The 69937-nt window shown below is 46.2% G+C and overlaps 4 protein-coding genes across 9 annotated transcripts in view; 1 reads left to right on the top strand and 3 right to left on the bottom strand.

The window, feature by feature from the left end:
• TFAP2C (transcription factor AP-2 gamma) overlaps nucleotides 1-4605 on the bottom strand; it is a 7373-nt gene extending 2768 nt beyond the window's left edge. Inside the window, exons 1-5 of the mRNA XM_042834402.1 lie at nucleotides 4558-4605; nucleotides 2983-3459; nucleotides 2739-2790; nucleotides 1316-1538; nucleotides 514-632 (exon numbers count right to left, since the gene is read on the bottom strand). Coding sequence (XP_042690336.1) covers nucleotides 514-632; nucleotides 1316-1538; nucleotides 2739-2790; nucleotides 2983-3459; nucleotides 4558-4605 — 919 coding nt within the window. The remainder of the gene's footprint in view (nucleotides 1-513; nucleotides 633-1315; nucleotides 1539-2738; nucleotides 2791-2982; nucleotides 3460-4557) is intronic.
• Nucleotides 4606-27242: 22637 nt separating this feature from the next.
• RTF2 (replication termination factor 2) lies at nucleotides 27243-49792 on the bottom strand. 2 transcript variants are annotated; one of them, XM_042834357.1, is made up of 9 exons: nucleotides 49663-49792; nucleotides 48573-48667; nucleotides 48388-48481; nucleotides 48058-48197; nucleotides 47256-47334; nucleotides 32096-32209; nucleotides 30401-30455; nucleotides 30230-30322; nucleotides 27243-27615 (listed from the first exon to the last, which is right to left on the bottom strand). In XM_042834357.1, the coding sequence occupies exons 1-9, from the start codon at nucleotides 49729-49731 to the stop codon at nucleotides 27431-27433; spliced, it is 924 nt and encodes a 307-aa protein (XP_042690291.1). In that variant the 5' UTR covers nucleotides 49732-49792; the 3' UTR covers nucleotides 27243-27430. The 2 variants fall into 2 exon arrangements, with proteins under 2 accessions (XP_042690291.1, XP_042690292.1); XM_042834358.1 differs by having other exon boundaries at nucleotides 27243-27612.
• Nucleotides 35645-44413, top strand: LOC122168778 (beta-1,3-galactosyl-O-glycosyl-glycoprotein beta-1,6-N-acetylglucosaminyltransferase 7-like). Of its 2 annotated transcripts, none has more exons than XM_042834356.1 (5): nucleotides 35645-36026; nucleotides 38434-38561; nucleotides 39768-40799; nucleotides 41139-41234; nucleotides 42025-44413. In XM_042834356.1, the coding sequence occupies exons 3-5, from the start codon at nucleotides 39824-39826 to the stop codon at nucleotides 42249-42251; spliced, it is 1299 nt and encodes a 432-aa protein (XP_042690290.1). In that variant the 5' UTR covers nucleotides 35645-36026; nucleotides 38434-38561; nucleotides 39768-39823; the 3' UTR covers nucleotides 42252-44413. The 2 variants fall into 2 exon arrangements, with proteins under 2 accessions (XP_042690290.1, XP_042690289.1); XM_042834355.1 differs by having other exon boundaries at nucleotides 38429-38561.
• A 219-nt stretch (nucleotides 49793-50011) lies between the features above and the next one.
• Nucleotides 50012-67655, bottom strand: CASS4 (Cas scaffold protein family member 4). Of its 4 annotated transcripts, none has more exons than XM_042834449.1 (7): nucleotides 67232-67655; nucleotides 58251-58676; nucleotides 55705-55809; nucleotides 55172-55315; nucleotides 53164-54495; nucleotides 52297-52356; nucleotides 50012-51566 (listed from the first exon to the last, which is right to left on the bottom strand). In XM_042834449.1, exons 1-7 carry the CDS (start codon nucleotides 67253-67255, stop codon nucleotides 51153-51155), a joined length of 2505 nt encoding a protein of 834 aa, XP_042690383.1. In that variant the 5' UTR covers nucleotides 67256-67655; the 3' UTR covers nucleotides 50012-51152. The 4 variants fall into 4 exon arrangements, with proteins under 4 accessions (XP_042690383.1, XP_042690384.1, XP_042690385.1 ...); XM_042834450.1 differs by lacking the exon at nucleotides 67232-67655 and adding an exon at nucleotides 64543-64642; XM_042834451.1 differs by lacking the exon at nucleotides 52297-52356.
• Between the last annotated feature and the right edge of the window lie 2282 nt (nucleotides 67656-69937).

Raw genomic sequence — 69937 nt, 5'->3', positions numbered from 1 at the left:
CAGTTTCCCATCAGGAAGCCAGAAGCTATAAATCTCACTTTATATGCCTACATTTATTAGCAAAGCTTCTGAGGACGCTGCTGAGGGAGGGCCGGGCACCGGAGCTGCTGCCCCACATCTCTCCAGTTTCCCAGTGGGGAACCAAACCCAGTTTCATCCCTTTTGCCCTCCCTGCACACACCCTCAGACAAAACCCCAAACAGGGAGCACAGACTGGACAGACGGGGTGTTCTGCAGAGCCTGGCACGCACACGGGAGGAATGGCATCTCCCTGCAAGCACCCTGCTCTATGGTGGGGGCACGCAGCCCTGTGCAGGCGGGTGGGCTGGGGGCAGAGGGGAGCACAGGCCAAGGCAGCACAGTTGTCGCTGCGGTGCCCCCCCGTTGCACTCACTTCAAAATAACACCCCAGCAGCCCATTGACTAGTTGGCCTTCCCGTGCTTTGTTTAGGAGGATAAAAAGCTGCGCACGGGGGAAAGAATGTTTATTTTTAAGACATGTTCAGGACTGACCTTCCACCAAGGATGTCAACAGTGTCACATTTGCAGCTTTCCTTCTACCAGCTGGAAGGTTCAAACCAATCTTATCCAGCTTTTCCCTTAATGATCTGCCACCATTTTTAGATTTGGCTCTGTAATTAGAAAAAAAAAAAAAAAAAGTCTTATTTATCTTCAATATACTTTTTTTTTTTTTTTTTTTTTAAATAAAGATGAGAAATTCCAGTTACTGACATTCAATAGGGTTCTACTGGGGGTAAGATAAAAAGCAGGCTCTTTCCCAATGACCTACTTTTAAACGCTTTGCTACAAACCAGCCAGGATGAAACACAGCAGAGGTCAAAATCAAAACGTGTCAAACTGCACTGCTGAAACCAGCAGCTGTAGAACAATCAGGAGCCAAATTGTGTTAAAAAACAAAACAAAAAAGAATCCCAGACATACAGAGCATCTTTGTAAAGGCAAAACGAGATCGTGAGATTTAATCCAAAAATCGTTCCACAGGAGACGGTTTGTTACAGGAACTGGAAAGCTCCACCAGCAGCAGTTTTAGAGACAAAATCCACTGTTACACAGAGAAGGAGCGCTGCTGTCAGGGCTGTGAGCAGCACTGCTCCCCATACGAGGCACAAGAGCAAAGCAGATTTCCAAAGCCCATTAGGATTCAGCGCTGCTGGGCTTCTTAAAAAGCCGAAGTTTGGTAAAGGGCTGTGAGCTCCTCATTGTCCTCATCTGGCTGCAATCACAACACGCACATGGGGGGGAAAATAAGAATACTGTCATACAAGTGACAAATATTGGCTGGGCTGCAGCGTACCTTCGGAGCACACCTCCCAGCAGGGAGGCATTGAGGCACTCCGGGGGGGAGAGCCGCCTCTGCACCTCCGCCACCGTTACTTTGTACTTCGATGTGGAGCTGAGGAGGGACAGCCGCCCCGGCACGGAGCAGAACACTTCGTTGGGGTTTATGACCACTCCAATCAGTCCGTCCTTCTGGCACGGGAGGCTCAGAGCGCTGTTCTTCGTTAAGGAAATGGGACCTGTGGGAAGAGGAGGGCAGCGGGTATTTTAGAACCGGAGAGAAAAGCGAGAAGCGGCAAGCGGGTCTGCTTTGTGCAGGGGGAGGGCGGGAGAGCGATTTCGTTCTGCACTGAACTGCTGAACAGAGCAGTGGTCTGCCACAGTGCAAGGAGCTGCCGAGAGAACACGGCTTACAAACAATAAATAAAAGGCACATAACCTTCACAACATCCCTCAGTCCTATCCCAAAAAGCTACGAAGCAGCGTGCAAAGTTAGCAAATCCCTTCTCCTAAGAAGCTGAACTAGCTGTAGGCTGTGCCAGCATCCTTCAGCCAGGACAGGGGAAAGGCTCCACCGGGCTCATCCTCCACCTCAGACACACTAGAGAACGCCTCTGGAACCCCAGCAAATTCATAGCAGGGAGTACTGGGGGGATTAAACCCAAAGGAGAACTGAAAGCAAAACACGGCTGTGCGTGGCTGAATGGGGCCAATGCAACACAGATCAGCACTCCCCGCTGACCCACGGCTCCGAATGGGTTAAAGGGCTGCAGTCTCCGACGGGAGGGATTCGGCCGTGCTCCATCTGACAGCGAAATCGCTCTCCCATGAGCTGAAGGCAGCAATCAGCGCCCTGCCCGGCACTTCTGCTTTTCCTCAGTTTGGTGTTCGTTTGAAGTCTTCAAAGCAAAACCTCCACCGATATATATATATATATATATATATATTTTTTTTTTTGAGCACGTATTTGTTTAAAAACAAAAGGAGGGAAAAAAAAAAAAAAAAAAAAGAAAAAAAAAAAGAAGTCCCCAAAGCCCTACAACCAAACTCCTGCACTGAGTCACTGCTGCTCTCACTCCCCGGCTACAAAACCGCTTCGATTAAGGTAAAGCTAAGCAGGCTCACCGCACCGAGCTGATGGCAAATAAGGGAAATGGGGGGGATTAAAAGAAAAACAAAAGAAAAAAGGCTGCTACCGAGCTGAGCTCCCTGGTAGCAGCTGCAGCACCACGCTCAGCCCCGCCGCGCACACGGGAGAGGGGGGGTCACGACCACCGGCAGGCGGGGACGAGCTGCCCCTCGCCAGCTCCACTCCGGAGGCAGCGCACACAGAACCACCCTCAGCTCCGCTTTAGGAGATGATGGAGCATCCGTGCGCCGCTGCGTCACCCAACGTGAGCACTGAGAAGGAAAAGCGAGCGGCGTGCCGCCGTACTCACCTTTTCTAATGACTGTCTGGTCGTGCATTAGTAAGTGTTGGTCTTCCACGTTCTGCAAAGAGAAACGGGAGAAAGTTTTGCATCTTGAGACGTGAGGAGGAATGAATTGAGGGGGGTCGCGAAGCCCACCCGCTCCATTCAGGGGCCGGGAGGAGAGAAAAAGCGACTTTCGCTCCGAAGGTGGGGCGGCGAAGCTGGGCTGAGCGCTCGGGCATCTGCAGGCTGCGGGGTGAGGGGTGGTTACCTGTACATCCTCTATCTGATGGGCCATGTCGTGGAGCCCCAGGTTGTCGGCCAGCGCCGAGGCATCCAGGCCGTGCCCGTGGGGCAACAAGAGGTCGGAGCGCCGGAACGTTTCCCGACGGCCGCCGGCCGAGCCGCTCTCCAGCGCCGAGAGGTGCGGGACGAGGCCGGGCCGGCCGTGCGGGGGGAGGCCGGCGGGCTCCTGGCTCTGGCGGTTGGGCCAAGCGCTCTGCTGCTGGCTGGGGGGCGGCGGCGGCGGCTGGTGCAGCGGGTTGATGGAGAACGGGTCCCCGAGGTGCGAGTAGGGGTCGCTGGATTGGGAGTAAGGCAGCGGCTGGTAAGGGGGGGGGAAGTAAGGAGGCTGGAAGTCGGAGGCTCCGGAGTGGGAGAGCGGCGGGGCCGGGCTGTACAGGTGCTGGCTGACCGCCGAGAGGTGCGGGAGCCGCGGGTTGCCGTTGCTGCTCCCATCGTGGCGGTCCTGGAAATCACACGGAAGGGGGAGGGAGGAGAAGGGAGGCGGCGGTCAGGGGCTGCCGGGCCGCTGGCGGCAGGCGCCGGGCGCTCGAGGCACGACAACAGGGAACAATTTGGGAGGGAGCGGGGGGTGAGGAGAGGGGGAGGCAAAAGCCGCCCTTCTCTATTTTCGGGCATTTCGTAGGAAATCAACCCAACTTGTAGGGAAGAGGTTAAGAACCAACTCCCACCACTTTCATCACAAATACACCGCAGTAACCCCTACACTTCCAAGAACCTATCAACATCTTACAACCACCATTAAAAATAAAAATAAAAAAAATAATAATAAAAGGCACCGGCCCGCTTCCATCCAGACCCGCAGCACAGGCGGCTCCGCGCCCGCGGAAGGGCTCCATTCCCAGCACCGCACGGCGCTCCCCGACGGCTTCTCAGCGCTCGGTCGGAACTGGACGCGCTTTCCCCACTTAAAAATCTCAGCAGTCAAAGCTTAAAAGTCTACATGAAGCTGATCCCGAGATTTAGCAGTTTCAGGCTTCACGGTCGTTAAAATAACAGCGCTGGTTAATAGGAGGTGAATAGGGTCCTAATGGCTCGTGAAGCGAGGGCTACAGATAATCTGCTGCAACCGGGCAGGCAGACGATGACCGGCAGAACCGGGCAGACTGAGACCGCAGCCCAGGATCGCCCCGCGGGGCTGCGGGAAGGGCGCAGGGCGGCTTTCCTTACGGCCGATCCCCTGGAGCGGTCCGACAGCTGCGGTGCTCGGAGCTGCGCGCTCCGTCCTCCCCACTTTTACTGCTCCGATTCACTGTACGGGGCAAAACCCCGTGCCGTAAGGCGCTGCCTCCGGCTCCTTACAAACGGGGATGCCCTTTTTATTTTAACGTCCAGAAGTTTTGGTGAAGAAAAAAAAAAAAAAAATTAGAAATCCTAAACGAAGTAAAAAGCAAAAGGAAAAGGCTCGGGGAACGGAGAGACTCCGTGTGGCGGAGGGACGCGTACGGCCGCCACCGAGCGGGCAGAATCCCGCGGCCGCACAACGCGGCGCTGCCCCGCACCGCCAACCCGACCCCCGCCGCCCCCTCCCCGCGCCTCTCACCTCGCAGTCCTCCTCATACTTGACGTTATCTGCCAGTTTCCACAACATGGCGTCCAGCGTCCAACCCAGGTGTGCGGTACCGAAAGCAGACGAGAGCTCAGCCCCCCCCCACGGGCGGTAAATCCACGTCGGCGCTGGGGAAGAGGAGCTGCCCCCCGGACGGAGCTCAGTTGGCAGGCATGAAGGCTGCTGGCGGACTAAACCCCCGCGCTAATGGTCACTCGGGTTTTTTTCCCTGCCCAGACGCCCTTAATGGCAATAGGATTATCATAACTCCTCCCCAGGGATGGCTCGGGAGCCGCGGCCGGCAGCCACTCAGGAGGCGGCGTGGCCCTAAGCCACTCCTTGCGCGCCCGCGGAGGCTGCGCGGAGCCGGACTCCCCCCCCCCCCACCTTCGGAGCGGCCCCGGCCTGCGGGAAGGGGTACGCGTGGGCACCGCCTGCGGGAGCGCTGCGAGGAGGGCAGCCCCTGAAGTGCCGCGTTCCTTCTCCGTGGCTGTGGTTTATTCTTGGTGGGAGGCGTGCTGTTTGTTCGGCCGCTCCCCCCCGCGTGGAAGTGCGCCCGGACTCCCAACCCACGCGGCTCCGGCGGCTGCTGCTCGGAACGCCGGCAAAACCCTCGCCGCGAGAGCGAGAAAAAGTCCGAGCGCAGCCCGAACTCGATTTGCATAATTGTCGGGAGTTTGAATTACTGATTACAACTTGTAAGCTACCGATGGTTAAGGTATAATTTGCTTAATTATCCGACAAGGTTATTACAGCCGGGCTCAATCCCTCCTAGGTAAAACAGCGCTGATGGAGCGTCCCCGATGCGCGGCGGTGCGGGCGGTGCCGCGGCTTTCACGCAGCGCGCTTCCATCCGACGGCACAGAGCGCTGCCCCCGCAACAGCCCCATCCCTGCGGCGCTGCGCCTCGGACAAAATGAACGTCGTGCTCAAAAGCAGCGACATCTCGCAGTGTTCGAAGGTCCGGATCACCGCTCGTTTACGCGAGAGCGGCGGCTGCGGGTTTGCTGTGCTCGGGACAAAGCCGAGTCCGGTCAGTGCGCAGCTCTCGTGCCCGGCAGCTGCTCCGAAAGGCTGCGGGCGGAACCACGCCGGGATCCCGACCTGAACGAACCTTCGCCACTTTTTTTTCCTGAAGATCGGGAAGAAATAATAATAATAATAATAATAGTAATAATAATAATAATAATAAAACCACCGCCAATAACAATGAAAACCAAACACCCTCAGCACCTCTCCCTGATTAAATGAACGATCCAAAAATAAATCCGAGGCGGACGGGGCTGCTGCAGGTAACCGTTGGCGGTGTTATCAGCCCGACCTGGCACGCAGGTGCTGATTTGCAGCGTTGCGCTGAGCCCAGCAGCAGCGACTCCGCATTATCATTTTTGGTGGAGTCTCTATTTATTTTTTTAACGACGGTGTTTTTCTTCCAGGGATGTTTCTTTGAAATGCAGTTCACGACGATTATTAGCGAGTGTGCTCGCGCGGCTCCTGGCGTCATTAAGACTAGGAATCTAAATAATAAAAGACAGGGGGAGCTTAAAGTTCATTTGTATTAAAGGGACAAGATGGATTTAAAGAGAAACGAGGAGGGGAACCGTCGAGCTCCCCAGGTTTGGGAAGATCGCCCTCCTTTCTCCCGAAGGCATCCTGCGGTGCAACAACGTGGGCGTTTTTACCAGTTTCCCTTCTGCTCGCAAACGTCACACTGAGGGGCGACGCAGTTTTTCTCTTTTTTGGTGTTTTCAAGATCTGAACACCTGCGTTTTGTTTACTTCAGCGGACCAAAGAACGCAGACGAATTCGGCTCACTATTTGATTACGTATACCTATATGTATAATACAGAGAAGTAGAGGCGTGAAAGAGGGATTTAGAAGAAATTACCAAAACAAAAGGACGCCTTGGCTTCCTAGAAAACCAAGAGAGCAGAGGAGGCTGAGCACGGGGTGTGGAGCGCAGCCCTCGAGCCGCCCCTCCCGTAGAGATCCCCGGACCCCCCAGCGGCGCTGCCGAGCCTGGCCCGGCCTCGGTGCTGCTATCGAGGGATGCTCGGGGCACCTCGGGCCTCTTCCCAAGGTTGGGAGGGGGAAGGGAACGCTGCGAAACGTGGCTTTCTGCAGCCCCCCCACGTTCACACCTAATCCGGAGAGAAGCGGGCTGGGCGGGAGGCGATGGAGCAGCTGGGAGGAGAGGCGGCGGCTGGCAGGTGGCAGCTTTCCTGACTTATTAAAAGGGGGGGGGAAAGGAAAGAAAAAAAAAAACTCAGTGCCCTTATTTGCGGACGTCGCCTACTTGCAAGGAGGGCGGGCTGCCGGCTGCTTGCAGGCTCAGCTCCCCCTCACCGCTCTCTTTTTATGAGGCTGCATCTTCCCGAGGGGCCGTAAAGCACCCCCAGGTGTGCGCGCTCTCGGGGAGCAGAGCAGAGCCCGCTGTCCCACTCGGTAGTTTTCCTATTTGGCAGCAATTATAGGAGAGCGTGGGGATGCTAATTGGTTACATACTCCTTCCTCAAAAAATTATTTAAACGCGCACGTATCTCTGTCCTTAACGCCGCAGAAACCTGCCCGGCTTTTCGCTTCGGCTTCCGCAGAGCAGCATAAAGACTTCCACAGCCCCGGAGTCGTTCCGTGTGACTCCATGGCGCGTGTGGGGAGCGCTGGGAGAGCAGAACTTCAGCCCGGCCGGGCTCTATGGGGGGCTTCCTTGGGCGGGGGTCCGGCTAAGCTCAGAGCGCATCGTTGCCGCTCGGACCCGTCCTGCAGGTCTACGGGGGGAAGGAGTCACGAGCACCTGGGCGCAGAGCAGCGCGCCTGCGCAGCCCCCCCCGAAATACCAACCAAACAAAAACGCCCGCCCTGGAGGCGCAGGGGGGGGATTTCCCCGTGGCTGCCGGCACCGGGAGCATCCCTGACCGGCGGGAGTCTCTCTGCGCGTGGCGGCCCGGCAGCTTTGGCTCCGGCGCCAGCGGCGCTCCGGGATCCCTCCCGCACCCCGCGAGGTGGCAGCGGGTTTTACCCCCGGCCATCAGAACCACAGCGGCGCCGGAGGCGAGGCGGGACAGGGAACTGCGAGCATCCTTTGCCCCCAGCTCATAGCTGTGGGCTGGGAACGTGCGGTCGGTGCCCTTTGCCTGCCTCTCTGCCAGCCCTCACTAATGCAGGAGGCGAGGGTAAAGCGTGCCCGCATCGCAGCTGCTTTTTCCCAACCTATTAATTTGCTTAATAAACGCGAAGTCAGCTCTGCTTCCTTCCCGCTCCCTCCCAGAGGAGCAGAGTCCCCCGGCCATAGCGTGCTGCCCGCCAGGAGGCTGTGCTTAGCAATGCATGGGCAGAAGTGACAGACTTTGACACCCGGCACTTCGGGGCCCTAGGTTAGATGTGGCATGGCATGTGGCAGAGGCTTAGCAGCGAGGCACGGCTGCCCGGGGCTCCTGCACGGAGCTGCACGCACTAAGTTTTGTGCACGGCAGGAGATGGGGCTGAGCCACAGCACGGGGAGGGTGAGCAAGAGCCCAGCTCTCAGCCTGGCCGTGCCTCGGAGGCAGGCGATGACCATGAATGTCACTGCAGCTGCATTTACTTCCATCTCATCCTTTCAGTGAAAGCAACATTTGCAGTGCTGGGTTCCGGCAGGTGGGAATGAGGGAGAAAGGGTTTATGCTCCCCAAGACCCCTGCATGACTACCCCATGATGCTCCTCCTCAGGGCTGTGACATTTTGCCTGTGTCTGTCCATGCTGGAGAGATGATTTCGTTTTTCCTTTTTATTCCCTCTGTTTTATGTCCAGCAGGAACAGCAATGGCATCAGCTTTGGTGCTGTGAGCCGGCGCTGCTCCAGAGGAAGCAGCAGGCTGTGTGTGTCAGTGCTGCAAGAAGGCTCCACATCAAAAAAGTGAAGTTCAGACCACCATAGTGCTAAATGAGAAATCAGAATACACACATCTAGCTCCCTTCTGAAAGCAAAAAGAGAAACAGCTTTTGGCATGATATGTGTAATTCATACTTTAAAAAATAAAGCCTCGATGGATCATGCATTCCTACAGCTAATTGCCTATACTACAATAGGAATAAAAGCGCCAGTGCCACAAAAAGAAGGATTCCAATAGGCCAAAACAGCAGAAAAGCAAATATTTCAAATGCAGGCATAGAAATGAGCTGAAAAACCATTGCTCAGCACAGTTCAGGCTGCAGCTAATACAAATCCCTCAGTGTGAAAATGTGAACCTTCCATTCCTTTTGCCCTATCAGAAAAAGGAGCGGGCACTGCCACTGCGCTGTACTTACACGGTAAAACATGGAATTAGATGCTCTCCTTATCCTTTCCTCTGCTTTCAGGGCATATGCAGACAGTCTGATGCCTTAAATGATGCAGCACACTTTCAGAAGGCAACAGCTGAGGCAGAGTGGGGATGGTTTGGGGACAGTCCCTCCTCTGACAGTGGGATGGGATATAAGGGCTCTCGTCCCCAGGGGATCCTGCAGGCTCTGCTCCTTCAGGGCATTCACCACATACCCACTTCTCCATGTACGTATGTATACACACGTGAGGTTAGAAATCCAGATAGACTCATTTATTAAACTTCTACTTTCAAAGATGCTTCAACACACATGCCTAGGGAGTTTAGAAGAGATGCAGGCAGTACCTGTATGGTACAAATGGAATTTACAGAACTATTCACCTTTTTTCTACTTACCTGCCTCTCTTCAGTCATCCCAAAGGGATAATGAAATCAGAATGACCTCCATGTGGAGAAATTGGGTCACGTGTGCTGAAGCTGAAGATTTTCCCTGCGGGCAATTTAAAGAAGAAAACAAATTTGCTTTCTCTTTTTACTCCTGTAGTCCAGATTCTTGAAAACCTGCAATCCCTCCCCATAGTCTTCATCTGAGCCTTCCACCCAGCACTGGGGCAGAGGAAATCTGAACTCGCATGCACTGATATCACACACATATCTGATATGCCATGCAGGAGAAAAGCAACACAAAAATCATTTGGAGACAAATCCAAACCCCCAGAGCCTTTCGCTCTTTTTTACCACTGAGGAGCAAAGAAGACACAAAGGCCACTCTTTTCTAGTACTCATCCCTGCTCAGAGATTACCACAGGTGTTTTCTTAATTGCAGCGTATCGGAAATGCAGAGGTTTTGCTGGCACCACATTTCCTCCTTGGTGGTGTGCTGGCAGGGCTGGGTGAGCTGCAGCACTGCCATGTGGTGAGAGGAGCAGAGCTCTGGGCAGAAAGCATTGATCTGCTGATAAAAACTCTACCCCTATTGCACTCCATCATCTGTAGTCACACCAATAATGCAGCAGTGAGGGGCTGCCAGCAAATGAGCTCCAAATTCTTCCAAGCCCACTCCAAGCTGCATTCCTGGTGTTGGAATGTAGGACCTGATGTTGCTGGTGTATCTGCACAGACAGGGCTCTGTGATGACATTACAGTCACTGCAGGAAACCTTTGCAAGACATGATTTGTTTCTTTCTTTTTTCTTTTTTCTTTTAAATAACTTTATTTTTTTTCCTATGCAAAATGATTTGCAAAACTTCATGCAGCACTATTGCTGCAGAGACACGAGGAAGAATTCACGTCACTTCGGACCATTTAATTGTGTTCCCCTAATTGAATACAGGTATGATTACAGAAGGACACAGACTTGGGCTGCCTGAATGCCTGCATTTGCATTAAAACCCTTCACTATTTAGTAATAAAATGGAGCCCACACGACGCAGGTTCATCTGTTCAAGTCTGAATTCAGGCAGCATTTCAGGCATCTTTGGACATTTGGAAATGCAATTTTTTTTCTGCCATCATCCCTTTTCCCTCTACCTGCAGCCACTGTCCAAGACTTCGTGTGCCTGCTGTCATTACAGTTATGCACAGGAGCACCACTGTGGTCAGGCAGCTGTGGCTCTCATGCCTGATTCCCAGCTCTCTCTGCCTGTTCTCAATTTCTGCTTGCTGGAGCAGAGAAAAGTGCCTGGCACAGATCAGTCCTCAGAAGCTTAAATGCTGTAAGAAAAGTGTTTGCTGGATTTCCATAACTGTCTCAGGGAAGAGCTGCATGTTCCTGTCCCAAATGATATAGGAACCAGTGTCCAGATGCCTCTGAGCAATAGTTCAACCAGCTTGAAATCTTTTACCACTAGTACACAAATCTGCCACTGGAAAGCACTGAGACAGTACACACTTGCTCTACCAGTACAGTTAAAAAAAGAGGTTGATGTTAACTTGGTACCAGCAGCTTTATGCCGCATGAGATGCCTTTTGCCCACATCACTGCATTCAGATGTGGTCCATCACACTGTCACCAAAGCCAACTCAGAAAAGCAGCAGCACCAAAGCTGCCCATAAGCACGTGCATTGACTAACACAGCAGGAAGGCAGCGCTGGGCCCACGTCTGTCCAGATCAAATCTGTCCCATGGGATGACACGGTGGTCCAGCACTGAGATAACAGCCCTAAGGAGCACAGCCTTGGACTGCAGCCACAGGAAGGTGAGGAAGGGATGTGAGGAGAGCTGCTCCCTCCCTCTGGGCACTGGGAATTTTGCTCTGGGGAGCAGTGGGCCAAGAGCCTGTGGAGGAATGGGAGGAAATTTTGACGCTGGGGAAGAGTTCTTGCAGTCGCAGGTCGCATCGCTGCAGCACGGCGGGTCACCCTGCAAAGCCAGCTCCAGTGCTGAGAGAAGAGCAGGGCCGCCACTTCCTTGTGCTTGGCTGCATTAGAATTGAAAACAATCGTGGCTGGAAAACAAAACCAGCTCAGCTGAATGGATGCAAATCCAGTGGCAGACATGGGCTCCAACCATATCAAGCTGCACCCACGCAAATGATGGCTTCCCCCGCAGCGCGTCGTGTCTGCAGAGAGGGGTGCTGGGCTGGCTGGGCTGCAGCCCGTGTGTCAGGGCTGGCAAAGTGCCTGCCAGGCACCACCAGGATCCCACAGCCCCCCAGCAACCCACCCCTCCTCAGGGACTCTGCCCGTGCAGCTCCACAGCAGAGCTGCAGAGAGAAGACAAGTTAGCCCGAGGGGAGATTTGCCAGTATAGCTAGACCGATAAAGCACTCCTCTTGTGTAAACACAGAATACACCAGCTAAGTGCTCTTCTGTCAGCATAGCTTATCCCAGCACAGTTTTGCCAAAGGAATCCTTGCTTGTGTTTCAGCCAGACTGTAAATCTATTGTAGTGTGGTTAAGAGCAGCTCGGAGCAATATCACAAGCAGCGCAGATCTCTGCAGCAGTTCAAGTTTGCTCCTAGGTTTCCAAGACAGCGTCGTTCTGGCATGGCAGGTGTCATCTGCCCTTTCCCAGCCAGCCCATAATGCCAGCAGAGCCACTATGGTGGCCAGCAAAACACGGCCAGCCCTGCACTGCCTTCTGGAACCCAAACCTGGCCCTGCTATGGTGGCCTGTAAATGGTGACAGGGAGTCCTTGCAGAGCATGGCAGGGAGCGGTGAGTTCCCCACTGCTGCACAGCTGCCTGCAGACCAGGCAGAAGACCAGCAGTGCAGGAGTTTGTCTGTACCAAACTGTTTGTGCTGACTGGGGGAGGAAGGGGCTGAGGAGCCACTTCAGACTCTTGAGCCTTCCCTTTCTAAAGCCATTCCCATCTTCTCTGGAGCATGTATTGTGCCCACAAACCTGGTCAGCAGTGGGGATGTCTGCAGCAGGCAGAGAACACGAGTGTCCTGGTGCAGGCTCTGAACATCAGCTGTGCTCTGTGGCCTTTGTAAGATCTGCACTACCCGTGCATGCAAGCAGCATGATGTGCTCCTGTCCCCAAAGTTTGGGGATGCAGTATTTCCTTGTTTATAGCCAGGCAGCAGGAAACACGGAAATGTAAAGCATATCTACAAGCTATGAACACCTCCAGCTCACCCTGCCCCTGCCCCGAGCTGGCCAGATGGGATCTGGGAGCTCCAGGAGCCCTCGCAGTGCCCAGAACACTGATTCCCAACTGGAGCAGGCTGACCGGCTCCGGCAGAGCGATGGCTGGCAGCCTCCCAAGCCCTCTGACACATCCATCCAGCTCAGAGCAGGAACAGAGAAAGCTCTGCTCTCTGCAGACATGCCCAAAGGGTCTTGCTCAACACAGGAAGTCTGTGACAGCACAGAGGTGATGCTGGGTCTGCCACCACCGCTTCACCTTGGGTCCATCAGCAAGGCCTGGCCATGGGCTGCTGGCTGCACGGCCCCAGCACGGCGATGCTGAGGTGCAGGCTGCATGGCCCTGCTGAAGCTCTGGTGTGGCACACAGCACACACACACCTGTCGGCAGGATTGGGCCTTGCCGGAGACCTCCTGGCTCCAGTCTCTGACCTGAAGCATGCAATTGATGCTCCTTGTAATTTTACTGGAGCTGGTGCCATTGCAAATGCCATTCTTATCTACCTAAGTACAGATCCTCTCTTGAATTGTTAACAAGGTAATGTAGCAATTTGTTACATAAGCTCATTAGGTTTTATAATATATCTATGTTAATAGGAACATAAATATGGAAATCTTAATTCCAAAGCTGTTTCAAAAAGCATTGGCTGGGAAACTAGTCTGAGCAAAAAGCAAACATGACCCAGGAATACCCAGGAGTTTTTGTTCTGGGCAGAGCACAGGGATGGACAGGGCAGAGCAGGAGGTGCAGGATGCCCAAGGTCTGCTCCTCACCCATCGCTCTGTGCCCTTTTGAAATGATGCTCTCAACAGAAAAACTTCAGTGGCTTTGCACTGCTCTTCCTGCCCCTCGCCATGCCACAGTCACAGGCTGCTTTTGCTTCCCTGATTTTTGTCCTCGTTGCAGATGAGTGGTTAATACAAATAAAAGTGCACACGTTATCCAAAGGAAACCAAAGGAAACACTGACTGCTGCCCAAGTATGCACAAGAACAAAATAAAATCACAAACTGCGTTAAAATGGTATTCACCTGTCTTGACTCTGTATGCGTTTCAGCGTTAGTTAGTTGCAGCAGCAAATGCTCTTTCAGCTGCGTTTGCGTTTGGCTTGACCCATTCAATCTGGCAGCTTAACATGGGGGAACATCGACTCACATCATCATCCTCCCCCAAAGGGCTGCGCTGGTCACAGTGCCCTCTGCCATTCAGATCAGTGAGGCTGCTGCTCTTCCAGCGGACCTCTCCCCGTGCCACCAGCGCCGTGGGCTGCGAGCCTTGTGAAAGCTCAGCGTGATATTTAGGGACCCCTACAGCTGGGCACTGTGCTGGCTGCTGGCTGAAGGCGATCCAGGGAGCAGGAATCGCTCCATCTGTCGCAGGGCCACCCGGAGCGCTCACCCAGCCCGAGGTGTGGATTCGAGGCAAGGATTCACTGTCTGAGGCAGGGATGGGCCGACCTGAGCCTGCTTTGCCATTCGCGGCTTTCTTTCGTAAGCCTTTTCCGACGTCGTGGCGATGGCCTCTAATACCTGGCCTTATAGCCGGCCATTTCTCGCCATTGTCTCTGCCAAACCCTTTTGAGGGCTGGGGAGTCTGGAGCCCAGACGGGGATGGAGACGTGAGCAAGAGCTGAGGCATGCAGCGGCCCTCTGCATCTCACTGGGGGCTTTTAAATGCAAATGTCGCCAAGTGCTCAGCAGCCCCCACCCTCGAAATGGCCATCTTGTGTCGTTGAGATTTATTGTGAAATATTTCAAGTTGTTAATTAGGCAATAATGACCAATGGGAAGGGCATTTCCTGGCTGTTAATCGGAGGCTCCTGACCTCAAGGTCAGTTTCAGTCACCCAGGATTTATTAAAACACGGCGGAGAGGAGCAGCCCGAGAAGAGCCGACGTCGCCCCTTTGGAGATCACCCCCCCGCCCCCAATGGCTTCCGTTTCCCAATTCGTCTCTGCTATCACGAAGAAGCAGTCCACCACATATTCAAGATTACATATTTTCTATTACACGGCAAAAATGTGGACACATGTAATTGCGGGTTAGCAATGAGCTGGGCTGCTGCCGGGCTCGTAAGCAGCCACTGCTCCCTGCTTCTGAAGGGAGGACTCTGAAATCTGGGACCCTTCTCCCATTCGCTTGCCCTGCTCACCCTTACAGGTGGTTGTGTCACTCCAAGCCTTCCCCGGGTTAATTAAACGCAGATGAGTTGCTCTATTTCCCAAGGGGTGACGGCTGTCCCCGGCTCCAGCCTGACATCCTCCCCATGCCTGCCTTGGGCTGCAGCTCACAGGCCACATCCAGAGGACAAACGGGAGCAAAAATTAACATTGCTGTGCCCTACTTATCCTCGTGGAGTTTGGCAAATAAACACGACTCCGAATGTACTTTAAAAAGGAACAAAGAGCCAGAAGGGAGCGAAGAAGCTGCCTGCCCCATGGGGCTCCTGGGCTGCGTGGTGGCACTGCCACTTTTACTGCCACTGAGTCACAGCCCCAGCAGCCTGGAGGCCCAGCACTACAGCTGCTGACCCAGAGCCACTCCTTCCCTCCTCCAGATACGTTTCTTCGAGTTTTTCCAGGCAAACCCAGAAGTCACAGTGCAGTAAGTGGTCACATACAGGCTGGTAACACCCAGGTCCTGGGTGTTTTAAGTTCACATTAACCCAAAGTAATGTTCATGCTTTTGGCTAAAGAAATGGTGATGAGATACACAGAGAGGGAATTGTTAGGCTCAGAGCTTTGGATGTCCCTTCTTCTAGGAGAAATCATTAACCACAGACTGCTGCCCACAGCTTTTGGTTACCCATCCCTGGCAGGGCTGCAGGCAGATGAGAACAGCCCTCCCAGCACTGCAAGGAGAAGATGACACCCCCAGATCCTGCAGCATCAGGTTCGGCCTCGAGCACCACCTGCAGCATCCTGAGCTGGATCCTTGCTCACAAACCAGGTGATGATCTTGGACAAAGAAAGAGAGATGAGCGCAGAGGAAGTCTCACCTTCATCACAAAGCAAGCAGGTTGGCACCAGGTGCTGCAGCAGCTCCCTACCCGTGGGACAATTCTCCCTACAAAGTTCAACTGGTAGCCAGATAGAATATTGAAAAATGGACCCATTCAAGCAAGGTGTTTTTTTTTTACATAGCGTTTCCTATTTGTCTATGAGCGAGGGATGCTCTGAGCTGTGCTGTTTAACACGACACGCACTGTATCCAAATGTTCTGTCAGATGGGTGCAGCTGGGTGCAGGCATGAGGCAGGCTGCTCCTCTCCTCTCCTGTCCTGTCCAGCTTCATCTCATTCCCGCAACAAGCAGGTAAGTCCTGTTAGCCTGTCTGCTGAGCCTTGGTTCTTCGCTGTGATTTCTGAAGCCAGTCATGATGTGTGCCCCAGAAATACTGGAACATGAGTGACTTTTCTTGAACACTCCTCGAGGACCGGAATTCACTCCTTTTTCCCCCAGGTGATACCATTCCCCCGGGTGGGTGTGTTAAAGCAGCAGCACCAGCAAGGCAATGAAAGGACCTGTTATGCTCCATCGCCAAGAAGCTTTCCCATTCCTGGTGAGGAGCATAAAGCCCTTGAAACACATCAGAAATTGTACAGAGGAGGGTTTATGTGCAGCCCGGATTGATGAGCTGAGGTATGCCGCCTTTTAACGAAGAATCACAAAGCGATCCACACCCAGCACAAATCAGAGGGGAATAAAGGCTTTTAGCAGACAGTTCCTGCTTGTGAATTCTTGGAAAAAAAAAACACACTATTCCATCCTGTCTCTGCAAAAGGTTGGTGAGGAATTTACAAACGCCCTAATCCCCCTCTAATCCCTTAAAATACCCAGCTGTGATCCCACACGCTGCTTGTGATCATGGCTCTTCCAGGCTTGTTCAGATACATACGAGGAGATTCTGACTCACTTCTGTCACAGGAAGGCACAGTGGCTCAATGCATTCCTGTCACACTGTGTTCTGGAGGGCTCTATGGTGCTGTGCTGCCCCACACCATCACCACGGCTCCAGGGATGGCAGCAGCAGCAGTGTGCTATACAGGAAAAGCTGTAGAGAAGCACACAGCTGTTATTACAGCCTTTGGTGGTGCCTTCAGCTTGATGGAGTCCATGGCTGCTTTAAGCTGTGTGCGATACTTCTGTGCGCAGATAACCAGGGCAGAGCTGACTCTTAACTGCTCATATGTGTTTAATTAGAGCTGCATTTTTAATCCTTTTAATTTGTATCTCTTTCTTAATAACCTCAGCTTGGCAAAGGTTGAAAAGGAATAAGTTTCATTTGAATATTGGGTAAAACTTGGTAACAGCAGGGCAGATGGTTTAGCAAAGGGGTTGCAGCACGTTCTTAAAGTCTATAGGTGAGAGTTTGGCTGCATTAAGCTCCCCAGCAGGCTGAGGTTTTTGTCCTTTGAAAATCGTTTCAGAGAAGCTTAATAACAATACATGGGAGCTCCGTGTGTCATCCAGGCTTGCTTTGGGAAATTTAACTACACCAGCGAGGCGTGATTTGCCTGCAGTCTCGAGGTAGGTGAGATCACAGCAACATTGATTCGTTTTTCCAGCACTTCTTAAATAGTAATGCAATCGCCTTACAAATTTCTATTTAGTTTTTGCCCAAAAGCAGAAAGTCATCGCGGGCTCCTGTTGATGAAAGGAAATCTCAGAGATGAAAACACCGCAGGAACGCTCCGAGCTGAACTAGCAAAAAGAGCCCAACAATCTCGACATCTCGAATCCCGAGCAAATGGAAAGGAATTAACCTATTTCCCAAACACTCGCTGCTTTGTTTCAGATAAATTGAAAGCCCGGTTTCAGAAGAAGACCTCTCAATGAGTGCATGTAGCTTGAAAAGAGGAGCAGCTCTGGGCAGTGAATGCTGCAGGGAGGGCTCTCCCCAGTGGTGGGTGGGCAGCTCAGCCAGAGGGCTGCTGTGCTGGCAGAAATGAGGCCCTGCTCCTTATGGGAACACCACCGTTTTCAAAGTGACATTTCAGGGGTCTCCCGTGCCAAAATCCATGGCTTTATTTTTTTGTTGTGCCATCACAATCCAACACTGATCTTCGAGCAACAGCCATTCGCATCTCATTGAGACGGGGCAGCCAATGTTTTTGGTTTTGGTGTATCTGACTATGAATGGAGGTCAGTTCTCAATATCCTTAGTTTTGGTGATCTCCAGACATCTTCCAGAGGATGCCTGGATCACTGTGTAGTGAACGTGTTTTTTCTTTGCATTGGGAAATCGCCCACAAAGCCCCCGAGGCTCCTGCAGCTGGCTGGAAAGCAGCAGTGGAGATTTTTAAAAAGGCCAGGTGTAAAAGGAACAATTTAATTTGTGCTCTGGCAAATCACTGCATCCTTATCCTCAGGACAACTACCTTGCAGACAGCAGCAGTACAAGCTCACAAACAACCTCCTTTTCCATCCCTGGAGATGTAAGGAGGTAGCCCAACTCACAGCTAATCCTCAACTTCTGCGGTTGCTCCCTAAGTCACTGCAACAAAAGCACCTCTTAGGCTGCTCTGCGCTCCTTCACTTTCAATACAAGTCAGTAGGAATTCTTGCTCCAGATGCAGAAGGTTCCATATTGCTCTCAGACAGCATTCCTTCCTTCCCCTGTGAGTGCCAATGCCCGCACTTACATGAAACATAAAGGCATGTTTCCGCATGAAACTTGGTGCAGCTGCTGCATATCTGCATGAAGTGATCTACAGCAGCAGTCCTGCGAGCAGCACGTCTGCACCACTCGGATTCTCTCTCAAGGACTTCGGTTTTGCCTGGGATTGTTGTGGCCACGTTGCACTGGGATGTTTTGAAATCAATAATCAGTTCTCCGGTCAAACTTCTTGCCCAACGCTGCTGTTCTGTCTGTGTTTGATGGGGTATTTCATGCTGGGTATTATGTGATACTTCCCAGAAGGCATCTGAGTTCTCCGACCAAATTATATAGTTTTCATCATTGCTTTTGTTCATACAGTCACCCAGTTCTCATATGGACCATTCATGGCACTGCTGAAGAACGAGGGCAATCTTTGTGATCACTAAACACCAACATCCTAGAAAAGCACGCAGAGCTTGCCACAGCAGCAAAGGGTTGCCGTGTGTTTGTGCAGAGGGACATAAGGCTGCTGACGTTTCCAAACATGTTGCTTCCACTTCTAAGAGAAAACAACTATACAATGTGATCCCGAGAGCTCAGACATGATACAGAACCTGTTATTGCAGAGACTCAGGGATGTTCACAGCAAGACACAGCTCCATGTGGATAGAGGCTGGTCAGTGAGTATGCTGCCACGAGCTGCTGGCAGTCCTATCTGATGACATTGTGTGAGAGTTGCAAAGTAGCAAGGGCAGACACAGCATCTTCAAAACTGCACATGTGCATGTGGATGGGGCTTGCCTCTTGAAATTTGGATGGTGTGAGACTGATCTTTCCAAAGTGAAACAGCACAGGGTTCCATTTTCCCAGTCGTTGGGCTGTGTGGAAGGAGCCCACTGCTGGCACTGCCACAGGTGTCCCTGAGGGAGCACCCAGCACAGAGGCACTGGGTGGGCAGCAGTGTGGGCTGTCACAGCAACCTATGGACCCTCTGCTGTCCTTGCTGCTACTATCAGTCCTTGTCAGCAATAGACAGATCCCCTAAGACATCCTTGCCTCCGATTCCTTTCCTAGATACTATTTGACTAGCAGTGATACCAACTCCATCAGCTACACCTCTGTCAGAGCACGATGGCAGCTCTCAGGGAAGAAACACGAGAGGATGACAGCGCTAAAACACTGACTTGTCTTACTTTCTGAATATCATTTTTCCTCAAAGTAACCCCATGTTGGGAGCTGGAACCTCTCAGACACAGCACAGCTTCTCCTGCTCACAGCAAACTACGAACTCCCACATTCCTGGTCCTGTACCTGTGCCTGGGGCAGTGGCAGTGCTTCGCAGTCCCGCAGAGCTGGGATGGCACCTGCTGTGAGCCAGCAGCACGGCCAGAGCAGCATGACACTGATCAGTAAGCACTCAGATATGCACTGATACATGGCTGATACAGTCAGCCCCATTCCCAAAGCAGGCTGGCTAACGCACACTGCACTGCGAGAGAGTTCACGTCAAGCACTGCTTGCAGATGCAAACGCCTTCAGTTTGAGTGAACGCAAACCAGGTGGCAGTGATGTGCAGGGAAGCGGATCTGTAAGAGGCACAGGCAGTCGTGGCACAAGGACAGCCTGCTGACTGCAGGCACTGCAGGAGCACACTGCCCTTCCAGCTCCATGGTCAGTCTGCCGTGCTGTCACCATCGCTGCTACCACGGGGTTGGCACCAAGGAACACTGCGGAAGCAGACCAAGTGCCTTCCTACTGCCCCACTGCCTGGAACCAGACTGCAGAGCCAACAGCTGCAGTATGGATGTCAACCCTGCAAGCAAGACAGATCATTGTGCCATCTTCTCAAAAAGTCATTCTCTGCCTTTGATATGGTAATTCTGCGTAAGGCAAATTCTCCCATTAGAATATAGTCCATTCTGGTCCCCATGCAATCTGCACTATCCAGTTCAAAGTTAAATTAAAAATCCCAACCTGTGTGAATGTTGCAATCGCATTATGAAATCTGTAAATCTATTTTTAATGTCTTAATGCTGCTCTAGTTGAACAAGGCAAATAGACCTGCTGCATTGCATTTGCTTCACGCTTTTTTTAGATTCTCATGCACTTGTTAAATATTCACTGTGCAGCGTTTGCATTTCCAGTACTGCGAGACCCTAAAATAGAAGACGGGTTTTTCTTTCCCTCTTTTGTTTTCAAAACTTCAGCTAGAGCAACTTGACTGGGGGATGTCTCCAAAGGAGTTGTGAAGCACCAGGCATTGCAGAGGGAGCAATGCAACAAAGATGGCGGATGACAGGATTGAAATCCTGAACACAGCACTGTTTGCAGTGTTTTGAGGGGATGAGAGAGCCAAATATTTTATTGCATTTCACCCCTGAGATAAATGAATGCGAATTCTGTGAGCAGCTTGTTTTTAAGAGAGAAAAATAACTGAGCATAGCTGGAACAACACAAGGAACGGACCGAGCTGCTTTATCCCAAGTCAGTGCTGTACAGCACATTACTTCGGGGTGTTTGTGCTTTTCATTCTGATTTGGAATGGAAGCAATCTCCACAGCACTGGAATTTTCTGTGGAGCAAATACTCAATTTTCTGACCAACTCTCTTTGAAAAATCAGCAGGGTGAGCAGCCAAATCAATCCTGCTGCTTTCACCCCAGTCGTCCTATTAAAAGGCAGGCACGGTTTCCTCACTGCCTTCTCCCTCTAGAGATGTTTCCCTGTTCTTGCAGTCCATCTCCTTATTACTGTCGGTATTTCTCCACTCATAATGAAGATGCGTTGCCTGAAATTAAGAGCTTAAAAACCGCATTCATATGAAAACAAATGAGGAGAAAGAAGGAAAGGACACCAGAGCCAGCAATTTACCCCGTGATCACAGACTCTCCAGGGCAGACACTTGGGCAGGCTTCTCCGCTCCCCCGTGCGATGCCATCTCCCGAGCGGCACTTAGAGTTACAGGTAATTAGCGCACGCTTTTGGAGGCGACAGAAAGGAAACCCGGAGCCGATTATTACGCTTGAAAAGTGTAACCTCCACTTGGGATGGGATGACTTGCAGCCCAATGAGGGACTTTCGGTGCAAGCAAACCGGGAGGGTCGGAAGGAGCTCAGCTTTTGCAGCTCGGCTCCTCACCCGGCCGCAGCTCTCAGCCCCGGGCAGCGCAGCCCGAGCCGCGGCCTCTGCTGCCACCGCATGGGCAGCGCAGCCAAGCGCAGCTCGGGCTCCGTCGCTGCCGGGCTTCGCAGCGAAGCCGCAGAATGATAATGTACGCGCTGAGGGAGCAGCTGCACTGTAGTGCCCATACACAGCGAGGCTGCTGCTGGCTTTGAAGCAGATGCATGCTGCAGCTCCGCATCTCCCAGCCGGGGATGCCCGGGGAACTTTCGTATACATTCACAGCACGGCGGTACGCGTTCACTCCTTCTCCAATTTTCGGCTATTCAGCCGAATTCCAGCTCCCCTCTGCGGACGCTCTGCTGTGGCCCTGCTGCAGCCGGTCCGACGGCACGGGGATTGCTGCCAGAATGGAAACACGCGAACAGAGTGAGCTACGAGGAGCTTAAATGGGGAAATAAATGGCTACGGCTAAAGAGATCCAAGCAGCCCAGCGTGCCCGCTGCTGGCCACAGCTGTAAGGCAAGCAGGTGGTGGGTCAACCTGCTGAGTTAAACAGCGGGGCTCGCCAGGAAAACCGAGACACACAGGAGCAGAACGCGTTACCACGAAGGCAGCCCTGCTGTGTGGAGCAGCCCCGGCCCGCACCGCGCCGTTCCTAGAGAGCGAAACGGGCACCTGCAACGATTCAAGTTGAACTTCCCTGGCTTGAACGACTGAGATTCAGTCACTTATCGGTCTCAGCAGGGAACAGCACGAGCAGCTCCTCAAGGGACGCTCCGCTGCTGAGCTCCTCGGGGCTGAGGAGCGCTCGGCCTCAGTCGGTGCTCATCGGCATTTCCATTCGCAAGCATGGAAGTGCCCAAGTATTTCTCCCCCACTTCCCCCCCGTTGCCATTTAAAAAGTATCTGACCTAATTATTGCTATCCCCGTTGTGTAAATTCAGCACTTTGTCAGTGTGAATAAACGTACATTAGCCTTAACATGAGTTAAACAAGTTTAAACAATGAAGCACGCTTTATAAAGCTCCCTCGCTTTTTAACTTATTTGACACCACACTAAAGAGCCCATTTAGACTAAAGAGTTCAGCACATTTTGGGACCCATTAAATCTCCAGGTTGAGACTAGATATTCCCTTTTTCTTTTTTTTAATTCGTCCCACCGAGTTTGCTAAAGTCAGCACAATTGAGCAATAAGCTGCTTTGCATTTCTGCAGCTTCGTAGGCAAGTTGGAGGCAGCTCCACCCATCTGTTCAATGCGGCCCTTTCAAAGCTAACGTGGCAGAAAGCACTCACTGCTGCAAAGTGGATATTAAGTGGCTCCACGGAATTACTTTTAATTTAAAAAAAAAAGGGGGGGGGGAAGGGGGGGTGAAAACTCATGGAATAAAAATGTGACGCTTGTAACTGTTTGGGAAACACAGAATGCCAGATTGATGCTATTTTCATCCAAAGCCCAGTTTCTTTCCCCAGTCAGCTCAGCCCACAGAACGCATTCCTTCCTCGCTCACAAATGACACCGCACAGCAGCACGGACACCTGGTGCCCCGCGTGTCATCATTAAGGCATCCTCACACAGAGGGGAATAACTGCATTGCAAAAGAGAGCGGATGGACGTCTGTCTGGTGCCAGAGAAGGCAGAGGGCAATGGGACGGGACAGAAAGCCAGGCCAAGCGCTGTGTTCTGCGCTGCAAACAGGACCTCACTCTTCACAAACCACCTGCCAGGTCCCAAGGCAACCCTATGAAGTGATGAGCAGTAACCCGGGGTAATGCCTCCAGCTGCTGCCCGGGTCAGGACGTGGCCTGGAGGGTGCAGAAGGTTCTGCCAATGGGACAGGCACATAATGAACACAAATCAGCCCCAGCGAGCAAACAGGGACACACAGCCCTCCATGCCACCATTCCCTGCTCCACCAATGGCTGTTACACAAAACACTGCACTGATTTCTGTCAGCAGAAGAAAACTGGATGGAGGAATGCTGGCGCAGTCTGACAGATGAATGCCTCTGCAAGAGAAAGGGGACATTTTTCACTAAGTGTGCCCTTAACTTTTAATGAAAGCTCTTAGGGAAGTGATGCTGACAAGCACTGCACAAGGGCTGGGTGGCTGCTGGGTGCGGCACAGAGAGCTGATAGGGCAGCACTTGGATACAGAGAGAGAATGCCATTTTCACAGTGTCACAGTGAAATCGGTTCTTTCCCCCAGATAAGCTCTGTGGTCAGTGTGCAAATTGAATGCTGTCACTGACCTGTGTGAGATACTTCAATCCGCGTGGAGTTAAATGCTTGACAAAACCACAGCTATGAAGCTGTTAGCAGCACCTCCAGTCCTGGGCAGCTGGGTGGATATTGGATTGAAATCCTGGCTCGCAAGCAGAAATCCCATTGACTGCAGTTGGACCAGGATTCCATCTTTCTTCTTCATTTTGAAGGCTGGTAAAGTTTAAAACACACACACAAAAAAATGCCCAGCCCAATTGTAATTTCTAGCTGTCAGGAAGGAATTCTATCAGTCCCGTCTTACAGAAGGAGATCTGTGCTGTCTAGCAGTAATCAGCTCCATATTTGTGAAGCCTTCCAACAAAACACTTCTTGTTTATGGTTTGTATTCATCTTAGGACGTCCTGATTTCAGACCCTCTGTGGATTGTAATATAATCACAGCCCTTTTATTTTTAAACGCAGCTATGAATCTGCTTGGCAGGGTCACCACAGTTTAAATCTTGAACAAAATATACCAACTGCAACTGGCGTCTGGGCTGCAAAGCAAGCGAGATGGGACACTTAAAGACAATTGTGTTCGTTCAGCTTAGCTAATAATAGGACATTAATAAGAAATATTTTAATCTAACAAACATCGTTTTAAAGGGAAGAACACTGAAAGCTTTTTCTTGGCCAATTTGATAGGCATGTGATGATCTCATGCTGTGGAAACTGGAGGCTGAAGCAGAGAAGTTTGGAGGCTGCAGTAAACCTGCCTTAGCAAACAGCACGCATTTTCCCACCATACAGCCCTGTATTCCCACTGGATTGAGGATAACTCTGCATTTACTTCTAGAAAAAGCATTGAAATAAAATTTTAAAATACTCTCACAAAATGAGTGGTGTCCACTGAAGCTCATTACTCACTAACCAGTTTTATCAGCAGGATGCCACTACATTCCACTACCTCCAGCACATCTACTAATTTCTCTTCCAGTTCTGTCCTCCTGTGGCTGTTGGGGTCATATCCATGTGTGCTTCTTCTCTGAGGGACATCAGTCCCATTTTCTAGATTTTAAGCTGCTGCACTCTCACTTGTCCCAGCAAGGTTATAAACCATTACTGAACCTGAGCTCAGCTTCACAGAGATATAATAGCCCTGAAGACATGCAGCTTTAAGAAGTCCTGATGAAAGGATGGTTGGAGAGGCAAAACCTCCAAAGAACACCCTTGCAGAGGCCTCCAGCCTGACTGCCAGTTAGAGAGGAATGGCACTGGGAGCACATTCAGGTCAGGAGATGTGTAAGGAACTCTTTGGAAACAAAAGTCACCTTTCATTGCAATGTTCACATGGCAGGGGAGAAAGCCAGCCCAAAGTCACCTCTGTAGCTCCAAGCTCACGGTCCTCCCAGAAGGGACAAAGCCACAGCGCCAGCACCTCTGGGCCTCTTCTCAGCTCAGGTTGGTTCATCAGCTGCTGTACTGCATGTTGGGCTGCATCACAAGGCCTGATGCTGCTCGTCTCTGGGGACAAGGGGAGCAGGTAGTTCACAGGATCTGCTGTGGGGCTGCGAGAAATGCCACATCTGATTTGGTAGGGAATAGAGCTACGGCACTGAAGCTGATAGCAGGCTGATCTCCAGGGAGTTCAGATGTATGGACAGCCTCAGATTTTCAGTTTTAGAGGTACAAATATTGAAAGTACTGAATGTTGTGCCAGTGTGCAGAAAGGCAGAGAGCTCACAGGACTGCACAACAGGACAGAAAGCCGTACAGCCCCTGCCCAGTGGTGCAAATCTGGGCCAGGTTTCATGACCAGCTTACGATTCCTGGACTACACGAAGGAAGCTGTTTGATCTCAGTCCAGTTCTTGGTGGCAGGTTCCACTACACAAAGTATTCCTCTGTAATACAGCTGACACTAACTGGAGCCTTTTTAGGCTCTTCAAAAGAAAGACCAAGACTTGAACCTCAAGGAAACAGAACTCCTCGGAACAGAGGCACACGGATGCAATGCTGCAGGGACTTACATGGCACCTCAGAAATAGAGGAGGTTTCAAACTTCTGCAGTCTTCAACTTTCACCAACATTCAAATTCACCTACATTAAAAGAAAATTAAATTGCCCTCCCCCACAAAAAGAAAACCACAACAAAGCAAACATCCTCCAGCAAAGTATTTGCTTGCATCTATTAAAACTTGCCAAGTCAACGTTCCAGTCTCAACTGCCTACCCCAGCCTGCCAGCAACAGAAGTGTCCGTTTTTTCCTCCTCTTTTTTACATTAACAAAAGTCAATTGTGGCCATGAATTGCATCACACGCCAGCAATATATCACATTCCTTCACAGCTGTTTTTTGTAAAGGGAAGGAAAAGACCTCATCAGTCACTGACAATGCTTCCATAGGCCATAAACAAAACTTTAAGAACTCCATCCACAAAGTCAGGATGGTAAACTACCAAAACAGAATTCCTTCTGATGAAAGGGAGCAGCACAAACGATCAATTCCAGAAAATAAACCCGAGTGTATACAAAGCATGAGTATATTAACCAAATCATGGTAATCATACACTTATTTTAATAGCTGAGCAGGCCAGCTGGAAAAGAAATAACCTCTGTAATGCCTCAGTGAGCAGGAAGGTTCATTACCAAGTCAGCAGGTAGGCCTCTGCATAACGTGCTATCAGGAAAAGGGAAGCAGTACAGCACATGGCCTTTTCTCACATTCTTCAGCAAAGTAACAGCTAAATCAAAAGAACAAGGGTAATTCTCCTTAGAGCTGATTGAAATGAAAGAAAAATGCAATCCTATGAATAAGACTTTAACCCTTATTGTCAAAACAGAATCAGATTGCGAGTAAAGGGACTGCTGTGGTCTTCTTGTGCAGAAACTTCACTATCTGTAAGTATCAAACAACAAACAAACACAAAGCAGAAAGAAGAAAGCTGATAATGAGACATGCTTACAAAGTGTGGCTGCTCACCTCCTGGCAGCTCAAGCAAGCCCCAGATTTTGCTGTGATATGTAGATCCATCAACAAGAATGCATATAAACTCTACAGAGAGCCAGTGTTTAATTCTACCTATCAAAATAAAAACAAAATCCCAGCAGTTTCCTTCAACACGCCTGAACCATGAAGATCACCTACACAAATATAAGCACAACATTTGCATTTCCAATTAACCATTGCCAATTATAAATGGGGACACTTTCCAAAAGCAATGATGAGGATTAATTAATCATTTTCGCACACAAAAGTAACGCTGTGACATGCACAGGGGTTGTAAAAGCCACCTTCCTTCTGCCCTCCTATTCTGGTTGGTTTGAGCCAAGATCATTAAAGCAGATTTTAATTTTTAAAAAGGAAGAAGGAAAGGTGAAAAGCCTCCATGCCTCTTCCTGCTCATTGCAGGTATTACAGAATTCAAATATTCAGCTACTAAATCATTGCTATGGAATAGCAACTTTTTAATAGGACTCCTGGATGTGAAGAAAAGCTAAGAATAAAAAAAGCTAAGAATAAAAGGGCTAAAGGAAACCCCATGATAATGCACTATGATGGAAAGTTATTCTGTTCTAACACTAACAAAATAAGAGTTTATATGTCTGTGCAACTGAACACAAAGGGTCACAGCTCTGATATGTGTATCATTGAAAATGCCTAAAGAACCTTGAACCAAGATGAATTTCTGTGCTGATATAATGGAAACTTCAAATACAGTTGCAGCAAACATCAACAGGAGAGCAGGCAGATCCTCCCATCCTCATTCTCCTTCTGAGACTAGTTACTGTAGCAACTGGAGAAACAACAAAAGACACACAGGGTGAACAATCCATCATCTCAGCACGCCGATACAACACGGATTCTGGTTACCTATTTTTTATTGAACAGAAGCTGCAACTAACACAGATTCATTAGCTATCTGTTAGCTTACAAACAACTTGCAAACTGAATTCCAGGTAACATCAGTTACTTTCTGCATTGGAGTTGTACAAGGAAGCCTCAGGGAAGGAAAGCAGTGCTGAAGGTTACAATCAGGCTCGTCGCTGTTTCAGAAGCAGTACGCTGTGTGAGTAACCCAATTGGAACACTCTTCCTTTGGGCGTTTTGCTGAGCTGTGTGTTGTAAAAATAGACTTGTATGCCTCAGATTTCTCCTCGCTGTCTGCAATGGATCTCTTAGTGGCAGTAGAAGCCTTAGTGACTTTTCCAGGGACAGATGAACTTCTGTCATCTGCTAGAAAAAAAGGAATAGAATCACACATACGTGACAGCTCACAATTAAAAAAACAAAAAACCAACACAAAGAGGTTTTTACATTAATACTGGTCAAATTATTTAAAATACTGTAGGAACAGACAAGGAGCACGTGCATTTTCTCCACACACACAGAAAATGTAACTGAACTCAACCATAATGCGTTCCTGGCTCATAGAATTCATGCTGAAAATGCATTTATAAATCCTGGAGAGTAATTCTCTCCTACTCATGTAACCCCCTTGTGCTGTAACTCAGTACTGACAACATTTATTCCTGCCAGTGAAAAATGGCTCAGAACTTGAGTTTTAAGAAAGAAACATTAAAGTACTCCATTACTCTGAAGTATTGTCTGAAAATCAGCTATCAAATGACCACAGCTAAACTTGTGAAATACTGCCCCCAGGGAATCGATCTTCTCCCTTTATTCTTTGCAAAGTCATTTACAACAATTGTCCACATTCTTTTTTTTGGGGGGGGGGGTTAGGAAAAACACCCATCCCTCTGGTTTTGATACCATGTCTCTCAGTGTATTCTATCTACCACTAGAGAACCAACCAATCAAACAAAACCCAGCTAAAAGAAACTCGCTCTTTCTAAATGACTGCGTATCTTTCTCTGTTGCAGGAAGACAGTGTTTCAAAAAGCATGCAACAAACCTCTTGCACAAAGAAATTACTACACTGCAGCCTGCAGAAACTCCATACATCTCGTGCATCCTAGGCACAACTGCGTGTAAATAACTGGTGGGGAGCCTGAAAATGCACTTATCTGATTTCAGCATGCAGTCACAAGAATTCTATACGCAATTCTGAAACATGACTGATCAGATCCTTTTCATGTATTTGGAGAATGCTGCTTTTAATGGCACTAATAGTTGTCTGGAAAGAATTACCAAACAATGGATTTGAAAAAATGGATGTGTATGCTGCAAGTCCAGAAACCTTGGGGTGCCTTGTTCACAAATTAATTCCTATGCGACTGGCATTCCTCACTCCACGGATTTTTCTTTCTTTTCTCTCTCTCCTTCTATTCCCCTTCTGGTCAGTACAACTGCTGTCAGAAACAAACCAGCAACCTGACATTTCAAAAGACATGTCTTTCTCCTTTGCATTACTGGAAAAGAAAAAGACATCAAACATCATTAGAACCACTAGGCTCCTAAACGTCCTAGAGCAATTCAATAGATCTCAAATTAAAAGCTTTCAAAAGTTTAACCTTTATGAAAGCAGTGAATGGCAGGTGAAGCATTTCCAATGGCAATTCCATTTCTCAAACAGAGAAATGAAACTGTAGATAAATTATTATTAGATTCTTTAAACAGGTTATACTGTCTTTTCCTGTGGCTGCAGTACTTGAATTCTTCACCTTGAAACCTCAGACTGACTTGAAAAACACACCTGAATTTCTGTACGAAGACATCAGTATTAACTGAAGATGTCAAAAAACACAGTATGTGTTTCCTACAGAGAATCCACTATCCTTTGGATTAACAGAGAGGCAAATTTATTTGTAGTTTCATGGCAATTGTAGATACATCAATACATCCTAACATTCTATTCCAGTGCTACCAGAGGCACACAGCAAACCAACAGCTGAAATAAATGACTACAAGTCAAGCCATCAGCTCGGGATGTTTTAATACACTTCACTGAACTGAGCTGTCATGGAAGATTTTTTTTTGACCACCTGCACTCTGGGAAAACAATAAAACAGATGCACCAAACCCTTGTCTATATAGCTGTGTGAATAAGAATTTCTGATTTCATTTGTTCACGTTGATTTCCACCAACTCAAAGCTTAGCAGCAATGAAATGACATAAGCAGGTTTGCCATGACCAATTGAAAAAAATGCAATTTGGCCAAGAGTGTTTATTACTTGATTAGTTCTCACCACAACACTCACCACTCACAAGCATGTGCAGAGTCTGTAGTTTTAGGTATTATGAAACCACAATAAGAAGTCAATTCCCACTATACTGATATTTACCAAAATTCACTACATGATGGAAGTAGATGAGACAAACTGGGCAGAATGAGGAAGAACTGACAGAGTTGCAGCAGAGTCAGTTCTGTAGTTGTGTACACTTTTTGCAGACAGTATTGCAAAACTCTGTTTTAAGAAAAAGCTGAGTACAGTTCCTATTGAGCAAGGAGCTTTGTGCCTTTCGTAAGCTCATGAGGCAGCCTCCTACTCCAGCTTGAAAAGACAGCCTTTAGGACATGCTTTGAAAAGAGTGGATTCTTTGAAATAGCAAGCCACGAAATCATGGCTCACATGGAGACTGGAACTGACCTCTTATTGCTGAGAAAAATAATACATTAGGTAGGCTGTGAAGAAGCTCAAAAGTCAGAATGGGGGGAACTGAAAATATAAAAAAGTATGAAGCAGAAAAGAATACACAAGGTGAGGTGAGAAAAGTGACAGACTTTAACCTAAATGTGTCTTTAAAAAAAAGACTCACAAATAAACGAAGTAACAGGGCAGCTTCTGGAAACTCCAGTGCAAAACTGTCAGACATGGATCACAATATTTTCCAAGCATATCTACTAGTGTGCTTTTTTCACACTTAGATGAAAGCACATCCACCAACCTGAGCTTTTGGTGAAGACGATTTGTCTCTTCTCCCCAGAGCTGGAGGCGATGCAGTCCTTTCTGTTCTTCACTTTAGAGGGACCTGCAGAATCTATGAAATAAAAAAGTGGAACTGTCTTTCTGTTTCACGGCTTCTAAGAGTGCAGCTGATGCACAGCTGTGCAATTACCTTCAGTGGTGACTTGCAGGGCAGCTGATTCTGCTGACTTACATTTCTTTGACTTCTGAAACAACACAAGCAGAAATCTGATGATGTACTGATTCCCAGTTTGCATTTGATAGACACACAGCTTGCCACAGTTTTATGTCTCACACATTGAAACTGTTCCTTCCACAATATCGCTCCATACTTTTACATTATTTATATAAGGCAAAAATAATAATGTCAGAAACCTTAAAGGAATCCTGAAGAAAACCATACAGGCCAGAACTAAACCATCCAGCTTTGCTATTTTGGTTTGTACACTTTGCAGTGGGGCAGCAGGAGGGATAATCACCAATGTAAACTCATGCTCTGGACCCACTTGTGGGACAGGAAATGGAAGGACTTCCAACAGGACACAGTAACTGTAATTGATAAAGATACTTTTCATTAAGAAATTCAGAATAATCCCACATCTTATATCGCATCTTTTCATTTAGTTCATTGAAAAATCCCTTCTGGGTAACTTGCATTAACTGGGTCCTTTATTGCAAATTCCTCAGGAAGAAAAGGTGTGAGTAATTGAAAAATTTTAAAAGCATCTGTGGACCAGATTTTCCAAGCTAATTTATGATTGTCCAGATGAAAAAAAGAGAACAAACAAAAAAAAACCCCACAAACAGCAGCAACAACAAGTATCCCATTACTGGCTTGGGTTACATAAAATGCCAACGTGAAAAAGAAAGATGCATTAGAACAGCCATTAGAAAGCAGACTGCATACACTCAGAATGGAGCACATAACTCAACGATGTCAGACAAACACAATGAAAATAAATTATTGAAATATTTTATGAGAATTAAGAGAATCCATGCTGTGAAGAACGTGGTTAACGCTTTGGGAAAAAGATGCCACACCACAAGTTGCTGCAGAGCACGGCCAGAAGGTGGTGGTAGAGCAGCACAATGCTGACAGCAGGCCAGGCTTTCCCGGAGCTCTTCACTGTAAATGCACAAAACAAAGCCACCCTTATTTTCAGGGCGCTTTTGTCTTTGTTATTGCTGATTTAGAAAGAAAGGCTACCTCCCATTATCTGGCAACATTATGTATAGTACATATGAATGTAGGTGAGCATATATATATTTCATCATGGGCACACATGAGAAATTAGAACTTGAAAAGATTGCTAGAGAAGTGTTAGCTCCTTCTTCTTCATGCTTTGTCTTACGGGCAGGAAGACAGGCAGCTCACTGCACTGCTGTCATTTGACAATTCTGTGCCATGCAGCAACTGCTACTTGACAGAACAGCAGTATACATGAGAGTGCACAGTAGGGATATTTTGATGGCATTCTGCCTGTTTAAATTAAAAAAAAATATATGCCAAGACAGCGAGAATAATCACTGTCATTAATCAGGACTGTTAAGAACTGCAGAACACAACCACACTTCTTGGCTTCGTTATACCTGTATCACTGAATTCCATGATTTTCAGAGCACCGTGCCTGCTAGTCACAAGACAGATTCCAGCAGATACAAGGTGAGCATACTGTGAGTGGAATATGGACACAGCATCTCACAAGCTCTGCTTTTAGAAGTGCACTGAAGTACAACACAGCACACCAAGTCCATCTTCCAGCGGGTATAAAGAGCAGCAGAAAAAGTTATGTGACCTGACAGAAGATTGCATCACACAAAATAACTCAATATACAATAAGATTACCTTTTCTAATTTACTTTTGAGTCTTCTGTCCTCCATTCTTTTCTTCAGTACTTCCACATCTTCTTTATTACCATTAAGGATAATCACATCTTCCTCTTGAAAGGGAACACCACACTTCAAGGCAAGAGGAAAAAAATCACCACTTTTTCAGTATCTTCATCCCAGCGCACCTTTGCTAGAACTAACCCCTCTGATTACCCTCTTCTCTCCAAGGAGTTCTCTAATCTTTCCCTTTGCTGCTTGTCTTTTCCAATATTTCTTCTCATTGTTTCATACAGCCCTTATAACACCAAAGGGAAAATCATGGTAGGTTCTACTACTGAGCAGAACAGCACCGACCGTTGGTACCTCGTTCTCACAGAAAGAAAAGCATTCAGCTCTGTAGTGAATCATGAACTTCTGACAACCACATCTAACAGCAGCTCCCACACCAATCTGCACAGCATATTCTAAAAGAATTCCAGAGCCATGACAATATTGGTTTTTTTTCACTTGTGAATGCATTTGATTAAGACCTAAGCAGTACAGCACTGCATTTTTCCACTCACTGACAGTCATATAAAAAACAATGCCTGAGAGCAGCAATTCATTTAAACAAAGGAGCCACGAAAATGGCATTATTCATTAACCCAGCCCTGTTATCTCACTGTACTTCACCTGATTTATTAAACACTACCAAGTTTTACATTTTCAAAGAGCATTTATTAATTAATCTGGATTATATAAGTAATCTGCTTCATGTAACTTGCTTCCTGATTGAGTACACAGATGTCTGCACAATTTTTAATCATCTGGAAAACACCCAGCACATCCACTATGGCATTTGCCATTTTAAGATCTCATTAGTTTTTTACGTTTACATTTCTTTTTAATTTTGGTAAATCCAGAGGCTTTCTGCAAATCTGCAGGATTGGTTCATGTTCCTCTCTGTTACCACTCCTCTGTTTTCTGCATTGAGGTTTGTAAAGGTTACTCATGTACTGGTAGCAGGCATTAAGGTACCATACATACCTTTCACTTGTTCAATTACAACAAACACAGGTAACCCAAGTGATGAACAGTTTGAAAAATGAATAGTGGGGCACTGTGGCAGAGAAGTAAGGGTTGCAGAGATGAATATTCAGTGCATTGGGCAGAGCAGTGAGTCAGAAGTGGGAGAGCAGCCTGTTTTTCCATCGCTGCTCAATGAGCTACTGTTGGAAATAGCAGCTCAGTCTGAGCTCAGGCATTTGGGAGTGAGAAGTCTCCCAGTCAGGACAGACCACAGTCTTTATCCTGAGGACAGAACAACTGGAACAGTTCTGATTCCAAAGAAGCCCTCCATGCTCACTTCTCGTTGATGTTCTTCTGAATGCAGCAGGAACTGCACACAGCCACCTACAGACTAATGACTTAGGAAGTAGTTTTTGAAATCACATCCTATCAAGCATATGAAACCACAAGGTTGCTTCCTGCAGTGAAAGTTCACGTGAAAGCACTCTAACCTTCATAAATGTTTTTATAAAGGAAAGAAATTCCGGGCTCTCATCTGGAAAACACAGATGGAACTCTTCTAAAGTGAAACTGCACTGACTCCCCCTTCTCCAGTTTCCCTATTTACAGTAGATAGTAGTATTAATTCTGGTTGCTTTTTTTTTTTTTTTAGAAGCAATCACTGTTTCTTCATGAAAAAAAAAATAATTCAAGTACTTGAAACGTTTGTGTGAAAAACAAAGGAATTTCAGCTTTGCAAATTCAGGAAGGTTATTCCTTCTGGTCAAGGTGTTCTCTGGCAGATGTTTGTCTGGCAATATCACAAGGTCTCCTTGCTGTACCTTGTTTATACTGGGACTTTAAATACGTATGAAGGTACTTGCCACAGTTCCTTGATACTATTGCAGCACTCTGAACAGAAGACACCCCAATGAACTTGAACACTATTCTGAAATGGACAAAGGCATCAGAACAGCAGCTTGCAGAGCTGTGGGTGAGACTCAGGGTAACTGAAGAGCTGTAAGCTGAAGGGATTTACACTGAAGGACGTGCTGGATGGGCTGTGTAGGTTTTGCCCAGATGTCCTTTCAGGATCCAATCACAAAAGCATAAAAGTACATTTGTGACACCAAAATGGCCTAACATACATCAGGGAATTATTTAAAGGCTGTGCACATACAATTAAGACGTCTTCAAAAGCTGATATTATACATTTATATGTATGCTATATATCCTACAAACAGCCTATGATTCCGTAACACATGTGAACACAGCCACCCACCATCAACTTTACACCCTGAAGACTTAAAATCACGGGAACAATCAGGTTATTTTAATAGGGTAGGAGAGTTGTCTTCATTAGAGAACAAAGGTGCTGGGTTTTTTTGTTTGTTTGTTCGTTTTCAGTAATAACAAAATCATCTTCTGTGGCCGAAACTTAGCAGACAACATTTGTACCCAATTCCTTGCTGTTCATTACTTCTGATAGCCATTATTTTGTTCAGTGTTTCAGATTAGTTCCATCCATGACTACTGCAGCCTCATAATACAATTAGATAACAGGCAAATACATTCCCATTATCTAGGTATTTACATCAGCATAAAATCTAATGCCCTACAGAAACCTGAAAGTCATTTCCTGAACTACGAACACCAAATTAACTCCTGCAGTCCTCCCACATGTGACCATTATGAACAAGGCAGGAGTCGATACTCTTCCAAAACCACTTCTCTCCAGAACAGGGGATGTGCATCCCCACGTCCCATCCATTCCTTTTTAGACAGGGCAACATGCAGAGATGGCACTGAGCAGACATGCTATTCAGCCAAGGACCAAGCCAGCATTCATTTACCAGCCACACAAGCTTGACGAATTAACAGCTGCAAGAGACAGTAATCGTTAACTACGAACATGAGAGAGTTTTCCAGAAGTTCCTTCACTGGAAGGGCAGCACTGCAGGAGCTGTGAGCAGCACTTCTGGCGCTGTGTCTGAGCAGCAATGGCACAAAGACTGATGTATAACCTGGGATGAGTGGGAAAGTCTCCTCCACACACTGCACGTCCTGTGCTGAGCCCTTTCTCTCAGGAGTTACACAGCATCCACTACAGCAGGCTGCCCGAGCTGCAGCCTCTATTCATACAGCTTCCCTTCAAGTCAGTGAGTTTTCTATCTGCTGTTCCTGCAGCTGTGCCCTAATTTACTTTGAGGTTTTCTCTTTATTTCCAAGCAGTATTCTATTTTTATCTGTAAGTATCCAAAATACGCCAGCCTTCCCACCCCACTTACTGCAACAGCTTTGCAAATCCAGTAAACCTGAACTGTTAATTTTTCACTTATTAAAACCCCCAAGAGTCCTAATAAAAGCACAAACAGTGAACAGTTCAGGAGGATGACATTTCATGCATTATCCCTTCAGTGCCAGACATCAGTGGAAACAACCAGAGGCATTTCCTTCCTATGCTTCTTTGCTGCAATCTGGAAAGTTTCAGCAGGCAAACAGTTAAGAAGGAAGAGGGAGGAGGAGGAGGAGGAGAAAGGGCAGCTTTCCCTCCCATTCTCATCATCCAGCACACTCTGCTAGCAGCACTGGGGTTAAAGCCTTGGAGGTAAACCACAACTATTTACAATCATCAGCAATGCACTCTACGTATCTGAAAGTCTGATTTCAGGCCTTTTAAAGACTGTTTCTGAACAGCGGCACCAAAAATTTGGAGAAGCTCACATTTTCTCTTATTATCGTGAAGCAGAGGACGTTTCTTCTGAAGCTGAACAGCAGAATAAATATGCTAAGCATCGCAGGGAACCAGATCAAGTCGTGTTAATGTTTAACCCCTTTCAGTTCTATGAAATTTCCACACAAGCAACAGAATGAAGAACGCTGCCTGAGTGTTGCTGAAGGACAACAGGACCCTATTTATTTTTATTATGCTGCCTTCTCCTGGCTGACTCTGGACAAGGTAAGATGAAATAAATTACATTCTTGGACTTCAGGTTTTTCACTCTCTTAAATAAAGCACAAAATAGTCTAATTTTTATGAAAAAAATTCACTTCAGAAAGGCCATTTCACTTTAGCAGAATACTCGAGCCTGCAGTTGGGGTCTGTTTGTTTTTACTCTGTCATTGATGTGCAGGACAGGTTGGCCATTACTACAAGCACTGTTTACATCAAAAGTCTCAACGTTTACAAATATGTGGTTTACTTCTGTTCCAAACAGCTTAGCATCTCACAAGCATGTATCTCAGGGGTTGAAGTAGCTCCTGTAGTATTTGACTGAAATTGCAATAAGGTCAAGTACACCATCCAACAACAAAATCATAGATAGGAAAGTAAGTCTCCAAAAATCTGTTTGTATTTATGGGTAAATATTGATGTAATATTCAAATAAGAATGCTCTAGAATGTATAAGGTGGTACAATTTGGGATTGAAGAACATTTTCATTTACTTGATACGTGTCACAACGCAGAGGCAGAATCAGCATACTCACCCAGGCTGACTGAAAAAGCTAAGTAAAAAGCAGTTAAAAACACCAATTTTACAAATGAGTTTATTGAGGACTAAATTAGTATTCACTTGCTTATGCAGGCCTTAGTGTAAACATCTTTCAGATGACAGACAGACGTAAAAATATTTGGAAATACAAGAGCTACAGCCTTTTCACTGTGTAATTATTAGAAGATGAAGCATTCCTAAGCCTACATTAACATCAACCAGTTCAAAGGGTACAGACAGAGCAGGAGGTTCAGAGAGGCAACGCTGCACTCTGAAACCCTACAGCAGGAAGAAACAGTGAGCTGTGAAATGATCCCATCCTAACTCTGAAATGCACTGCAACATATACAGTTAATGGGGCTTTTATAAACTGAGGTGATATTTCACAGGCCTGCTTTCAGGTATAATTGAATTTTTCTCCAGAGTTTACCTTTAATGGAGTTGGATTAAGACAGTAACTCTCCATTAGGTAACTGTCCATTAGGACAGCAGCCCAAGGGTGCATGACCATCCCTACAATAGGCTGTTCTCTGAAGAACGCCACTCTCAGCACTTCTAAAAATTAAGACAACTTCATGCTCTGAGTTTAACAAACCTACCCATAGTACAGAACAGGCTGAGTTTCAATACCTACAGCTGCATTCCAGCATAAGAAAACTGAAAGACAAGGCAGCCTTGGGTAGTCTGGAGTGTGGATGTTCTTAATGGTAAGAAATGATCTTGCTCTTCAAGGGCAGGACTATGGTAACACAGATCTTCACAGCAGGTCACAGAGCTGGGGCTAGGAGACTCTTGTAAGTCTCCTAGACTGCATTCAGAACAAGACTAACAGAGACAATTCCAGCCCCAGAACCATTAACACACAAGCAGAAAGTTAGTTTGTGAATTCTGTAATATATACTGAGGTTGAAAGATGTCAAGTTTTGCTCTTGTTGGAAAGGCTTCATCATTAAGTCATTCCCCAGAATCATTTAACCATGGGGGAAGGAATTATTTCCTCTTGGCTGACAGCAGTGTTTGTATGCCCTTATGCTGCTATATAAAACACAGCTTCTAGATGCTACACATTCAGTAGGAAAAAATCCATAGTAAATACTTAATCTGAAACATCCCTGGAAGCTACAAAGTGATGGGCAATAAGAATTTCAGGGATGGAACAAAGAGGTTACAGCTTGGATCTGCAGAGAGCTAACCTTCACAAACTGTGCAGAGCTGTGATGAACTAAAAAAAAACCAAAACAAAAAATCCAACACGTAATAAACAATGGAAAAGCAGAAAAGCTGACAGAATGCTCATGCTGTACAGACAGATGCTGTTTTCCAAGCAAGTCCCAAACATTTCTGTAACTGCGCAGTACCTTCAGTGAAATTTTTATGTCCAGAATGTGAAGTTCCACAGAGATCTCATCACATTCACTATTTCAAAGTAACCGTAATGTCTCTCCTTTAATTATTCACTAAGAACAAACTGTTTTTTCTAGCTTCGGCTCCAAAAAGGTTCAGTGTTTCTGTAACACTCCCTCCCCAACTTCTGCTTTTGCTAATGGCCCTTATGCAAATCCCTGCTTGGCTCTGGCAGTCAGCTGGTAGCAGCCTGCAGCACCACCCTCGTCCTTTCCACTGCAGAAATCCTTACTTCCACCTTACACTGCCATTCCTTTTCCCTTCCTCTTTGTGTGATATTGAAAGATTGAAGTGGACTCGAGCTGCTGAAGTTTTGTTTTTTTTTTTCCATGCAAATGGCTGAAAGACAATCAAGGTTGTTTACACAGTAAATTTATCCCTTGGGAGCAGCTGAGGGGAAAAAAAAAAATACATTCCCCTGGGCCTTGATTTCCTCCTGTTTTTCTTTGGCCTTTGCGTTCAGTGCAGACCGAAGAGCTCCGCTGATGGAACACAGAATCAAAATGGATGAATCCTCCACCTAACACACCAATCCACTTTCCAGAATGCTCAGTGGAAAAGAGGCATTCATCCAGCATGAAATGCAGTGCATACTGGTAAGCACAACAAAATAAGTACATTTCTTCCTGACAACCTAATGGATCTTAAGATATGACTACTATACAGTATCTGTTCTCTTGGTATGAATTCTGTATTTTTAATGCTTTTAAAATCCTTAGTCTCTCTTTTTTTCTCCTTACTTTCACTACAATGCCCTCTTTATTTTCAAGCTTCTAAAACAGTCCTAAGCCATGTTTTCTTTTTTAAAATTATTTCCCACTTTTATCTAATGAAAACCCAGAGTCTTTGAAGTACAACAGCATTGAGATAAAAAACTACATTTACAAGAAGATGCTTGTTCTCCATTCTTATATAATGACAAATATGTTATGATGCAATGTATGGGATATTTATAGGTTGAATTATAAAATTTGTTAAAAACAAGTTCACTAAATAAGGTAGAATTCAACAGGAGATGAATTCTCTTTAAAATACAAATGAAGTATTTCTTGATTATTAAGCTTAATGACAGCTGATGACCCTTCCTCTGCTGCAGGGAATTTTCTCTAGGAAAGGGATACAGACCTCCTGTAGGAGCTGGAGGACTCAGGACTGCTGCATTTGTGACGTTTCAGCAAGAAAGATGCATGCAGGGAAAAAAAAAATCACAATGGAAAAAATGAGGTGCTTTCCAAAGCACTTCAACAAAGTCGTCAAGAGAAGGGGGAAAAAAGTCTCCAACAAGTTAGAAATGCCTGCTCACTTCATAGGATAAAGAACAGTGCATACTGTGGATTGCATTTTAGTGTTCCCCTTTTGGTTATTTCATACAATTGTTGCTGACCTGATTTACTGAATCCTGGTCCTCCACAGCAGAACGTGAGGTTGCCAGGCCTCAAGCAAATCCCAGCAATGAGTGCCCCTTAGCTGCAGTGCTCACAGACTCCCCAGCTCTGAGGGCTGGACCCCAACCAACCTGCACTGGTTGTACAATTAACTTCTATATTATTGGCCATTTGGTAATTAGTGTACAAAGCCATTTGGGATCCTTTGCCTAATTTTGTTTGTCATAGGAAGAGCACCTCGTGGTCTGTAAGTACTGTTTCCAGTGCACTGCAGCGTGAGCACAGGCACACAAACAGTCCTTCCTAGTAACTGGAAAGAGTAACCTCAGCCTTAACAAAAGCACTACTACTGTGTCACCAATTAAAAGAAGAGAGTCAATAGGGTTGTCTCCATCTCTATCTCAATCTTCCTTTCAGATAATCTGCACGCCTAATTAAGCTATGATCAGAAGACAGTATCTGGATAATAGAAGATGAACCCACTCGATGCAACAAAATCAGGATTTTTACTGTGCATTGCTGTCTGTATGTTCATCTACACTTTCATCTACCTGAAGGACACGCTTTCTGCAGAGCAAGAGCAACAGAAATTTAGCACAAACAGAGCAGAGTGTGGATTTTACCCAGATGAACTTTGTCCAGCTCTTTTTGTGGGGAAAACTGCGGCCCTTAAAATTGGAAGCATTTGTCAGAACACCTACAGACCTGCAGCACTCAGCTGTGTTCAGACCTCATGCAACTGCTCCACAGTTCTCAAGGCTCTGCACTTTATAACGAGACCACTGTCAGATGAAGAAGGAAATTTCTCACTGGCGTACATTATCACAATCCACAAGGAGCTGGAGATGTTTGTAAAGCTGCTAAGAGCTATTTATACACCTCAGAATATTTACTGCATACACGTTGATGAGAAGTCACCAACAGATTATAAAGCTGCTGTACAAAACATTGTGAATTGCTTCGAAAATATTTTTATTTCCTCAAAAAGGGAGAGCGTTGTTTATGCAGGATTTTCAAGGCTACAGGCTGATATTAACTGCATGAGAGATCTGGTTCATTCCAAAATCCAATGGAATTATGTTATTAATCTGTGTGGCCAAGATTATCCTATTAAAACAAACAAAGACATTATAAAATATATCAAAAGTAAATGGAATGGTAAAAATATGACTCCCGGGGTAGTCCAACCACTTCACATGAAGCACAGGACACAGGTTAGTTACAGAGAATACGTGCATTCTGGAGTGTCGTATGTGTATCCCACAAAGAATGCAAAAGCTAAACCTCCATACAACTTGACCATATATTTTGGTAGTGCCTATTACATATTAACTAAAGAATTTGTAGAGTTTACACTGACTGATGCACGTGCAAAAGACTTGCTTGAATGGTCAAGAGACACGTACAGTCCGGATGAGCACTACTGGGTCACACTGAACCGTCTGCAGGGTAAGATTTATGTTATTTCTATTAAGAGCAACCTCTGCACCAACAGCACTGGGGCATGGGACAGAGCTGAGTTCTGTTCCAGAGCTTAACAACACCCTGAGTTACACTGCATGGATGTGGTCATTCAGTCTTGATGCTGCTCCTTTAAACCCTATCTTATGATGGCTAAGAAATAGAGCTTGATTCTAGAGAAGTCCTACTTAAGGTGCAGACCATTAGCTATCAGTTAAAGAAGAGTTAATTAAAAAAGTAAATTTTTACTGTGATAAAGCTCATGTTCTCAAAATTATCCCCCACATAAGTAGAAAGGAATCTCATCAGAACTTTACTCTTGTAAAGATGCCCCAGGTGCTACACCACACGCAGACTGGGAAGGAAACATACGAGCCATTAAATGGAAAGATCAAGAAGGAACCGTACACAAAGGCTGCAAAGGTAAGGTGAGATTTTATCGTGAGCTACAATTGCATTCACTGCTAGTTATGTATCATGCATTGAACTAGCCTCTGTGGGAACACTTTCTTTTGTGGAATTATCACATAAAACAACCGCCCATCTGCTGTATCCAACCCAAATACCTTCTGACACACTGTTGCAAAGACCGTCACAGTATCCACCTGCTGACCGCCCTTCTCCCAACCCCCCACTTGCAACAGCTCCACAATTCAATGGGCCAACAACAGAACTGCACGTGTGCATATGTTCTTATTGTGCAAGTTTCTTTGTACTCAATTACCTTCCTCTGTTTGCATTCACCAACGCCCTCGTTAGACTTTCAGTTTTAGTGAGAAGTGAGGGTGTTACTCAGCAACACGTTTGTCAGATACAGCAGAACTGAATGAAACCTCCTCAATCCGATTTACGGAAGCAGGACAGTGCTGACACGTGGAATAAAAGGCAAAAGATAGTTAAATATACATAACTGCAAACTCAACCAGGAAAGCGCTGCCTTCTTAAAAATGGATCCAAATGAGGTAGGAGAACTTCAGCTGTCCCACCACGAGACAAGCACTGTCAGAGGAGCAGGTGGAGACAGCACGCATCCAGTTATGTAAAACACAAAATCAGAACAGCCTGGAAATTTTAGACCCAGGGCTAACCTCTGTTATTTCAGTGTGTGAAGTCAAGAGGTAACAGGTGTTAGCAACCCCACAGCATGAAGATATTCTTTCAGGATTCCCTGCAGCTTTCCTCTGCTTGCAGACACTTCAATTTGTCTTTGCAGGTCATTACATCAGAGACATTTGTGTCTATGGACTGGGGGATTTACAGTGGATTATCGAATCGCCTCACTTGTTTGCCAACAAATTTGAGCCTGCAACGTATCCACTGGTGATGGACTGCCTAGAGAGACGCCACAGGCTGAAAGTGCTGCACCAGGCAGAGGTCCCAATTGAAGATGACTGGCGTTTCCAGGAACAGAACTCTTTCAACATGAAGCTGGATGTTTGAGATTAACTGAAATGTAAATGTACACCCAGAATACTGAGAACCCATCAGTGTTTTCACCCATAGACTTCATTCGCTTGGTGCACTGCTTACCCCCGTGCTGTGATGCTGTACTACTGTTTGACCAGTGAAATAGGCAGTTAGTGTTACTCACTACAGTAACAGAAAGAGCAACGGCTGCTAAAGGATTAATTCCTACAGAAAATGATTTCTGTAAGAAGGGGGAAGTTCATAATCTTCTAAGTGACTGATTTAACTGGAAAATACACATTCCCCATGTCTGTAGCTGAAGAAAAAAAAAAGAGGACTAAGTGGTATAAAAGTAACAAGATGGAAGTAATGACTGAACAAAGGTGAAATACGAAGAGTACAAGCTAACTAAAGTCATGTCTGCTGTATGCTTTATGAAGCAGATTGCTCTGAGTGGCAAATGTGTCACTAAAGCTGCAGAGCTTGCAGAGAAGCAGATGACAGCCAGTTTCACACACAGCCCATCTCACCGCCATTCATGGCCAGCTGCACTTCTCATTTCATTGTGTAGCATGGCAACACCACTCATGCACTATTCATGTTTTGCTCTTACTAAAAAGGGTGTCTGTATCAGTAACAGTAGTAGGTGTCCTGCAACACTGTGTTTACTTCAAGTCCTTGTTTTTCATCCTCTGCAGGCATTTAGGGCTAGGAGACATAGGAAATGGGAAGCCAGGGAACAAAGGCAGAGTGAAAAACTGTTTATCAATCCCCACAGCTTCCCTGAATCTTGACAACTGGAGATAACACCCAGAAGCATCCAGGATAAGGATCTTATTTCCCAGATCCTTTGCAGCCAACTGCAGTTCTAATCAGCCTGCACAAAGAAAGTGGCTTTTTATATCAACCGAAGCCAAAACAGGGAATAGGAATATAAAGAGATCGAGGATGCAGCCCTCCTCCAGGTGGGAGCTGCTCCCCCCCTTCCCCTTAAGGACTCTTAAATAAATCCTCTCAACTGTGCCACAGAAGAGACTGGAGATAGATAGGGGACAGAGCAGAGTTGGTGGTGAATCCTGAGAAGTCATCTCAGGTTTTCCTCCTTTAAAAGGTTTTTATTTTTTTTGCAAAAATGCAGCCAAAAAGTTCATTCCATTAAATCCAAACAAGCTTCAATTTTTGGTATTAACTCTGATGGAATCGAGTAAAAAACATCCTGTTATTTGTAAGTTCACTTGATTAGAAACTACAAATTGTAAAGAAATGTCTGTGAGCAATTCAGATGTAAGCTTCAATATACACCCCAAATATTACTCATTTTGCAGAAAAACTTACATATTAAGTATTTTTCAAAAAAAAAAAAAAAACAACAACAAAACCCACAAAACTGAATTAACAAATGCCCCAGAGCAGAACAAACACATTTCCTGGAACTGTAATGCTTATTTTCCCACACAAGTTCCTTGGAAACAATGCTTTTCAATGAACTTTAACCTAAAGAAGGACCATCTGGTCCCTATTTATTTACAGAAACTTACAAACTCAACCCAAAGGCCTGGACTCAGCCTACTCACAGCCAACCCCACGGCTGACTATTGCTGAAGACATTCCTTTATGGATGGAAGGAAAGGAACAAGTCAGTCGGCACGCTGAATGGCCTTCTGAATCCAACTCTGACACTGCTGGCTCTCTGCACATATTAGAGGGAACAAATTGCACAGTAACTCCTCTCCAAACAACACAGCAAGGTGCTCCCAGCATTTCTTTCTCCACTCCATGCTGGCTTTAAAAGCACAAATGTAACATTCCTCACTGCTGTCTCTATAGAGAATGCAGTACCTAGCTTTCACTGTTCATCATGCCATGCAGAACAATTGTGTTTCACCTCTGAATTGAATGAGGAAAGTAGGAACTACTTTCAGATTGGCTCAGCTTGCAGGAACTCATCAATCTGAGGAAAAAAAACCAACAAGCAGCTTTCTTCTTGAAAACAAAAATTACAACTTCACCAACATCAGCTGAAGAAAGGTACAGGTGAGCAAACCTCCTTCCCTAAAGGATTTTATTGTTTAAATCACAAAATTATATACATATAAAAGCCCTGATTAATGCACCCATTCTTAATCATTAAGAAACATCATTTTAGCCATTGCTGAGTAATCACAACATCATCAATTTCTCATAGTGTAGCTTTTTTGTTTGTTTTTTTTTTTTAGTTCTATCAACAGCTTAAAAAAAATCAAGTAATAAACCAGTGAAAGCTGAAAGCATTTAACATGCCTTACAAAACCATTCACATGATCAATCTGCTCTCACACAGCTCCTGATGTTCACTAATTTTTGTAACTGCTGCTCTAAGCACAAAGTGGCAGCGTGCCGTGCTCCAAGGAGACCCTGGGCTCTGTAACACACTGCACACACATTAACACACATCTGAGAGATGAATGCACAATTTCTATTTCAGAAAGCCTGTGGAACACTTTCAATAGCTCTATATCTAAGGTAAACATTTGATTGTTTAACGTGGCACAGATTTTAGTAGGTAAGATATACTTCTGGCATGTATGAAAGCCTGTTAAATGTAGAAACGCTTCCAAAAGAAGCTGTAAAGAGAAGCAAGAGACTACACTTGAAAAACCTGGTTAAAAAAGAGGTTTGTACAATGGTCATAAGCAAGGAACTAATTAAACAAAGTACAAGGAATATTATAACAATTCATCTGTACTTCTCACTGCCTTCTGGCCCCTCTGTGCAGTAGGTTTCATCAATCTCAGAAGCTGGATGCCCCTTCTGATTATGCCAGAACCACGGCATTTTCAGCACTGAGTGAGCACAGAGCTCCTGTACAATTCCACCCTTTACTTCAATCAGTGTCATCATTCCTGTCTTAATGACAGGAATCTGCACAGAGGAAGCAGAATCAGAGCAGCCCCATCACAAATGTCACAGACAGCCTATTCAGAACATGGTAAAACAGATGTTTGGTGGCTCCACTGCATGCTCTCAGCCCTTCTCCATCCTCAAGCTGCCCTACTACGTGCCACACATTCACTGATTCCCTTGATAAGGCATCTGGAACAGCTTTATCATCTCATCTGTATAATCCCTGTGTTACACAGATTGATCAGAAGTCTGGAAGTTTCAGCACAAGTTCAACAATCATTGCTCTGCCAACAAACAGACTGCCACAGATTAGCACTGAGAGCCTTGTTCAAGACACCTTCAAATAGAAAAAATGATTTTGCAAGTATAGTTGTTCTTTTAATTTAATTTTAGTAGTCTGATGGAGAATCAAAACACTCAGCAAGTGAAAAGCTCTCGCTTAAAAGTGCAGATTTTAACCTGATATTTTTTATGTCACATTCAGTCCTTCCTGAAGAACAGCAGGCAGGAAGCAGATGGAGCAGAAAGCTGCTGAGTCAGGGCTCCGTGCTGCACGGCACCAAATGCCTTCATCACGGAGCAAAGTTGCTGCTCTTCCTTCCTCTTAACAGTCACATCCTGTACATTTCAGCACCCATCTTCCCACTGCTATTTACAACCTCCTTCCTTTGCTCTATAAAACTTCAAAAAAATGCCTTAGAAAAGATGCATGTCTGTGTAAAACCAGTGTAAAAAAAAACAGTCTGTGTAAAATCAGTTCAGCTACTTCGTGTAAAGCTCCTACTGAGGAATTACTTTTATTTTGAAATGAATTTTTATTGATCACTGAAATGAAAAGACTGCTTCATCTCCCATGCACTTAAGCTCTATAAAGCCTTCTAAATCCAGGACAGCAGCAAACACTGCCAAGGTAAACCAAAGGAGACTGAATTCTTAATCTGGTGTTTTTCTAGTTCCTTGGGTTAGGCAGTGGCCTGCTTTTAAACACTTGTTTCACAATAAGCACGTTGCTGTGTCATTGTATCTATGAGCTGCCACAGAAATAATTAAAAAAAAAAAATATGGAGAAGTGAGCAGAGAGAAGCTGACTGTGGGATCTCCCAGTGGAAAGTGGTTTATCACTTTCTGGGTTCTGATGAACCAAGCCAGGAGATCCAGAAAGGAAGGAACCCTCTGCTCTGAGCAAAGGAAAATAATTCCCCATAGCTCCACAAAGCATAGCATTTTCTGACACCTTGTAGCACATGAACATATGAGCTTTGTGACCTTGCTGACAGAACACCAGACTGCAGACTGCCTGCTGGCACTCGCTGAAGAAGAGATGTTCAGCAATGTTTTTCCTGCATCATTGATGCATCTCTTCACAAAGTCCTCTAGGAAACAGTTGTTTACATGTTAGCAGGCTTTCAAACCTGGTCTGCAGGCTTATAGGTGAGATTAATGCACAAGAATAGCTTGTTTTGAAAGTGCTTTCCTGAATTTCACGGCAGTAGAAAAAAAGAGCTGCTATCCATCTGGATTTCCCAGTTTGCATTTATACCACAAATCTCAGCTCGAGATGAAGCAAGATCAGATTCTAACATATGAAAAGAAAGCCTGGGTGCTAAGAGTGCAGAGACAAAGACAGGATTGCTCTTCCTGAAGCACTCATCAAATCACACATCTGACTCACCGTGGCCCACATGGATCCCACAGGATCCATTCTGGTTCCAAACTAAACGTTCTTAAGCCAGCAGAAGAAACATTGCATCCAGCAACCACAATATTCAAACCCTGCACCTCAGAGAGTTTTTGCATTTTGAAAGAATGCCTACCTGACAGCAACACTTCTTTGTTAAGAAGCAATTTCTAATCCTAGCATTAGCACAATACACAACACTACTTTTCCTCTATGATTTTTTTCCAGTTCACTTTACTGCATTGCTGTATAAAGACAGAATGTGCTGGGGAAATTCAGGTAATTAGGGCTACATATACACAAACTGGCAGCTACTAATCTGCATATTGAAATGAAAAAAAACCAGAACACTTTAAAATAGTAGACAAGAACACAGTTCTGCATGCATACATATAAACACATATGTACACACACACGTCCATCTGTCTCTGAGGGTCACTGTAACCCCATTGCTATTAAAGCTAAGAAAAACCCACCTTGTGACAAACTTCTGTTTTAATTTCTTTGAGAGCACGTTCAGAGAACACACAGCCACAGTTCCTCAGGAAGCAAAACCTTTAAAGAAAAGGCAACAGATCATTTTTAATAAACTGTGTGTCTAAAATACGTATCTGCAAGCTCACAATGTCACCCTTTTCATTTCAAATTCTTTAGGGAGAGCTACTCTTAATCCTCTCCATCATCCTCACACGAAGAAAAACTGCCCTACGGTGGCCCTGAGGAAAACGGGTTTACTTTTCAGGTTCTCTCTTTAATTCCATCTGAATAACTGTAATTATTCACTTAAGGAAGAAACACTTTGCAGCTGTTAAGCTGTGAACCCAACCCCTCTCATCTATCAGAGTTAAAATGCACAGAAAAAGAAATTCCAAGTGTGCCCAAACTGAATGGAAAGGAAAGCCTTTCTTCAGCCAAATAATAATAATTAAAAAATTGATACTAGCATTTGAATACAATTTGCTCTACTACAAGGGGGGGGGTCCTCACTCAACCTTTCTCCCCTTATCCATGTCAGTCACCCATGGTTTAGCCCTCAAACCTTGAAATCTCTCATTCACTGTAAACATTACTCTTAACTCTTCTATCATACACATACTTTGACTCCAGAAAGGGGTAACTTTTCATCCTTAAAGGGGAAAAGATGAAAAGAATGCAGGACATCTATTCCCCATAAAGACATACACGACCTACATCATTTACACTTCTTCACTTGCTACAGATTCCACTTTACATTGCAGCCACTTTTATAACCTACATTCAGAAATGTAAACTACTGACCTGTGCCTTCCATTCATTTCCAACCCCACCACAGGGCATATAAAGCGTGCAGACTGCATGTCATCATACGTGTCACCTTTTTTACTTTCTTTATCACCACTCCAAGCTGGATTATCTGCAAGGTTTAGTTCTGTTACATTCTGAAAGATAAAAAGCAAATAAGACTTCAGCTGCTTTACTGATGATTTTTCAGGCATGACCAAATTCCCAGAGATTTTTTCCACTGCAATTTTTTTCTTTAGCAAATTTGTTGGTAGTGAGATGAGAAGCCAATTGAGGTCTCACAGGACTTTGAGTTCTGTGGTACTCTTTAGTGTTAAACCTTCTTACCTTAATGCTCTTGATATGTGATGCAGCTTCCATGGGAGTTTTATCAGCTGACTTGTCCAACAAAAATTCAATGACAGCATCTTTATTATACAACCTACAAAAGAAAATTTTTAGTAATCCTATTTAATGCCCATAACATTCTTTTATTCACAAATCAGCACCTTTCAACACAGAGAACATCATACCTGCCTAGCTCACAGGCCACTATGGGGCGACATAACTTCTCCTGACTCAGAGTGCAGTAATACCACCTTGCCACCAATTCAGCAGTTTTGTCAACCTAAAGAAAAAAAAGTAATAATACTTTTAAAACAGCTTTTCTATTCACAAGTTATACATTAAATTCAAATAACACTTGAAGCGTTAATCAAATCCCCAGGCATCTCACCAAAACTACTCCCTCTGTTGCTCCATGAAGTATCAGCAAAAACTCGTGATCACTTTTGAGCTGTTGAAAATGTTTCTGCATCTTGGGGCCAGCTTGCTAACTCTAAGTCAGTTTTCTCACTTTCTGACACCTCCATCTCTACACTTCCCTCATTTACTGTTTTTCACACTTCATGTTATCTATGATGCATCTCCACAGCACCACATTTCAGACCCACTTGATCCAAATTTCAGTCCCCATAAGGAGCAAAAGTAACAAGAAAAACAAATCTAGGGATATTGATATGATAGCTGAAAGTTCAGTTTTAAAACAAAAATTTATTATTTGACCACAGAGAAAGGCTGAGATTTGAAGCTACTTCAGTTGGCATAACGTAGCAGTATGGCCACAGTCTGACATGGAACAGAAATGCTATTTATTTGCTTATATTATTAAAGGTTATCTGTACAACTGCTCTGATGTTTGCTGTGATGTTTTTCCTAACTTTAATCCCGGTGACAGTGCCGTGTCCAACGCTGCAAGAATGCAATCAGATGGAATGAAATCGAGCCACACCGGCTGCCTGGTGCCACTACACACGGCACCCCAGATGCGTCGCAGCAAATACCGCATCCCTAACGAAGCACGCTCCAACCCCGTGCTATTAAAAGGCTACGCATGCCTGTAATCCCTCCCAGAGTATAAAGCGGCTTTCACCACAGCCCCCACTATCGCCCCAGGTACAGAAAGGCGCTCCCGCCCCGCTCCCAGCACCAGACCCGACACCCAGGTGCGAACCAGCCCTGCCTCCCACAGGCCGTGGGCCCGAGCTCAGGGCCCAGCCTTACAAAACCGGCCCGGCAGCCGCCCGCCGAGATCCCCGCCGCCCTCGCGCAGCACCCCCCAACCTTGACGGCTTTGCGAGGCCCCTTGACCAGCTCGTGCCGCTTGGGGATGGTGCCGCCATCGCATCCCATCTCGCTACGCTTCCCTGCTCTCTTCCCGATGGACCTCAAACTTCCGGTTTTTGACTTCCGGTTGAGGACTTCCGGCCGAAGACTTCCGGTCTACCCCGAAAGTGTCACAGAGGCCGCTCACCAATCAGCAGCAGAGGGCGGGACTCACAGCGGGCCGCCCGCAGAGCGCATCGCTGTGCCCAGCAGGGGGCGCCCTCTGCCCCCTTCGTGCCCGAAGCCGCTTTTCTTCATTGAGCTGCGCGTTGGTTTACTTATTTACGTGAAGAAATCTGGGCGCACATTTCGGGGAATTCGCGGCCACACCACACACGTGCCCCCTCCAACCCAAGCTCTCCCACGGTTCTGTACCGGCATTTAAATAACCGTACAAAACACGACTGCAGTGTGACAGCGATGGAGCTGTTCTTTGCGCATACACAAATGATAGCAGCAAATACAAATCTACCCAGCCCGTGTCAGGGTGAAAATACAGGTACACAGGTACACAGCTACCAAGAAAAGCCAGACTTTAAAAATTCAGATAAAACTTTTAAATAAGTTAGTCAAGATAAATACAAGCAGCACAGGAATAGGAACAGCGCGCATGGATGCTCACGGGGCTCACATCACTGCTGCTTCAGAGCAGCAGGTCTGGGGACAGAGGAGGTGACAGACGATGACAGACATTAGAGAGACGGTGGGATACATTGGAAGCTTCGGGCAGTGATGGAGCTGCGATCCCCAGAGCTGTGGGAATGGAGAAGCAGAACTCTGCACGCCTTCTATCCGTGCTCAGACAGCAGCCGGAGCATTTCTGATTAACAGCAGTGAGACGTGGTTTGTCCTGTGATGTGTTCATTACGTTTGAACATCGAACAGCTGCAAAGGTAAGGCTCTTGGGAAAAAAAATCAAAAACAGATTCAAGTCGAGTGCTCCAGGATCTGCTGATGATGGTACACACAGTAATATATCGCAGCTTACAGAACGGTGTGCAGATAAAGAAAGGCTTTACATGCTCAGTAAAAAAAAAGAACAGGGAAATATATTTTTGACTTGTGTAGAAATTAAAAAAAATAAAAAATAATAAAAAAAAACCAACAGTTAATAATTTGCTGAAATACTCAGCAAAAAAATCCCACCCGAACAGAAAGAGGACAACATTTCTAGACAAGGTCTGAATGGCAGGAAAGGAAGCACACATTTAATTCTACACATCCCTCCTGCATCTGCTGTTGTGTGGGTCTTAACCTGCTAGAGGTGCAGAAGTGCCCAAGGGAAACTGCTTGGCAGGGGTGCTTGGGAGGGCTGAGGGTCGGCACCACTGAGCTGCTGGTGCCCTTTGGCTGCCAAGGGAGTGAAGAAAGAGCTGTAACAACACAGAAATTCAAGTTTTGACCATTGTTCAAAACACTAATAACAGTTCTAAGAACTGAAGTCACTCTCATTCTAACATTGCTCTAAACTGCTGTGTGTATTTATACAGCTCATCATTTTTATTCTGAAGTTCCCTCATTGCGTCTGCACTGGGATATTGGATTGCAGCATTTTTGGTGGCGAGAGCCAGGTTCTTCAGGAGGCTGCAAAACCGGCTGCTGCTGTGGAGAATGTCGCTCCGAGCCTCTCTCAGTTGTGTTTCCTGGCAGAGAGAATCCACTATCTTCTGCCCCACCATAATGATCAATTTGCTGTGGGATATGAAGACTTCAGGCGGCTGGTTACTGCTCAGGCTGTTATTAAACACAGCAATGGCTTTGTGAAGGGCACCGAAACACAGCCTGCACTGCTCTGGAACAACAATTTTTTTGGCAGAATCTTGCTGGCTTCGAACTGCATTCTTTTTTGTAGATGGCAACACCTAGAAGGAGGGTTCAAAAGAATGGATTCAGGTTCTCGCATGCTGGGTTTGTTCCTACTTGCTCTACAGCACATTCTTCCATTCTTACCATGTTTCCTCATTTACAGGGAGTTTTATTGATTAACAGATGCCAAGCTGCCCCAGACAGCCCAGCATGGGGCTTTTTTTTGCCATCATTTACTTTCCACAAAGTACTGGGCTTCAAAATAGCATTTTTGCTCACTTACCTTTTCCCTGAGAAAACTTCACTGAACACCATTGTCATAATGGATAGCAGACAACGTTCTGTAGTTAAACATCAATACTTTATGGAGTCTGGGCTCCAAGCTTTTGGATAGCAGAAAGCATTTAGGTTTGATTTTAATGGTAATGACTTCACGAGGGGCATGAATAATTAAAACTACACAATAATGAGATTCAGTCCTTATAGCAGTGCATTGCTTTGAAATATTACCTGTCACAGCCTTCCCCAAACGAGACACAAAAGCAAAAAGATGAAGAACCACAGGACTTTAGAGTGGTTAATTACATTTAGGGAAATAAATCTCTTGCACAGCTCTACAGCACTAGCTAAAAAACCTCCAGTTGTGGGAAAATGAACAGAGAAAACAAATACAACTCCATGTGTAGAGGTGGGTTTTCAAACACAGAAATTATTTTGAATTTTAGCAGGCACAGAAATGAAGGACTGGGACTCCTTGTATGCCATAGTTTTCAAAATCAGAAATACCTTTGGTTTTGAATCTGTGCTCTTCTTTGACACTTCTTGGCCAGAAATTATTTTCTGTGCCTGTTAAAAATCAAAATGAAAGGAAAATTGAAGTGGTTTACATAAAATATTTAAATATAAATGTGCTTTGCACTTCTTTCAAGGGAAGTGCTTGCTGTCCGGGTTGCATTACAGATCACATCGATGCATGTATTGAAATCAATTGCATTTGTTTTCTACTTAAACTTTTGTGCAATCCTGTAAGAGCTACGACTGAAGTAAACATCAACAAAATACAACATTTCCTAAATCCTAAGGACATACAGCATTTCTTTACGAGGCCAAAGAGAATGAGCTCTTAGCAGACATTACAGTAATTATAAGAAAAAAATAATAATTCTACCAAAACTCCAAAGGTATTGTAGCAAATACATTTAAAATTCACAGTAAGAGTTTAATCTGTTATTAAAAAAAAAGTCTCCAGTAGCACAGTATATCTTAAAGCAGAAAATCAGTATTATGCGTATTATGATATCAGAGTTAACAAGTGAAACGTATGGGCAAGGAGAGCTCTACTAGGCTAAGAAAAAAAGCTAACCTACAGACAAAAACTGTCTCCCAAATGAATTTAGAAGGGCAAGCTGCAAATCTTTCTCAGTTTTGGCAGGCTGCGTGGACAAACTCTCTAACACAAGTTCTCTTCGTTACTTGTAATTATTGATCACTGTACCTTCGTGATCGAAATTCTGAGTTCACATAAGGTCTGGAAAATAGGTAGCAGTGCAAACTGAAGTTGGCATCGATACAAAGATAGAACAAGGAAAATGACAAAGTCTGCAAATGATGCAAATGCCTGCAAATATAATGATAGAATCCCACTTTACTAACCTGTAGCTGAACGTATTCACAGTCCTCAGTGACATTTTCTTTTGTTGTCTCATTACTGCCTTGACTTGAGTTGGGTTTATCAGGAGCATTTACTGGAAGCGAATCTATTCCTGTTCTTCTTGGTGCCGTGATTTGTTTTGGCATTTTATATTCTGGGCTCACTCTTTGTTGCTTCAGTTCTTGCTCCTTCTCATTCTTTCTGAAGAGAAGCTTTCCGTTGGCAATGATGATGGATACAAATCTCTTGAGATCATCTGGAATCGTTCGGGCAACCATAACAAAGCGATCGAGGTCATCTGGGTTGTTGTAGGGTTTCTTGAGGACCAAAACCTCTAAGGACCAATTGCAGTTGTTTAGAGCTTCTCTTGTTTCTGTCAAGATCTGGAATGAGTTCATCAGAATTTCTAGCTGTTTTTTAATTCTGATCTGAAGGTTATTATCAGTGAGGTAGGATGCATTTACCTTTAAGGCTCGAGCAAAGGCCAAGAATTCTCCAAGTGACACTTTTATGTGATCAATGGCCCTATGGATTTCTTCAATGTTTTTCTCTAGGTGCTCTTGTAATCTCCATTTACTGCTCACAAAGATCATTAAACTTGCAACTGAGCTGGATACACTGTGCTGCAATCTAGTCAGTGTCTCTATGGCCACCTCGAGGTCCAGCTTAATTTCTTTGGCAGGCTCTTCTGATGATGACACAGAAGAAGACTCAGAAGAAGAGTTTGAGGATGTAGAAAGGCTGCTGTTTCTGCTGTCCACACTAGAAACAGATAATCTGTCGTGTTCTGGTTTGGTGTCTCTCGAGAGCTGTGGGGGAACATGGTATGCCTGGTTTCCAGAACAGTTGCTGTTTTTTTCCATCTCTTTCATGGACTGTGTAGCAGTGGACAAACATTTTGGGATATCATAGACATTTCCTCCAGAAATCTGATTCTCAGCATTTGGAGCCAGGAGACTTGGAGGTACATCACAGCTACCATTCTGCTGCAAGAGAACATCCTTTGAGGATGGAACGTCATAAAGAGGGACATCCGGAAAGGTTAATTTCCGTTGTGTTGGTGGAATATCATACAACTCTGGATTTACAACGTTGGCTTCAGCATTTGTTGTTAGTGCCTTGTACCTGGCTGGGGGTATATCATATAGCACCTGGTTCTCCACGGAATGGACAGAAGAGTTTTGTTTTAATCCTGTTTTTTCAGGTGATATTGGAATATCATAAATCCATTCTGACTTCCGAGGATTTGGCAAGGTGCTACAGTGACCCCAGAACTTCTTCTGAGATTTCTTCTCTGAGGCATCAGTTTCTCTTTTCGGAGGGACATCATACAACTGCATCAGAGCACATAGGATTTAGAAACAGTATTTTTAAAAAAGAAGTAAGAAACAAAACTAAATTCTCAGTGTGCACATGTATGCAGTAATAGCAACAGAATGATGCCACAAAAAGCTTAGTCCACAATTTTTATTACCTTTCTACAACGCATAACGTGCGTTTCTACATCTGCACAACGCAGATGTGAAGGCTAAAATATTTTGGGCACAGGTGATTAAACCACGTCAAAGTTCTCTTGGACCATAAACTGTTCAGGAAACTTGAGATGCTTGGCGCTCGACAGATAAAGAGTCTCCATTGAGGTACTTTCTTTGTTGTGAAGTTTGAGATCAGCCCTTTCTCCAAGGATGATCTTTGGAAGGTGGGGAAGCCCACCTCACCCCTCAGCACTGCCCCCAAAGTCAGGTGTGCTGTACTCCCAAAGAGTAGCAGGAGTAGCCTGCACGCAGTGGGAAGTGTTTGCTTCTGTCTGCTTGAATACTGCAAACAAGCAGACATTCGCAGGCAGTGTTTTCTTTTTAGCACGAAGCACGAAGTGCTGCACTGAAGATGTGCTGATGCTGTCCCTGTGGCCCTTGTTTGCAAATGCACTCGGAGAGTGTTCAGCACACATGCCTAACATCAGAGCACTAGTGGGAGATTATTCTCTCACGACCAAAAAGTCTTACTCACATTGCCCACTGCTGAATCCTGGATAACAGCTCCAGCCTTCTCTGAGTTGGATGGGACGCTGTACAGCTGCTGCTCTTCCTGGAAGCACTTGGGAGATCTGATCAGCACAGAGCCCTTTCGTGCTGCAGGTGGAGTGGCACCACTCTGGCCAAAGGGAAAAGAATCAGGTTTCAACCCACTTTAGAGCCCTCTGAAGACTCCCTTGATATTCAGAGATGTTCAGGTCACATACTGCGTAGCTCCTGATTTCCACAGTCTATATCGGGACCGTGGTAGTTAAACTGAATGTGTTTGTAAGAAACATAAGCAGATTTAAATGACATTTCTTTGAATTTCTAACCAATTCAAAACAGAACTACTTTGTTTTGAACTTCCCCAAAAATACATGTTTTTCTGCCAAATTAAAAACAAAAAAACAAAGACAGGAAAACGCTAGAATTAAAACCCTAAACCTTAAGCTGTATTCTGAGGCTCTATGGGAGGGAGATGGGCTGGGGGCCCAGTGGTGTCTGAGGGACTGAGGGAAGACGTACCTGTGTGAGCAGGGACTCCCGGCTCTGCATGGACGGGACATTGTACACCTCACTGGTGATGTTTGGCACTGAAGCCCGGCACGCCCTCGGGAGAGTAAAGAGGTGCTTAGAGGAGAAGGGAAAACAAAGCAAAACAATGATGAGAAAACTGCAGTGGGCAACAAGCTCAGGACAGCTTTGAAAGCTCAGCTTGTTGAACAGGTCACTGCTAGAGGAGGAACTCTTCAGTGATGCACAACATTTAGTTTTTCACTGATGGTGATAAATTTGGTATTTTCTCCTTTGCTACCATTTCTGCTTTATTTCAGATAAGAACGGGCGCATACGAATCAAAGGGAATCAGTGTTATTAACCAGGGAGGGAAAAGATCTGAAGAAAATTCAGCTTCTATTATCACTTAAATCTTTTGACCTCTCCAAAGCAGAACTGTTAAAGAAAGAAAGCAGGGGATTTTCTACTTCTCTCTCACAGAGCCATCAGGTCAAGCCATGCTTCTTGGTAATAGCAGCAGCAAAAGGATACAGGCTGAGATGTGTTACTCTGTAGTCGTGAAGCATTTACTCACTTGGAAGAAATAAACACAATTACCTCAATGTCCTATCCAGCTCCTTAAACAGAGAAGCCTATATGGGAACTACAGTATTTAGGCTAATTACAGACTAATTCTATATGCATAAAACATTGTTTTAAGAGCTGAGATCAGAGATGTGGCACCAGTAGTTAAGTCACCAAGTTGAACGTTGGGAAAGGCCTTTCATCAACCTTGAAAATACTGACTTTTGTTCATTCAGCACACAGCCTGGGCGACAAGCGAAGCGACGTTTGTACACAGGGTGAAAGCAGGCTGGCTTTGATTTACTGCTTTCAGTCATCTCCCTCAAAGACTTCCAGTGGCTTTACTCAGCTGCTTGGGTAACAGCTGAGTGCGTTGGCAGCTTTGCCAGTTGTCTGGTAGGATCTGTGCAGGGCAGCCCTGATTGCCTCTGTGTGCAGCCCGTGACCACCACAATGCAGTTGTTGTGGCAACAGCTGGGTTGTTGTGCAAGAGCCAGCTCAGGCAAAGCTGAACGTTGAAGTAGTAAAAGCAGCTAGGACTTCTGTTTTTTCCTCTTTTTTTTCTTCCTTCCCCCTTTCTCTGGTAGAGTAAGCAAGGCATAGACTCACGAAATTACAGAGACAGGAAAAGCCAATGAGCTCTAATGTTGGGCCACTCACACAAATGAAGAAATAAATGACATTTCCAGGGCCTGATCCGTTGTCACAACGTGGAAAATTGCACTGATCTCACTTCAGTTTGCATGTGCCCTGCCCTCTTTGTGGTTAAGAATGCAGAGAAACCAGATCACAGCAAGTGCACAAGGGTCTTTGGCAGCTACTGCCCAGTTTGAGCTTGCCATTATGGAAACATTGTGGAAATTGCAGTCACCAGAAATTCACCAAACGTGCCTGTTTTCCAGCACCTATTTGCTGCATAGGAGGAACCAGCTCCTCATTTTGTAGCACAGCGGGAGGAAAGCCAGCCAGCTGCGTCCTGTAGATCAAATGCTCATTAATTCAGACTAAAGGGCTGTATGGTTTGGGGTTGGACTTCTTTCCTATGCCAATTAACATTTTGAATGTGATTTTTGTACACAGAATAAAGAGCTACCCAGAGCTGAAGAGCTCCTGGGACTGAACGAAAGCTTGCACTTGGAACTCCCTCCACACCTGCTCTGTTTATCTTTTATAATAAAAGATTCCTCATTAATCTCGTGCTGAAGAAAGCACAAGGTTTTGATGACACTCACTCAGAATTTCACCCAAATGGAAGGAACAGGAAGAAAGAAAAGACCACATCAGCAGTTGTAATGAAGTCCTGCGAAATGGGGCTTGTAATCCCACAGCACTAAGGAGACTGGTGACTGCTCTCATTCCACGTACTCTGCTCACTGTCTCAGGAGCAGCAGCAAGAACAGATCTGGAAAGGATGTGGCTGAGGCCATGCTCAGAGCTGAACAGCCCCGCGTCCTCCCACACGCCTGAAGAAGAGCTGCTGCTTCGTGCAAGCGTAGTGACAGCCTACAAGGCAATGGCTCTTCGAGAGAGCAGCTGAAAGACAGCCCTGGCAAAAGATAACTTTTGTTTGTCAGAGATCTTCTTCCTGTGCAGTTGTCTGCAAAGACCCCCAGTGTGCACCAGGAGGCTCTGAATAGATGCATGCTGGTGAGCAGCAGGAAGGTGCTGTCTCTTCTTATTTTGACTTCGGGGTGGGTTTGCGAATCATTTTGAGATTTCTGCAAACAAATGGTTTATTCTATACTTCCTGCCATGCTTTACAGCCTTCGTAAACTGTCAAAAAATGTGAAACACTACAGAACACGGAGTATCATACATTGCCCAGACCAGCCTTTCTCTCATCGTGCTGTGATGGAACTCATTCCCTAAACGCTCTTTATTTGGTTGACTTTGCTGCAAATTCCACTGGAATTTTCCACCCAGCAGCCGTTCGGATCCCCCCGCCCCCCACTTCAATGGCAGCACTTGGTCCCGTGCTGCTCACACCCTACCTGCTGCTTGGAGCTCCGTGTCCTCTCACTGAGCAGCTGTGCAGCCAAAGCCGGCACCTGGTAGACCCCCTGAGCAGGCAGGGTGGCAGCCCGAGCCGGCGACGTCACCCACCCCTCCATCTTCTCATAGGTAGAGGATGACGCAGTGCCCTTGGGCACAGATGGCACCTGGTAGATGTTCTGCGGGGCCACGGGTGGCTCTGGAGCATCGCTGGGGATGGCAGGAGGCGGCAGGGCTTGTGGGCCCGCCAGGAGCTGCAGGCGGTTGGCAGGAGCCAGGCCTTGCCGTCCATGCAGTGAGCACCTCCACCAGCCCTCGCTGCCGACGACGTGCTGCTCCAGCACTGTCAGGATGTCTCCTCGGCGGAAGGCCAGCTCATCCGAGCACTCTGCCTTGTTGTCATACAGAGCCTTCGCCAGCGCGTTCTGAAGGAGAGAACACAGCACCATCACACCGACAGCAGAGCAAGGCACCGGCATGGCGCTCACCTCCACTGCCATCTCAATTTGATACAAAATGGGCTTGAATTAAAGACCCTATCTCGGAGCACTGGATTCAGAGCATCAACTGCCTCTAACATTTGTCTGCTATGTTGTACAGAAGTAATAACTCTACTGTATGTTTCTGCATTGCTCTCCCACCGAGGTTCTTGGCATTCATTACCTGGACTTCATGAGCATCGTTCTATGAAAAATCGGTGGTTTTCCCCATGAGCATTCTGTGAATTGTTTGTCAGAAGTAAGAGGAAATGTGTCACCCAGCCAAAAATAAACCTTGCCTCGTCCTCCCTGACTGCCGCCTTGTTTATCTGAGGGCTTCAGCTGCACATTAGTATTTAATTGTTTCTTAATAGAAAAAGAAATAAACACATTACTTATTTTCCCTTAAACACTTCTTTTCTCCCCAAGCCTCATGAAGGCAAACCCAGCAGCAGTGCTAAGGAGCTCAGTCTCCTGGTGGTGCTGGGGCAGCAGCACTGAAGGCAGCAGCTCCAGTGGTGCCCACCTCAGCCCTCCATCAGGCTGGAGAGCTGCCTCCTATTGCATCACAGATCCCAGGCCAACACCGTGTGTCATTTAGCTTGGGGAGAAACCCCCAGCCTTGTGCACAGTGACACCACATGCATTGCTCTTTCTGCTGGCTGAGCAGTGCACCCAGGAACTGAGCTTCAGGTGAGAGCAACTGGAACAGTGCCCTTGTTCCTCTCCATGACACAGACATCAGCGTGCACTGAAACATTCAGTATCTCTCAGCAACTCCAACAGTGCTCTTATCACCTCCCCTCTCTCTCTTTAAAATAAATAAATAAACAAAAATATATATATACATACACACAGAAAGCCAGTGAAGAATAGTTGACAGATTACAGGAAATCCATAGGAAAGCAAATATTCATACTTTCCAAGCTTCAACACCACAGGGCTGCTCTACCTGCCTCAGCTGAGCTTATATATAGCCTGGCAATCTTGAGTGATAACACTTTATTTTTAGCATATTGATTTTGGATATTTGCTTACTCCGTATGGGGGGAAAGAATGAAAAGCAGATGCAGCAGGTAGCTTCATTCATACGAAGCATTTTTGCAGAGGGTGAAAAGAATTGTAGCTGCAGTACTTCCACAAATACCATTTGCTTTCAGCTTACAATGTGACTGACTGCTTCCCACTGGATGTTCCAGCATCAGTTTCTTAGCGGAAAGTGCAAGTAACGTCCATAGAGATAGCACCCAAATAGGAAACATGATGCCTTGTATTTTTGTGCAGAGCATTTGCTGCAAAGTGACAGCTGGTTTGAAGCAGCAGCAAACCCATTTGTCAGCTCAGCTGATGGAAGCAGCCTGCTGTTAGCAGCACACCCTCCTTCAGGAGAATGGCCGTGAACAATGGCCTTGTTATGATGCATGGACTTGTCCATCAGCAGCTGTCAGAGACAGACAACAACAGTCCCATTTACCTTATGGCATGTTCTGATTAAAGCAGCCTTCTTGCCTTGGACACGGCAGCCCGCTTTCTCTTTGGGCACTGCCAAATGCTCTCTCTGATCCACCTGTGCTGAAGTCAGCCCGCCACGAATCTCATCAGAGAGCAGCACAGGCTGTGCCTGCACTTCACACATTGTTACAGCTAAGAGGAAAAACAAAACAAACGCCAACCAACCCCCCAAAATCTCAAATGGACAACTAAACCAAAACCCCAACACTCACCCAACTTTTCCTGCTGTTAGTTACAGACATTTCTACAACTCTCTTGGCATTTGCTCCCTTTTTGCTGAGCACTCTACACACTGAAAGATAGACCCTCCTCACAAGACTCCAAAGGGATGGGCACAACAACAGAGGAACCATCCTCATCATGCAAACAGGCAGCTGTGGTACAGAGCCTTATCCGAGCTCATGCAGGAGAGCTGATCTTGGAAACGTAGCCCTTCTCTGCTGCACTGAACAACAAAACTTTCTTTCTAGCTCCAGCAAAAGAAGGAGGAGGAAACTTTGGGTTATAAAGGGTGTCTCAGTGCCAGCATTTCCCAAGCTAGCGTATGAAAGTTATAAAATCACAGAAGTCTAATAGCAAATTGCACTTGTTATTGAGTAAATATGCTGATTTTCACCAGGTCAGAATTTGACCTGCACACATCACAGCACATCTGGCCTCAGTTACAGAATGACCCTCAGTGCTACTCAGCAGCACCCAAACGTGACCCCAGCAGGTATTGGTGAGAGGATTTATTCCAGCTGACCCCATCTTTGCTGCTGCAGCAACCTTACTGACAGGGAAAGATCGAATTTAAGGCCGTGTTGTCCCTTTGTGCCATTCTTCAGCATATTTGAAGGAGGGCAGAGAAACTCAGGAAAGTATTTTGCTGAAGCTTTCTTATCCTTTCTCCTTGAAACTAATCCTGGGAAGAGTTTTACAGAAGGCAGAAACAGGTAAGATAACAGATTCCTAATTTGTAACCATTGAACTGCAGGAAGGTCTCAGGCAAAACTCTTGAACTCAATCCTCTTTTTGCATCCTTATATCACACCACAGAAACTAAAACAAGAAAACCAAACCACAAGACGCACAACCATCAATTTCTATCCTCATAGGGATTCATCAGGGATTCTTCAGTTCATTTTCAGTGCCCAAAAAGAGGCAGAAATTTGCAGCAACTCACTGCAAAACCAACCCAAGTGCTGGCACACCGCTGAAATTATTTCTGAATTTCTGCTGAAATCTCCAAGAACACAGAAGAAGGAACATTTTCACAACGTGTAAAAAAAAAAAAAAAAAAGAAAGAAAGAAAGATCAAATGGATCTTGTTCTGTGTTCTCTTTGCTCCTCTGTTGTAAGACAGACCCATGCAGCATTTCTTTTATGCATTGCTACTACCAAAGGCAGCAAGGAAACGGTGTAAGTTCTGTTGGTTTCCAGGAGCACCAGCTATGGCTTCAATGTGTTCGAGCTCAGGATAATGAAATTGCTGTTAAAGATCAGCCTAATATCAGTAAAAGAAAATGCAGCAAACTCACAGCAGTGCCTAACATCACAGGCACTGATGAATTCATCTTATGGGAAATACAAGGCACTGAACCAGCTAGTTTTGGCACTGGCAAGTGCTGTATTTCTGTCAGCAAAGAGCTTTCTGTGGGTTAGCTGCTTTTCTCCTCTGCTGCTCAAGGTCACCTGCAGTGCAGCTCAGCTCACCTAACCAGGCTGTGTGCCACACATCAGGCCCTAGCTCTGCTTTCAGCTGCCCAGGACATATGTAAAGAATTACTGTGGCAGCCCCTTCCCATCCTGTAAGCAGAAGCATCCCTGACCTTCCATTAACCTTAAACAAGCTTTGCATTCCCAGGGTTGCAGAGACTTTATGGGATGCTTCACTGGGAGGAAGCTGCGCTTTGGGGCCACTGGGATCTGAATGTTTCCTTTATCACCAGAGGAGCAGAAGCAGACTGACACCATCATCTGCAGAATGCTGCGCATTGCTCTTTGTTTTTTTGTGTCACCTCATTAATGTGTCCTTACAGTGACCAACACGTAACGAGCACTAAAGCAAAGCAGATGAGATCAAAGTGTTTTTCTTTGGCATTTGTTGCTTTTTCCCTATCAGCAGCCCTATAAAACTATCCTGAGATGAAGCACATCTTAAAGGGCTGTTCATCACCCCATGGGAAAGCACTTTTGGAGGTTGCTGAAGTTACCCCCTCCCTCTGCTCACTTAGTGAAGCAATGACGGAGCACAGACCTGGAAGGCAGAGGCTGCATCCTCAACAACCTATTTCTAAAGTGCTGCTCTCCCTCATATGGGAGTCTGTGACCTCGTCACTGCAGTGTTAGTTGGTCGTACACAATCAACCATATCAAACAGCTTTATACCATAAGGTCTCCGGAAGCACAGCTTCAATTAAGTTAGGTGTGAACAAATTTCTTGTGTACCCACTTGTACTGAATTTTAGACCAATTGGTCTAATACAAGGCAGTCACTCTCTGTAATTCCCATCTTTGTAGTTGGTTACCCAGCACTGCTCGCAACACAAAAAAAACACAACGCACCAAAAGCCCCAAAACCTCAGTGTAGTGATAGGGATTACAGGCAGCACTGCTCATTCTCCCCAGGCCCTCTTTTCTCCATGTTAGCTGTTGACCAAAGCCTGGCTACATCTAAGCCAGCACACATCTCCCCCTCATCTGCGCACAAACAGGATTTCATTCCCATGCATAACATTCCCAAGCCAAGTTGGAGGAAAAATAAACTGCCATTTCCTGACATTTCAAGAAGGAATGTATGTATTTCTGGCCTTTGGTTCCTGTTGCTGACTAAAGGATTTGCTTGTATGTTCCGATTCATTTATATTTTTGAGCCTTTTCTAAATCTTTTAGCATGTTAATAGTATTTTAGCACAGCGCTTATTTCCACACATGGACCTAAAGTAGCTGTTTAGGGCACGGACAGAAGTCCCTGTGGGAGCAGCTGCCTGGAGCAACCACCAATCACTGGTTGCAGTGGGATGGATAGCCACAAGCAGCAACTGCTGCCTGTTCTCCACTTGGGTGCACAAGTGGACAGTCCATCACCCACACCTTGCAGCAGAGCTCTTATTGATGCTGTGAGGATGGCAGAGGCCCAGGGGAGGCTGCTCTCTCTGATTCATAATGAATGAACCACAGCAGCACCACAGCTTCCAGGCACTCCAGCTTCCTCCATCTCCCTCACTGCAGTCGTCTGCTCAAAAATATTGCTATGATTACGTGGTAAGATAAGATTTTGGACAAGATCTCAACTGAAAATTAAAATATTCTCTAGGAAATGAAAGAGATGTTGCTCCCACCCGCCCCAACACCTACCACGTGCTGCACTGTGTGCTTTTTAACATGGGGCACTCAGTGACTGCAGCTCCTGCCTGGAGCCGCAGCTGCCGGAGCTCAGCTGTGCAGTTGGATGCAGAGATTCACTGCTGTGCACAGCCAGACAGCCCTTGCTTAGCACAAAACAAGCTCCTACACCGTGTCTGCTCATGCACCGGGGCAAAACACTGACATGAAACCCGGTGTGTAGGTGCATTCATCCAAATATTTCAAATATTCACTGTTTCAAAGCAGAGCAGTATTTCTTAAAAGCAAACAGCACCAGTGCTCCTTTCTGCTTTGGAGCTTCAGCTCTCTTTGCAGAAGCAGTGGAGGACGTGGTCAGTCCCTATCCTAGAGAGCATAGCCCTGCTGACACTGCTTCAGCAGAGTGACTCAAGCTGTTAAAGCATTTCTGTCACCTGAACCCTCGTGATCAGCATCTAATCACCATAAGAATCGCAGCATCCTCCTTCTGTTGAAGCAATACTCAACTTTTAGTTCCCCATGCTAATTATTTCCAAGGAAACAACGAGGGCAAAGGGCATCCCTACAGCCCTCTAGCCCCTTCTCATGTAACCTTTTAGCAAGGCACATTACTGCCCAGTATTCGTGGTACAGAACCTCACTCTTATCAGCCTTACTGCTGCTCTTCTCAGAGGCATTTCTTCAGCTGAACTCATGGAATCATAGAATGGTTGGGTTGAAAGGGACCTCAAAGGTCATTTGGTTCCAATCCCCGCCCCAAGCAGGATTGCCAACCACTGCACCAGGCAACTCACACTGTGTTTCAAGAGTTCAAACCACACACTTTGACAGTAACCTGGAAACAGGAGCAGCAGCACACACTGAGAAGCAGCTCTGCCAGATGCAGGTCTCAGATAAACGCACTTCCACCACCAATACAACAAACCACACAGTTAAATTAAATGCCCCAGAAATACGATAATCCAGTACTTACATTGACCTTCATTTTGGCACCTCCACTACTCCATCCCCCAAGCAGGACTGAAACTGCTGAGCCCAGAAGCAGCTCTGTTCCTTCTGCACCACTGGGAGCCCTGAGCACAGCACTGCTGGGAGTGGAGGGAGCTAATTACGTAGCACAATTATCTGCATGTGCTATTGGCCTGCAGCTGCTGCTGTAATGGGGCCTGGCACAGGGCACGCAGATGTCCCTCATCCCCTGGGAAATGCCTTTCTGTCTTACAGCTGAATCTTGACTGGCCGACGGGGGCAGTGGGGATGAACCAGAAACGGATTTGTTTGATTTCATGGTGTTTTTGTAGTGTCATCTTTTCCTCCTGCTCTTGTGTACTTCCAAATGTCTCCATCTACTCTGTAATTTTCAAGTTTGTGTTCCTCAAAACCTGAGATCTCCTCTACAACTTGGGAAACGGCTGCAAAATAATCACCTGCTTCTTTAGAAGCAGAAAAGGCGAGGAGCAAAACTAACCATTAAAGCTAACCATTAACTGCGGGTGAAAGGGCATGCTTCTTTAATTATTAAAAGCTGTTCAATGCTATCAAACAGGAGTGTTGTTTAGAATCATCCATCACCGCCATTCACTCAGCAAGTTGTGCCCAAGCAAACACACAGGTTTCACTGCTGCGGGCTCATTCACATCACTGCTTTTCTTTGGCTGCAGTTCTCCTTCCTCCTTCCACAGCAGCTTCAAAATAAAATCAGGCACTCCTGCAGCCACAATCACTTCACTAGAAAAGCCACACATCTCAGATAGAAAAAGTTGAATTGAAAATGCCTTATCAACAAAATCTACACTTTTGGACGGGGCTTGGAACAGAGCAGCAGTTGCTGCAGTTATCCCAAGGAGAGGGAATCCTGGCACAAAGTAACTCATCTGTACCTCCTCTGAATACTCGGTGCAGGCAATAAAGAGCAGCTGCTCATTTACTGCCCTGGGGTTCTAGAAGGGGCTCCCAGAAATACACAGAGCAGTGCTGCAACTTGCAGCCACAAAATATTAAACAGAACTGAACACTGCCTGGAGCCAATGCCAGGTGGGTCCACGTGGTGTCAGCATGGCACCCCCAGGAGTGGGGCCATGAGTGAGCCCAGTGCAGCCCCAGGACAGTGAGCAGAGCCTGGTGGTCTCCCAGGTTTGAAATGGGGATGTGTGGCTGTGGGTTTTTGTATTCCCGAGTGGCAGAGCTCCCAGAACCCAATCTCCGTGCACCTGGTTGTGGATGACACAGGAAGACACGAGCTGAGCATTTCAGATGGAGGGGCAGATTTCAGATTAACCTCATGCGTGTTTAAGAAATGCCCCTGGTTTTCTTTTGGCAAAAGCACAGAAAATGTTGCCAAGCAGTGAGAGAGCTGTTTCCCAAGCACAGCCTACCATGCTAACTGCGTTGTAAGTTACACCAAGATGTGCAATATTTCCTGTGCGGATGATGCTGCAGGTGCAACGAGAGAGAAATCCCACATTCCTCTGGATGTGATCCTACCCTGAATCCATCTTCAGGAATGATTATCTATGTGAAGGTGGAAGAGCCGGGGCACAGAGCAAGCATGGAGCGCTGCCGGGCAAAGGAACACTACTGCTGGTGCTTCAGCAAGTCTAGAGAGTGGGAAAAACACCACTTCTGTACTCAGAATGGCATTCAGATATTATAATGAACAGTTCTGCCTGTTGCTCCCTTATAAATAGTGTATAAATGATATAGCAGAAAGAAATCTGACTTCTAGTTGTTATTTCCCCTGGATTTGGCTGGGTATGCTGTGGTTGTGTCCAAGGAGTTTGAACAGCACTGGAAATCATTGTGCTGCCATCACATTGATTTCAACAGGCCATGTAGGAAACCTCAAAATAACTCACCCAGAAATAAACGCTCTTGGAATAGATGTCATGCAACAGCCTCTGGTGACTTCACATAAGAAATTGTTTTGCCACCGCTGCATGTCTGAGTGGAAATGCTGAGCGCAGCCCATGGCTCACTGAGCTGCTCGCCAACTCCTTTCCCTTGCTATTCTCTGTACCAGGCTGCAGTTTATTTAGAGTCAACACTGGGACCATGGTCAGGGGTTGAAAGATCCTTCTGTTACACTGCTCGTCAGACAATCAAAGCACCAAATAAGGAATTAAGACTTCAGTACTCTGACCTTACAGCAGCAAACTTTTATCCATGTCTATTAAAAACGTATTAGGATAACATGAATACACAGAGACACGTGAAAAACCTTGTAGATTGTTTCTTTTGAGAAACCATACCCAAAGAGAGCACTTCAAATCTTTTTCTGTTTTGTTGTAACATAGGGAAATTATCTGCAATAGGATGTCTGGAGCTCCCCATACAGCTGTGACAACATACAGTGTACACAGCTCATCACAGAGCAGCAAAGCAGGGGAATCTGTTGTTCCACAGTTTATTCACAGGCAGTTGTTACTGGGAATCTTGCTTCTTTTGGAGCTCTCCCCATGACAACCTTTTTCCCATTAATGCTTTTGTCACACAGTGAAAGCACAGACACCCAGCACAACACCTCCCAACGCGCTCTGCCCAAGATGAGAGCATCAAACACCTCCAACATCACCAACCCTCACGCTGAGACCAAACATCAAACCTTGCACTAGAACCTATCTTTTCACTTCTATTCCTTGCTCAGACAACCCAAAGCAACGTACCTTTGCAGTTCGCCTGCTTCTCATGCTCACACCGGTGCTGTCACCCAGCAGCAGCTCTCAGCACGGTGCAGAGGAGCCCCGGCGCTGCGCAGTCACTGCGTGTGGGACCTGCAGCTCTGACCGCCCTGCCCTTACAGCACCCAGCAATGATGTGTGTAGGCAGTTCTCATGAAATACGGTTTCTGTGACAGCAGATAAGGTGGAAAAGAAAACAAAACAAAGCAGGAAAAGTCGACCAGCACCAGGAACTGAGAGAAAGTCTGTCTGCAAGCGGAATTTTCCTTGAACTGTCACCAGCTTGCAGCAATTAACCACAGCCAGAAGTGTCACCCTCCTTTTCTGCTGCCTGTTCCCGTATTTCTTTGTTTAGAAGTGTAACAAACACAAGAATACTTCACGCCACAAGAGGCTGCACAGCCCGTGATAGAAGGAAGGCTGCCACAATCGTACCAATTCAGGATTCCTAAGCCAATGTTTTCATGCTTTTCAAGGCTGTCTCTGTATTTAAAGCACCCCATTATAATTTTTGTTGTCATGTAAAAGTGGCTTTGAGAGAACCTTAAGCACTACCCTACGTGAGGGTGAATTCTATGGCGATGACTCCTCCTCACCGCCCAGAGCCTGGTGCATTCAAACAGCATCCTGTCCTGCACCGTGCTGGGCAGAGCAGAGTTGTTCTGTGGCAGCACTGGAGGATTTTTTTCAGTCACATACACAACCTCCCACCCTGAGCTGTAGTTTACCCCAAGCTTACCCAGTTATACTGGAATTCATAGGGTACTTCTAGCAGAAAGACAGCCTGCAGGAGAACCACTCGTCCCAGGCCACTACCCTCTTTTAAGTGGGAAGCATCAACGAGCGGCAAACCAGATTTCCAGCAGCATCCCTGTGGGAGAGGCCATCCCCAGAGCCGTGTGTCAGCTGCTGGTTGCCAAGTCAGCACCCCAAGCAGTGCTAAAGCCCAAAAGGTACAAATCCACAACTGTGGCTTGCCTCTAAATCTGCTCTGCTTTCAGGAGTGCAGTGGTACAACCTCAGCACTTGTCCATGACAGACAGAAGGGGCAGGAGGGATGATCTGCCAGGTGGATACAATTGACCTTCAGCAGGGGATGGAGGCTCTCCTGCGGAGATACAACCAGTGCTGGGTTGTATCTGAGTGGAAGAGCATGGCAGGACATAGTTACTGAGAGCTACAGATGAGAATAAAGCATTCCTTTGTCAAATGAAGGGCTGCCCAAACTGCAAGAGCAAGAGAAGAAATCGACATCCATCAGTCAGCAATGTCCCCCAGCAGAAGTTATCTGCCCAAGGAAAGATCCCTTCTCCTCGGAAGGGCAGCAGGTCACTGCTTTCTCACTGGCAAGTGCTCGAAACCAGGGCAGCTCACAATCTCAGGCAGGAATTCTGGTTGCCAAGAGCTTGCTTATACATTTGCTTCCTCTTTCAGGTGAAAGAAGAGCTGCCCTTAATCTCTGAGGAACAAAAAGCTTAAAAACAGGGCAATAGCAGTTTGCTAGTCTCACAAGAATATCTGAAAACCACAGGAGGATGGTTAGCTAATGACTGTGCTGGTAACATGGTACGTCCCGTACCTGGAGCAGGCAGGCATCCATGTGCTGTAGCACTCTGCTATCTGAGCACCAGCAGCACTCAGCACACCACAGAGGGCTTTCCCATAACACCCACGTTCCCTCCCACCGTATCTCATGCTACCCCCATGGATTTGCACTCAGCTCAAGGAAAAAACAGATGAAGAGTAGAAAAGTGGAAGAGTATGCATGGCTAAGAGAGTCAGAAACAGATGCTTTCTCCAATCTAACAAGTTTACCAAGCTTGTTATCAAGGAAAATCAGCAGCAAGGATGCTCTCTGCACCTACTGCATTAACCCACAAATGTGAGACTTGCTTCACACTTGTCTGAACGTATCAGGAAAAAGCAGTTTCAAAACAGGTTCCCCCAAGGTCAAAGACAGCTGCACAACTGGGCTGTAATCTTTCTTCCCCTTCTGAAAATAAACAGAGCTGTTCTGAAGCTGCTAGCAAGAACTGTGATCCACTGAGCTGACTACTCTCAGCAGTGCTGAGTACAGCAAAAGCCCCATACTACCTAACACTTAGTAGGTAACGTGCTAAAAATTGCTTTCCTTTACAAAGCTCATTTTAAGAGCATTCCAAATATTGGAGCAGGGTTGCTTCTTTTTCTCCCCAACTTCATTAACAGAGAATTTTAAGAGCACCAAGGCAACAACAAACAGCATCCTTGCAAAGGTCATTCCTCTGGACACACTTGTGAACGTGCCTGCTTGCAGGCAGGACTGGTTCTGAAAGACCCAAGCTCACTTTGCCTGGTCAACTTCAGTGCTCTGAAACTTGAGTAAAAACATTCCTGTCCTTGGATGATGGAAGGGGAACAGAAGCAGTTAGAGATTATCTATCTTAACCTTGACTGCCTCCTCACTGACTCTAAACTTTTGATTCAGATTGAAGATCTTACTTCCCTGCTCTTGGTTCAGCTCCCCAAACTCAAGTTTGATTCAGGCCACTTGCCCTTTTATATAATTATATCCTGCATACAACCATTTTTACTTCAGGTAGAAGACATCTTACTCAGCCTGAAGCCTGAACCAAAATGGTTTTGCTTTTTCTTTATGTTTTGTACTGCTGGATCCAAGCTGCTCCCTGAGCCACTTCACTCCATTAGCTC

The sequence above is a fragment of the Centrocercus urophasianus genome, unplaced genomic scaffold, assembly GCF_019232065.1.
Source record: "Centrocercus urophasianus isolate 14NV4802_14NV808 unplaced genomic scaffold, USGS_Curo_1.0 seq_46, whole genome shotgun sequence".
NCBI lineage: Eukaryota > Metazoa > Chordata > Aves > Galliformes > Phasianidae > Centrocercus > Centrocercus urophasianus.
Note: the sequence above shows the minus strand (reverse complement) of the source record. Positions and strands in the feature narration are given on the sequence as shown.

Excerpts from the sequence above, each read along its gene's own strand:
- LOC122168778 (XM_042834356.1), top strand. The coding sequence starts at position 39,824 with ATGAACCCACTCGATGCAACAAAATCAGGATTTTTACTGTGCATTGCT. Across the intron at positions 40,800-41,138 it reads CACACTGAACCGTCTGCAGG|ATGCCCCAGGTGCTACACCA; the intron begins GTAAGATTTATG and ends ACTCTTGTAAAG. Across the intron at positions 41,235-42,024 it reads CGTACACAAAGGCTGCAAAG|GTCATTACATCAGAGACATT; the intron begins GTAAGGTGAGAT and ends TTGTCTTTGCAG.
- RTF2 (XM_042834357.1), bottom strand. The coding sequence starts at position 49,731 with ATGGGATGCGATGGCGGCACCATCCCCAAGCGGCACGAGCTGGTCAAG. Across the intron at positions 48,668-49,662 it reads GGCCTCGCAAAGCCGTCAAG|GTTGACAAAACTGCTGAATT; the intron begins GTTGGGGGGTGC and ends TTTTTTCTTTAG. Across the intron at positions 48,198-48,387 it reads CACATATCAAGAGCATTAAG|AATGTAACAGAACTAAACCT; the intron begins GTAAGAAGGTTT and ends TTTATCTTTCAG.
- CASS4 (XM_042834448.1), bottom strand. The coding sequence starts at position 58,751 with ATGGCAGTGGAGGTGAGCGCCATGCCGGTGCCTTGCTCTGCTGTCGGT. Across the intron at positions 55,316-55,704 it reads GGGAGTCCCTGCTCACACAG|AGTGGTGCCACTCCACCTGC; the intron begins GTACGTCTTCCC and ends CCCTTTGGCCAG. Across the intron at positions 52,357-53,163 it reads GTGAATACGTTCAGCTACAG|GCACAGAAAATAATTTCTGG; the intron begins GTTAGTAAAGTG and ends GATTTTTAACAG.